Here is a 72,089-nt window from a genome sequence, read left to right on the forward strand (position 1 = left end):
ATGACTGTTACTTTCAACGGCGTGACAGTGACAGATTCGAACAGGCAGTTCATAGAAACTCCGAGAGTGATAGGGCGAAGAGGAGTGTGCTACACCGTACAAGAGTCCTCCCAGCCGAGGACGTACCTCCACAATTTACAATGAGCGATGTTGCAGATGTCAACAGATAAGCGAAATCATCCAAAGAATTGGTGCCACAAGGAATCTTAAGCAACTGGATGAAACCCCAGGTTCAGGATTTGAAAAGTGTCCTCAATCAGTTGCACAATAAAGCCTGAAAAGGAAATCCCGAGACCAATATATTCGTGCTCGGTTTGTTACATCCGCATAAATCAAAGCTTCGGCGAGATGCAATAGAAGTCGGAAGTGGGTGCAGCCATGGGTTGTTCTGGACGTGTTCATACGAGGGACTATGACAGAGACAATGTTGCTGCATACTGCGTGAATACAGCCCCCAGTGAGTAAACGTTGTCAGATTACGCGAAACCCGCTCAGTCCCCTCAACAGCAACCGCACACGCACCGGCACCAGCCGTTGTTGTTCTAATCCCGGAAAATGCATCCTTTTTGCAATTTAATTGCAATGAACAATGAAGTATGGGGGTAGCAGTCAGGTGTGGAACTGCCGGAGTAGAGTTGCTGAACGTATACATGCCGCCGATTAATATCTGTACTCCAGGTTATAGGTCCAACATTAGCCCGCTTTTGAAATGTCAGAACCGTCCGGTCTTGGGGGACTTTAATGCTCATCATGAGTGCTGCAACCGCTCGGTATATATTCCTCTAATCGTATACCCGAAGTGAAACCAACGACGGGATTATCAAATGAGCGTGATGCGCTTCGCCGTGCCAACCCCTGTGACCGCAGAGTCAGGGAGCCGACCCTGGAAAGTTGGTTGGTGAGCATAAGCGGAACAAGTGGTTAAATCATCGGAAGAGTTGCAATATTAGAGCCGGAATAAATTAAAAGTGTTCAACGGTTAAGTCACTCGCGAACCCTTCTGATGTTCGGGTAGCAAAGCGGATGTTCTGAGACATCATCAATGCTGCAACCGCTCGGCATATATCCCTCTAGTCGAATACGCCAAATGAGACCAAACTTCCCTGCAGAGGCGACGGGCTTAGCAAATGAGAGTGATGAACTTCGTAGTGCAAACCCCAGTGACCGCAAAGTGAGAGAACTGACCCTGGAAAGTTGGTCGGTGAGCATAAGCGGAACAAGGGGTTAAATCATCTGAAGAGTTGCAACATTGGACACGGAATAAATGAATTGTGTGCAACGGTTAAGTCACTCTCGCACCCTAGAAAGGTGGAAGACAGGACTTAGTCACGTTTGGCGACGTTACGCTGACTGATCCGAAGAGGTGTGCAAGTTATTTCAGTCAACAGTTTGTCGAGCACCTCGGGAGTGACAGGGCGGAGAGAAGAGTACTACGCAGAGCTCCGAATACTCGCTCTAATTCGCTCGAACTCCACTCGCGAGTGAAACTCTTCTTGAATTCGAGCAAGTTGCCCCCTTTCCCACCCAAACAAAAACTTACTCCACCCTCAAATTAATTTGCCCAACCCCACCAACAAAATTGCACCAAAAAAAAAAAAAACTTACACCCTCCCCCCAAACTTTCACTCGCGAGTAAATCGGAGCTCTGCTACTACGTCACATTAGATCTCTTCCTGCCGAGGATGAGCCACCGCATTTTACAATGGATGATGTTGCGAATGCCATCATCCAAAACATTGGACTCTGATGGAATCTCCATGGTAATGCTGAAACAGCTTGATGAGCCGGGTGTGGAGTATCTCACTTAAGTTCTCAACCTGTCGCTAGCCTGTCCCGATGTCTGGAAAATGGGTAGGGTGGTCCCGCTAATGAAGCCAGGCAAGGTGAATCGTACAGGCCGATTTCGCTTTTGTCACACGTAGCAAAGACCCTTGAGACCTTAGTCCTCGCCAGTGTTAGAAATAGCTATCCGCCGATTCCGTTAGCAGTACAGCACGACAACAGTGATGCACCCCACCTCCATACAAATTCTAGGGGTCAGATGCGACACGCATCAATTGACGACCTGAAGGGCGTCTTTATAGGCGACCTGAAGGGCGTCTTTATAGACGACCTGGAAAGCGTCTTTATAGACGACCTGAAGGGCGTCTTTATAGACGACCTGAAGGGCGTCTTTCTAGGCGACCTAAAGGGCGTCTTTCTAGGCGACCTAAAGGGCGTCTTCCTAGACCACCTGAAGGACGTCTTTATAGATGAGAAGAAGAAGGACGCCCTTCAGATCGTCCATAAATACGCTTTTAAGCTCGTCTATATAGACGATCTGAAGGGCGTCTTTATAGACGTTTTGAAGGGAGTCTTTGTAGGCGACCAGATAGATGTCTTTATAAATGAGAAGAAGGAGTTTTTATAGATGACCTGAAGAGCGTCGTTATAGACGACCTGAAGGGCGTTATTCTAGACGACCTGATGGGCGTCTTTATAGACGACCTGAAGGACGTCTTTATAGATGAAAAGAATAAGAAGAAGAAGAAGAAGGAGGACGCCCTTCAAGTCGTCCATAAATACGCTCTTAAGGTCGTCTTTATAGACGATATGAAGGGCGTCTTTATAGACGATTTGAAGGGCGTCTTTGTAGACGACCAGATAGATGTCTTTATAGATGAGAAGAAGGAGTTTTTATTGACGACCTGAAGGGCGTCTTTATAGATGACCTGAAGAGCGTCTTTATAGACGACCTGAAGGGCGTCTTTATAGACGACCTGAAGGGCGTCTTTATAGACGACCTAAAGGGCGTCTTTATAGACGACCTAAAGGGCGCCTTTGTTCTAATGGGCGTCTTTATAGACGACCTGAAGGACGTCTTTATATATGAAAAGAATAAGAAGAAGAAGAAGAAGAAGGAGGACGCCCTTCAGGTCGTCCATAAATACGCTCTTAAGGTCGTCTTTATAGACGATCAGATAGACGATAGATAGATGTCTCTATAGGTGAGAAGAAGGAGTTTTTATAGACGACCAGATAGATGTCTTTATAGATGAGAAGAAGGAGTTTTTATAGACGACCTGAAGGGCGTCTTTATAGACAACCTGAAGGGCGTCTTTATAGATGACCTGAAGGGCGTCTTCATAGATGACCAGAAGATAATCTTTATAGATGACTAAAAGCGTGCCTTTATAGACGACCTGAACGGCGTCTTTATAGATGACCTGAAGGGCATCTTTATATATGACCAGAAGGGCGTCTTCATAGATGACCAGAAGATAATCTTTATAGATGACTAAAAGCGTGCCTTTATAGACGACCTGAACGGCGTCTTTATTGACAACCTGAAGGGCGTCTTAATAGACGACCATAAGCGGGTCTTTATAGACGACCAGAAATGTGTTTTTATAGACGACCAGAAGAGCGTTTTTATAGACGACCTTAAGAGCGTCTTTATAGACGGCCTTAAGGGCGTCTTTATAGATGACCTGAAGGGCGTCTTTATAGACGACCAGAAGGATGTCTTTATAGATGAGAAGAAGGACCAACTAAATAAATAATATGATTTCGAAAATCACCATACGGGTCATCTTTGTTTTCAAAACTTCCAAGTTTTTAGATTCCTTCGTTTGGGGCGTATGATGTATCTCATAAAATTTATTCGGCATACGTCATGTGGTACTATGGTTCTAAAAGGAGTAACAATTTATTGATCATACGCATCATGTTTTTCAATATCACTGTGCAACATTTTTGAGCCAATCGCGTGCAAACAACTTCTGCCCAGAATTTTATGAAAGTAGAGGACCAATAGGCAAAAACCATATTTGGGTTTTGTTTTCTTAGATCGGGTTCGGTTTTTATGGCCTCATCTAAAAATGGCTAAAGATCAAATTTTTAGAACAAATCGGGGCTGTATCTCTGAAACCAATACGAATCTTGTTTTGACATCTGCAGCAAACTTGTAGATAAGAGCACGAAGAAAATATTTGGAGGAAGAGTGAACTGGAAAAACTGCATTTATTGCCTCAAATTTTATAATACATCTAAAAATTCTATAATTTGTGTATATTTCGCAGCGTATCTCCCAAAATGTTAAATTCTTCTTAATGTTACCTTTTGGGAAAATATTCTCTGGAATGTAATACACAACTCTTCAGAACATTATGTTGTTGTTAAATGCCTCTATCGCCTTGTTTATAGCAAATTTTCAAACAACAATTTGGTAAATATTTCAATAATTCATTGAAGTCCCAAACATGAGAATAAACAGCCTGTGTGAACATTGTTTGAAATAAGTTTTGTAAAAGGTATGTTATGAAATACCCCTTAAACAACGTGAAATAACAATTTTATAGGTTCAGAATGTTCTGAAGAATTGATGGTCACATTATTTGGAACATTTTCAGAATGGTTACTTGTTTCAACTTCCAACAGTTTAGTTGTTACTGACCAGAATTTCAGAAATTATGTAAACTTGTCTATATTTTAACGAGTTTGATGCGCTAGATGCAGCTTTTCCTAGTTCATTTGTTTGACACATAAGTTCTACTACTTAAGGGCTAAAATATTTCTGAAGACTGCAAAGCAAAATTCCTATTAGTTTCGGAGATAAAGGTCCGATCACTGGAAAAAAGGCTCATTTTAGGTCGGTTTAGATGAGGCCATAAAATCTAAACCCGATCTGAGAACACAAAACCCAATTAAGGTTTTTGTAGCCTTAATATGTACTTTCAGAAAATGCCCATTAGAAGTTGTTTGCATTTCCAGTGTTGCACAGTGTATTAAAAGTTAATTGGCTTCTATAAGTTGTAAGTTTTCCACAATAATCCAAAGTCTGACATTTAGATTTGTTTACTCCAGCTATAGTTCTCAAACATATTACACTATCCCCTACACTCTATTGGAACCGTTTCAAGCTAGAGCTAAAACGCTCACGCGTTCTTCGAGCGGATAGTAATTATTCCGGCGCTTATTCTATAGAGACATACTTGCTTTTCGACAGCAACGACAACGATGATGATGATGACTTTTTTTCGTTGAGAGCAGAGTAGGAGGATTGGTGGCAAACAAAGTCTATTTTTTCTGTGTGTGGCTCTGCTGCTGCTTTATAAAAACCCACTTGCAAATGAAGTCGCCAAAACTACAGCGGCGTCTACGCTGCTGAAAAACGCTAACAGCATACAGGTTGAAAATAGCTCCAGCTAAACAAAAATGATCAGTTCAATTTTAGTGCTGGTACGCGACGGTCGATTATTCTTCCGAATATTAAAGTAAATATAAAGAAAAGAAAAAAAAAACAAATACAATAAATAAAACTATTCTAATGTTTTTGTAAAACGAAAAAAGAAGAAGAAAAAGCAAAAGAGAATTAGAAATAAAAATCAAGTTATAATTAATGACCCCAAGTGAAGGAAACTAAAACAACAGCACTAAAAGAAAAGAGTATTAATGAAAATTTGAAAAATTAAAACAAAGAGAAAGAAAGCGAGAGAGAAAAATAAGAGTGAAAATTTGAAAGCTAACATTGTTTCGGCCTGTCTAACTACTAACTAACTTACAGCAAAGAAAATTTGAAAAAGAGTATTTTGAGAGAAGTGTTGTTTGTGTGATATTCGTGGCATTTGTGTGGTATGATTGTTGTTAGTGTTGTCGCTTTTATTCTGTTTTTTTTTGCGTTTGTGGGTTTGTTTGTGTGATTATTTTCCTCCTTTTATTTTGGCTTTGCTTTGGCTGTTTGATTGTTAAGTTAACAAACCGAAATTATTAGTGTATTTTATACCTTGATAGCGTTTTGGTTCCAACAACAGACCGACCGGGTACATTATTAGCTAAGCGCTTATTTTTTATGTCGTTCGTCGTCGGAATCGTTAGCGTCCATCGGTCGTATGTGATGATGTGTATCATTTGTGAATGCGTGTGTGTGTATCTGTGACTCTAGTGAATAATATTTAAAAATAAAGCATTCCGACATTTGGCTGCGGCTGTGTTTTTTTCGCGTGTTTTTCATTCCCTCCTCAAAAGTAATCAATAAAAAGAAATTATTTTTTAAACAAACCTTCAAACGACAAAAGGCAACATCAGGCCAACGAATAGCTAAGCATTTACGAGAATATTAATTTATATTTTTTGTATTTAATTTTTATTTTCTTCAACGAAATTCTTTAGAGAATTAAACGAAAAAAAGTTTTTTTAAAACGAACCTCAACGAAAAAAAGTGATATTTTTTAAAAAAGAATTTTAATATTAAAAATAATAAAAAGTTGTGAAATAAGAAAAAAATAAAAGAGAAGAATTTTAATAAAAATAAATAGAAGAGCAAGAAAAATAATTTAAAAATAATTAACAAATTTGGAAAGTTTTGAAGTGAAATAAATAACAAAATAACAACAAAATGGTCTCAAAAAACGCCAAAAAGAAACAACAAACTAATGGCTCCTCAACATCAGCATCCACATCCTCCTCCTCAACGGCAACAACATCAACGGTACAGGCTAGCGGCAATCCTTCCACTTCCAAGGCCCTGAAATCTACACACAAGGATCTACAAGCCTCCACGGCTGGGGATTTTTATGAAGTGTCCGGCTCAAAAACCTACAAGGCCTCATCAAGTAAAAAATCCTCAGCCATGTCAAGTGAAACCAGTGTCATCAACGAGTCTGGCCTTACCCAATCATCATCATTCTCTTCCTCACAATATCATGCAGAGGCAATGGATGCGTACTCCAGTACCAGCGGAAAAATTATTTCCTCCATTGATTTGGTTAGTGAAAGTGCCATCCAAGAACCCATTTTCTCAGTACCCATTGATGTGGTGGAGATCAGCAATACGGCAGCTGCCAATACCAAACAACAAATGTTCTCCACTTCATCGAAATCAATGATGTCCACCTCTTCGTCAAAATCTCAACAAATGTCTTCATCCTCTACAAAGGCCATACTCTCCTCGGATGCCTTGTTGGGTGATGGTGGTGGTCAAATTGTTGAAGTGGAATTCCAGCCAGAAACGGTAATCATCAAAGATGAATCAATGGCCACGAAACAAGCTTACCAATCAACTGCCAAAACAATAAATGGTGCTACTGAAATGACATCATCGTCGATGTTGTCAAGCCAGTTTAAGGCAAACGAGTCTGTGAATGGTCAAACCATAAATGAACAAAATCACTCCAACACAGACTATTCCTCTTATTCCACACCGAATTATAACAAATTGCCTGTGGATGGAACCGGTGTTGGTGTTGGTGGCAATACAATGCTCTTAAATACCCCCACAACACCGCAACCATATCAGGTAACCATGCCCATAACACCCACTACCTCGGATTCTAAGATAACTCAACAAGATTTACAAATGAAGCAACAGCAAAGCACAACCAAGTCTTCCATAAATGAATTTACCAGCAGCAGTAGCATTAGCAGCAACATACAAAAACAACAAAATTTAAGCGATCATTTGCAACAGACAACAACCACCAACATTCTCGACAATAACAACAAAACTCAAAACATTACCAACAGCAACAACACCACTGGACTGATAAGCAATAACAACAGCAGCAACATTACCAACAGCAGCAGTATCAACACCTCCAACAACAAATCGAAGAAATCCACAAAATCTTCTACCACCAAACAAATAACCGAACAAGAATCTACCACCCAAGAGAGTTTGAGCAAAAAGAGCACCTCTGTCAATAAGAAAGAGATTTACGACATTAAAACCAAAACCTGGACCGAGATAAGTGATGATCTGAGTACAGCGGGTATCAATAAGAAACAACCGACATATGAACGTTTCGTTAGCCATGGTCAGGATGGCACCTGTAAGGTAACCTACAAAAAGAAAATCTACGATCAACGTAACAAGAGATGGCGTGTCGTTGAAGAGAAAATCGTTGATAATGCCCACGATACAGGGTTTCCTGAAATAGCCGATGATGTCATAAATACAACGCGTACCACATACACGACAAAAGTTTATGACTCTAAGCTGGGCCAATGGAAGGTTGTCGACGAGAAATCGTTTGTGGATACCAAAGCTTATGTACCGCAAGATATTGCTCGTGAAATTGAAAAAGATAATACAGATGTTGCCAATATAACGACAACAACGGAGATAACAAAGGTGAGTTGAGTGTGCGATTGTGTGTGTGAGAATTTTTTTAAATAAAGAAAGAGAAAGCTGGAATTAAGAGCATGGGGGCGAATCGTAAGAGTAGTTTAATGAAGAGTAATTTTCAATTGAATGAAGAGATGTGAATTAAAGGAAATGTTGAGATCATAATATTGACACAGTGGGATAAAATGTGAGACAAACAGAAATACTGTTGTTGCGTATAAATCAGTAGGTTTTGTCGATAGTATATATCCTCAGCATAGTGGCGTCCACAGAGGGTCGGCACAGGGGAATAATGGGAATAAAATCCCATTTTGCCAGAAAATATGCATATATTTTTTGGTTTCCAGAACTTTATATAACTTTTTCTGGTAATCGCGATCACAGGAATAAAATTCGGTAATGTCAAAATTATACAAATGTAGGTATTAAAAAAAAAACATTACAATTTGTGCAATTGAATATCCCATGAACAGATTCAACACCGTTTTTGGTGATAAAAATGTTTTTCTCAAATTTATTGATAAAGAAGCTTCATACTCGTTGGTGCCCTAAAATACTTTTTTCGAACATTTTAATATTTCCATCACGGGAAGTTATGACTTTCACAAAGAGCATACTATATAGTTGAACTCAGAACCACGAAGATTACCTGTGGTTAAAATTTAAAAGCTAACCAAGACCATAAATTGTACCTAAGCCAAATATATTACAGTAAAGTCGAGAAGAAGTGAATGGATATGGCCCATCTTCGAACTTTAGAATGTGAATTACTTTTAGAGTTATCGTAAGTAGCATCCAGGTCCATTATTTCAATGAATTCCTCGGTCTTTTGGCTGAACAGGGTATATACACATTGACTAATCAAAAAAGTGTCGCTTCGAAATTATGGTGCTTATGGTTGAGAAATTTGGAATCGATTTAACCATGTCCGTCCATCTGTGGTGGAATTTTGTAACTCATTTTCCGTGTTACCGACAAAAATCGGCAAAATTAAAATGCTTTTTTAATTAATTTCTCGTTGGAATCGAGCTTAATGACCGTTTATTTTTCAAGTGAAAGGGAAAGACGAAGATTCGAACCCACACAACCACCACTATGTGCCATGCATGTTTCGCCGTTGGTAGAGCGGCTCATCAGACATATCGGCTGTGGAGTGGCTTCTCTGGCATCGAACTTTTCTTCTTTCAAAATACAATTTTTGTTTTAACAACAATGGGTATTTGCCCATTCAATTGTGTGGCTTTCATGAAAAACGCTTAGTGCTGTCTTTGAAAGTAATGAGTGTGGCTCTGAACGCGCCGCGACAACGCTTTTTCCTGTGTTTTTCAAGGATGTGGGTTCAGCTTGGCTCAGCTGATTTTTATTACAGTGTTTTATTTAACTTGCTTTGATGTACGTTTAGTTCAAATCTGGTAACTCATTTTCCACACAGTTGCAGCTGACCAATCGAATTGAGACTTTGTACACTTTTCAGATTTAGATGAAAATACATGAATATGGAATCAAAACCAATATTGGTCCACTTTTATAGTGTTTTAACGGTGTTTTATTTAAATTGCATTTCAAATCTGGTAACTCATTTTCCACATACTTGCAGTTGACCAATCGGATTAAAACTTTGCACACTTTTCAGATTTGGATGACAATACTTGAATATGAAATTAAAACAAAGATTGGTCCACTTTACAGTGTTTTTACGGTGTTTTATTTAACTTGCATTTCAAATCTGGTAACTCATTTTCCACACAGTTGCAGCTGACCAATCGAATTGAAACTTTGCATACTTTTCAGATTTGGATGACAATATGGACCCATTTTTTCCTACTGCCTCCATATAGCGGTATAACCCGATTTCAGGTATTTTGAGGATTTTATCTTCATTTTTGCCCGAATTAGCTGTCATTTGGCATTTGGGATTTCTAATGATACAGACATTTCCCCACCAAAAATTGTGAACATAGGTCCAGGTTTTGGTATAGCCTCCCTTCAGCGGTACCACTCGATTTCAAGTATTATGAGGATTTTATCCTCATTTTTAGGCCAAATTGGCTGTAACTTGGCAATAGTGCCCCCCATTGGTACAGAAACTTCCTCACTAAAAATGATGGACATTGGTATAGCCCCCATATAGCGGTACGGACCGATTTCAAGTGTTTTAAGGACTTTATCTTCATTTTTAGGCCGAATTGGCTGTCATTTGGCATTTTGGATTTCCAATGATACAGACATTTCCCCACCTAAATTTGTTGACATAGGTCCAGGTTTTGGTATAGCCCCCATATAGCGGTACGGCCCGATTTCAAGTGTTTTAAGGATTTATCTTCATTTTTAGGCCGAATTGGCTGTAACTTGGCATTTGGAGTCCACAATAATACAGAAAATTCTCCACCAAAAATTTCTGACATAAGTCCAGGTTTTGGTGTAGCCCCCATATAGCGGTACGGCTCGATTTCAAGTGTTTTAAGGACTTTATCTTCATTTTTAGCCAGACTTGGCTGTAACTTGGAATTTGGAGTCCCCAAGGGTACAGAAACTTCCCCACCAAAAATTATGAACATAAGTCCAGATTTCGGTATAGCCTTTATATAACGGTACTACACGATTTCAGGCATTTTAAAGTTTTTATCTAAATTTTCGGCCTAAATTGACTATAATTTTGTTCTTAGTGGTCAAAAAATGTATTTACTAAAAAGTTAAAAACAAAAAATGATTTAAAACAAGTAAGAAAAGTTTATAGTCGGACGGAGCGACCATGGAATACCCTATACCACAATCCCTGGACAATCGCTCTCCACGGAACTTCTTTTCAATGATTGTGAAATTTTTATTATCAAATATCAGAGATGTAATGTATAATACTTATGACCAACACCAAAAAGTTATCTAGCATGACAAAGACATTTTTGTAGCAGGAAAGGAAAATTTAGTTCACACAAACTAAAATGTAATGAAACCCACTTATGTAGTACTACTACTTCCGTTGTTTAACCGCTACGTTATTAAAATTTTTACCAATTTCACACAAAAGTTTCAGTCCATTTAACCCGCTAAGTATTATCTGATCTTCACGTTGGTTTGTACGCTTCTTCTTCATCATAAACTCAAGCTTTGTTTAAAATTTTGCGGGTTATTATTTTGACCTACAGAGCCGCTAAAAAATTGGTTAACATTTTGTTTTTGGTCCATTTCATCCCCTGAACATTTCACGATCATCACCAAAAACTAATCATTTCTATTCTGGCCCGAACCCAACCTCCTTAAAAAATTCGTTACAATCGGTCCATAATTGCGGCCTTAAGCTTGTTTACAATTCTTAATGGACGGACACACATCGCTAAGTCGCTTTATCTCGTCGAGATATGAATTTTGGCATACCAAATAAGTGGTCTAGGATGAATATTTCGTGGTGTTACATAAGCTTTTAGAGAGACTACATATTGTCATGGGATAAAAATATGGTTCTCTACACAGAACCCATTATATATTAGGCAGTAGGCCCGTTATCTAGCAAACACTTTATTGTAATTTACATCAGAGGAAAGGTCAGTAGTTTTTTCCCATATGTAGGCTACTTTGCGAAATATATATGTTCTCAAGGATGAAAATATCGACCAAAAATAAAATTTTTTTATTTTTCATACAAAAGTAATGGTCCATTTCACCCGCTAAAGAATATCAGATCATCATTCAAAATTGCGACTTCTAGAGAGTTTATTATTACACTACAAACAAATAACGGAATATATTAGGCTGTAACTGTGTTATCTGATCATGCACACCAACATAATTGGCATCAATTGAAAGGTCAAGCGTTCCACTTTCAAGTATATCTCACTTGTCCGGAATGTCACTTCCAGGAATTAAGGTATAAGCTGTATATTAAAAATTTTCACAATTTTCACACAAAAGTTTTGGTCCATTTAACCCTCTAAATTGTATCCGATCGCCATTTCAAATTGAAAGCTTCTCCTTTGTGATATACTCTTACCTTATTTAATATTACGCGTTGATCGGACTATTATTGAGACCTACAGAGCCGCTGGAAAATTGTATAAATATTATGTTTTTGGTCCATTTCACCCGTTAAATATTTCACGATCATTACCAATAAGAATAGGGATCTATTCTGATCTGAACCCGACCTCCATACAAAATTTCGTGACGATCGGTCCATAATTGCGGCCTGGAGCGTGTTTACAATTTATAATGGACAGACGGACGGACGGACACACATCTCAAAATCGTTTTATCTCGTCGAGATATGAAGATTGGTATACCACATTGGGGGTCTCCGACGAATATTTCGCGGTGTTACATGAATTTTGACCAAAACAAACTTATAATACCCTTTTCCACATTGTGGTATAGCGTTTTAATTTTACTAACATAAATCTTGTTCGAAGAGGGGCCATATAGATTCACACTCTCTACTACGTTTTAAAAATGGTGCACATTATACGTCTCGAAGGAAGTAACCGAATTGGTCCCAACTTATCACAATGTAATATTTCTTCCATACGTAAAACAGGGAAAAAGTTCATACCTCTTGATTGAGATAATTTGGGCCATTATAGCTCAAAAAAAATTTACATTATACATCCTAAGAAATTTGTCAAAATTTCCAACACCTTCGTGTATCACGGTGCGCCTGAACTAACTTTAAATGAAGGGTGCTTACACCTGGGAAGTTTTGCGGATTTTGAAACTACAATGTTCATAGATGAGAAAAATCAAAAACAAAAAAAAATGGGCAGAGGGTTTTTTAAAGGTTTTCACGATTTTGCTTGGAAACTAAGGAAAGTGTTGTAGAGAATTTTCACAGCTACAAAATTTTCTTTAGTCTCTTTTCGATAGGACTTGCCGTTTCCAAGCAAAAACCTGAAAACCTAAAAAAAACTACAAATCTGAACTTTGAGCGCCATTAGTTAAAAATTTCTTGTTTTTGGATTTTTCTCATCTATGAATATTGCTGTTTCAGAATACGCAAAAATTTTCTAGGTGTATGCGGTTTTCATTTAATGTGGAGGCGATACTGTGACTAGGTGCATTGTCCCAATTTGAACTTCTATATCTCAAAGGTGGTAAAACCTACGAAAATATCATAAATGTGAACCTTGTGAATCACTGCTACAACATTTCGGTAGGACTTGCTGTTTCCAAGCATAAACCTGAAAACCTAAAAAAATAAAAATGTGTCTATGAACATTGTAGTTTCAGAATCCTCAAAAACTTCCCAGTACACAGAGGACGAAATCATTGATCTAGCGGCGCGAAAGTCAAAAAATCAAAGTATAAAATTGCGAAATGTTTTCCATTATATCGATTACAGACACTCTGCTGACTAAGATTTTGTTTTTACTTTTTTGTTGTTGTAAATATTCACTCAGTTATTCAGTGTCAAGTGCGAGAAATTTTGACGGATCATATTTTAATAAAACTGTTGCAAAAACCTGATCTCAAATTTGTTTAATTGTTAAATAAATTCGTAATAAAACTAAACAAAGTTTATTTTTTATTGATAGGGGAGGGTTTAAGTTAAATTAAAATAAAATGTTTGGGGCCTGAAGTTACATAGTATATAAAGCAATAAATTTTCAAAAATTGTTATTTTTTGTATGTTTTTAGTGCAATATACTTTTGTTGGATGGAGCGTAACTACAAAGGTCCACCGAGGTTCGGTCCAGTTATTTTTTTAATAATTATATTGGACTCCCTAGATTCCGAATAACCAAAATTTAGCTGCAAATCTTGCTGATAAATGGTCTTGAAAACTAGCTTAAATCCTCAAAATACCCAAAATCTGTCGGTATGGTTATATGGGGGCTATATCAAAATGTAGACCTATATTCGCAATTTTTGGTGGAGAATTTTTGTGTCCACTGGGAACCCCAAATACCAAATTACACCTAATTTGGTCGGAAAATGTAGCTTTAAATCCCCAAACTACTGAAAGTCGGGTGGTACCTTAAAAGGGGCCTATACCCAAACGTGAACCTATGTCCACAATTTTTGTTGGAAAGGTTTAGTGATCACTAGGAACCCTAAGTACCAAATTACAACTAATTTGGAAGGAAAAGGTGGCTTAAATCCTCAAAATATCGAATATCAGGAGGTACCGTTATATGGGGGCTATACCAAAATATTTGCCTATGTTGTTCATATTTAGTCCATAATTACCCACAGACACAGATTGAGTTTGTGCAAAATTTCAGAAAGATATCTTCTGTCGTTTCCAAGTTATTAATTTCGCGCCGCTAGATCAGTGGTTTCGACCACTGTGCAGTAGTGCGATTCTCTAACTCATTTTTTGAGTTACCGACAAAAATCGGTAAAATTAAAATTATGAATGAAAAGTTCAAATAAAAGTTGACAACACTCTTGCTATCGGTAGAACTTTACGACTGCTTTTTATTCATCGCTAACTTACCGAAAAACATCGGTAACTACCGAAATTACAAGCATTTTATTTTACCGACAATTGTCGGTAACTCAAAAAATGAGTTAGAGAATCGCACTACAGGTGTAAGCACCTTCCATTTGAAGTTTTTTCAGGCGCACCGTGCAGTCTCTATGGATATTAAATTTGATAGCTTAAATTTGATAGTTTTTGTATACATTTGATTATTTCAGCCCCTAATGGTACATAGCCAATATGACGTATTTCTAGGGGTTTACACACATTTTCAAACCGCACCAGCTGTACTTTGGTATTTTGTGCTCTTTCCGCCGTTCATTCTAAAACTGATACTTCCCATTATTAGCAAAAAATACATTTTGAATTTTATTTCCATACGGAATTTTGATAAATGAAAATCCTCTGCACAAAAAAACAAAAAGAAGAAAAGGAAAATTACTGGCAAAAAGTTATATAAAAATGAAACTTTAAGTTATAATCGAAGATCTTCAGAGAGCCTAAGAATTGTTCTACAAAAATATTGTTCTCGGAGGACCAGAAAACTAGTGCTCAGGAAATAGTTCTCTGAAAAACTGAGAATTTCAGAATCCTTAAAGGATCTGACGTATTTATACCCTCAGCCTTTAGGCTAAGGAGGGTATATGGTAATATTCAAAAATGTTTTACAATCGTTGAAGTTGAGGTTCACCATTTAATAAGTCGCGAACTGTTAATATATTTTATAAAATATGAATGAATTTATATTAACTGAAGTGTTTTAGCCACGATCTCATAATATGGACCATAACAAATAATTTTCGTGGAAGCTGCGTTGGTGGTAATATAAAAAAATGGGTAAAAATGTGTTGAAGTTAGCAAGCTTTTTTGTGTTTTTTTCTTGATTTCTGGTCAAACCAGGGAAAATTCAGACCTGAGCTCAAAGAAAGAATTGAAGAATACCCCTTGGGCAACATGATTCTTCTCGATATATACAGTGCATCCCCCTTAAATCGATGCTGACATTTTGAAGTTTTGAAATCGGGGTTTTTTGAATTTTTCTTATAATTGGAGGGCGCAACCAGATAATGACCTAATCTATTTATTGGATTGTAGAACTCGTGATTCCACGTCGTTTGATGTATATCTCATGAGTGTGCTCCGCACAGCTCCCTAGTAATAGGAGTCCAAAGTCGAATTTTTGGTGCGTAATTTTTCTTTAAAAACCTATTTTTTGGCTTCAAAATTTACAACTGTGACTCAGGTACCCTTGAACCCCGCGTGATTTTAGTTTTTTTCCGCGCCGGATTCAATGAGCCCTACCGCAAACGAATCCATCCACTAAAACCGCTGATATAGATACCCTGAAAATAGGAAAATAAGCAAAATTTTATTTTGACTAATCCGCATACTTAACCGCGATTGCCCTTAAATTTTTTTACATAAATGGAATCCTTTATACACCATTATAATATTTGTCAAAAAGGTGTGTCATGAATTTCAGAGATTCGGGAGTAGTATTCGTATTTATCCAAAAATAGAATCAGGTAGCACATCCGCGGTTCTTGACGAATCTGTATAAAATTTGTCTTATTGACGTATTTTTAACAGGGGGTCACTGAAATCGGATGCGCCTTATAATCATATGAACATCGCGTTATTTTTACCCACATGAAGCATTTTGGTGTAGTAAGATGCAACTGATGGCACACTTTTGCGGTTAAATGAAACATGGAAAAATGCAAACATATTGACAGAGATGCACTCGCTCTATGCGAAAAGCACATGCGCCTCAACTGATTTTAACTATTTCGCGCGTTATACGGTTTTTAACTTTTATGTTTTTTCTTTGATTGTAATATCAATATCACTCTTTATTTCCTAATTCTATTGCTTATCACACTATGCAAATATACTTTCACGATGATAAACTATTTTCCTTGAAGAGGTTTTAGCAAAATAATTCAGGTTTTGTTAGGAAATTTAGCGAAATAGTAGAATAACTCCAAAAAATGTTTTCTTAAATTTTTCGTATTAAACCAAAAAATATATTCTTGAAATAATGTTCCAACAACAAACTTTTGTCTTCTGTTGTAGCTGCAATATGCAATTTAAAATCCTAATCAACAAAATTTTGGTCTCACATTTTTCTGGACATTGTCTAGATTCTGTACGTATTTTTAATTTATTTTTAAGAGATTTTTATGGACTCTGAGTAAGAATAAATAAAATTTACACCAAGATTCCTTCATTATTTTTTGATTTTCCGCGAAAATGAAAATAAATTTAGCTAATATTTAGGCGTCTACGAATAGATATTAAATGTTGTTACCGATTTATATATACATTTTGGTATTACAACACAAAGGGAATTTTTAAATATTTTTCTTTATAAGGGAATAAAACCCCCCATAACTTTTGGGCGCAGCATCCAATTTTGTGAACGCGAACATATTTGAAACCACGATTTTTTTCTTAACCCATGTAACAAAAATCGTGAATGTGCTTGTCAAAATTTTTTTAAATTTTTTCTCGATGGAACTGTAAAGGAAATTTGAAATTTACCATATACACTTTGATACGATGAAAATGTGCCTCATCGAAATAATGGTTTTAGACCCCAAGTATGTTTGGACGAAATGTGTTTCAGACAATTTGGAGTCGATCTAGCCATGTCCGTCCGTCTGTCTTTCTGTCTGTCCCGCTGGCTGGAGCGCACGATAACTCTCGAACGGATGAACCGATTCGGTTCAAATTTCGGCTTTCGTAATATTTTGCCCAAACTTAGTTTAAGTTCGAAGATGAGCTACATCGGTCCACTCCTTCCTGTACCTCCCCCACAAAAGTTCGAAAATGTTCGGAAAGTTTGTGCGCACGATAACTCTTGAAGGGAGTGACCAATTTGGTCCATACTTTGTATAGCGTAAACTTTCTACCAGAGTAATATGAGGTTCCAATATGGTCTCAATAGGTACACTCCTTCGGGTACCTCCCACACAAAATTTCGGAAAAGTTCAGTTTAGGGTCATCTCTCCAATCGCTTTGATTTTTGTTTTAGCAACTTGTATTCACTGCCCCCCATACGACGGTACAAGTTTCATTAGGGGCAAGTCCATACTTTCTGAGAAAATAGCATGAAAGTTGCAAAAAAACCTCTATGACACCGCGTGAGGTGGTTGGAGCGCAAGATAACACTAGAAGGGATCTGCCGATTCGGTCCAAAATTTGGCCTTAGTTATATTTTGTCCAAACATAGTTTAAGTTCGAAGATAAGCCATATCGGTCCTGTCCTTTAGGTACCTCCCCCACAAAAGTTCAAAAATGTTCGGAAAAATTGTTCGTACGGTAACTCTTGAAGGGAATAGCCGAATTGGTCCATACTTTACACATCCTAATATATCTACCAGAAATAGATCAGGTTCAAATATGGACTGTATTTGTTCACTCCATCCGGTACCTCCCACACAAAATTTCGAATAAGTTCATTTTAAGACCTGCTCCCGAATCACTTTGATTTTTGTTGAAGCAACTTGCATTCCCTGCCTCAATTACGATGGTAAAAGTTTTGTTCAGGGGTAAGTTCATACTTCTTGAGCAAACAGCCCGAAGTGTGTAAAAACCTCCAATGACACCATATGTAGAGGCTGGATATCCACTTCCATAATGGTCAATGTCGATCCATTCCTTTTAGTATCTCCTCCGCAAAACTTTGGATCTTTAATCCTAATCAACAATTTTTTCGGTTCAAACGCCTAAAATTTTTAAATCCCCCTTAAATACATACTTTTTTCGGAAAAAAATGTTTCAATATACACAGGCTGAGGGTATATCTCTGTCGGCAAAGCCGACTGATACTTTTTTACTTGTTTTGTTTTCATATTTAAACTGTTTCGAGGTACATAAAATCACATTACCTCAAAGTGGTCTATTCTAGTCTACTGGACGTTTTCGGATATTGTTTCCATACATTTTGCCATTTTGTTATTTTCTACTAGACCCACTTTAGCAGATTTCATTTCGACTCTTTCAAACTTTGTACATTATAATATTTGTTCCAAACTTAGATCAAGTGTGGGGAAGGACTATATCGGTTCAACTCATCGGTTACCTCCATCACAAAAATAAATTAAGTGCAGTTTAAGGTTCGATAACCAACTAAAATGGGTGTTAAGCACGATAACTATCGAAATGAGTGACTGAAATTGGTTCAAACCTTTGCACATCGCAACATTTTCCTCAAACTAAAATCAAGTTTGAATGTGGTCAATAGGACAATTTCTTTGAACATCTCTTCACGAAATTTCCAAATTTCGTTTATGTTCAGTTTAAAGGCTGTTGGTGAATCGTTTTGAAATTCCTACCGAAGATAGTCCTTGTGTATCCTGTTTAGATTGACATAAATCTTTTTCGTGGCAAGTTCATACTGATCCTGTAGCTCTGGACTGGTGAACACGGTAACTATCAACTTCCAAAATACAATATGTCGGCTCATTCCTTCACGTAACTCCTCGACAAAAGTTTTACACATTTACGCTTAAATATATTTTAATTGCAGGCCACTTCTCCAATCGTTTTTAATAGCACAGTGCAACAAAATTCATTTTTTTCAAAATTATAGTAAAAACTGAACAGATTATGAAAGTAGAGCTAAAAATATGAGACACGTGTATCGGCGTTTTTAACGTTTACATCGGAAAGTAACCAAAGTAGGCGGGGCAAGTTCCGCCCAATTCTTGTTTTTTTCGAAATATTCGAGTTAAGATATTTTAGAGTCGTTGCATTTTAGGTATATAGCGTATTTATCAACTTTACAGATGAGGATGTGGGGAATATTTTTGTTAAAAATTTTAACCCTCATACGTTTCATCAAAGGGGTCTTTTTCGCCCTTTTTTCAAAAATCTTTCAAAACACCTTTAAAATGTGGTCAAATCAAATCCAAATATTTTACAAAATTTTTCGCTATAAAATTTTGATATATAATGTAAATATACATTTCATTTATCTACCGAAAATGTAGGTAAAAACTTCGAAATACCTAAAATCGGGAGTACTGTTATAGGGGGTGTTATACCAAAACCTGGACTTATGTCCACAACTTTTGGTGCATATGGTTACCGACTCTTGTGAACCCCAAATACCAAATTATAGTCAATTCAGCCCGAAAATGTAGATAAAAGCTTCAAAATACCTGAAATCGGGTGGTACTGCTTATGGGGGCTATAGGAAAAGCTACGATCACTGCTCATAGAGCTGCCGAAAGCAGCCTTTTAGTCAGAAAAATATAGATTTCCCTTTTTCAGAAACATGTAACGTACGAGGGGAACTAGAAAACTTTCTGTAGTGGAGGTCTGTAACACATTTTTCGAGTTACCGACAAAAATCGGTAAAATTAAAACGCAAAATTATGCATAAAAAGTTTCAATAAAAGTTGACAACAATGTTCCAATCGGTAGGACTTTGCGACAACTTTATTTTGGTTGTTAACTTACCGAAAAAATTCGTTAATTAACGAAATTGCAACAATTTCATTTTTACCGATTTTTGTCGGTAACTCGAAAAATGTGTTAGAGAATTCCACTACTAGCCTAGGCAACACGCAGTGTCTCCAGCCGTCATTTGACATTTTTTTGGAAAAGTTTGACAGTTTTGTGTTGTTTGTTTGCAAATGGAATTAACTTGTGAACATTTTCGTCCGATACTGACAATGGCAAGAGTGCATTGATCAAATTAAATATTTTAATGTCGATAAAACCAAACCTATACCACCAACTAACATTTGATATTGCATGAACACCTGGCCGCAAAACTGATTTTTTTCGCTAGATCCAGCAAAATTGGTCAATCGCTCAAAAAAGGCTCATGTGGATTGGTGCAAAGAAATTGTGAATCAAACAAACGACATTTATAAGATCGTCACAGACGACGAATACTAGATCTATGCTTAGAAACCCGAAACAAAACAGGTTTCGACTGTTTAGGTCTTCGAAAGCGAGCCAAATCCAACGAATGTTGTTCATGTAAGAAGCATTCGAGGAAAATTCTCGCCTGTTTCTTCGGAAAAATTGACCGCGTGACGACGTGAAATGTAGGACGGTGAATTCTGAGTGTTACACTACAATTTGTTTGCCTGAAGTCTCCTGAGAAATTCGAAAAACGAACAAGAGAAGACGAATCGTTCTGCATCATGGCAATGCGAGCTCTTGCACATCGATTCAAACCAGCGCCCGTTTGACCGGACAAAACGTGGAATTGATGGGTCAACCGCCGTACAGCCCTGACTGGGGATCCAATGACTTCATTTGATTCCAGCACATCAAGCAAAAAAGGTGATTAAGGAGCTGTAAAAGCGTTCAAAAACCATGTTTTGGAGGTGTCTCAATCAAGCCACTGTAAACAACCCAACGCATGGCTGTATGTCAAACTGCCCTGAGTACGCATAGGGCAAAAACTGTCAAACTTTCCAAAAAAGTGTCAAATGACGCCTGGCGAAGAAAGGCCAGAAAGTTTTCTAGTGCTCCTCGTATTATTCAAGAAGTTTTCAATTAACATAAACAATGAATTAAAGCTAATGAAAATATTTTTTAATTTTTATTTATTCAAATCAATTTTATTTGAATGGAACTGAATATTTTTCACAATGAATAAACAGTGTTGCGAAACTTAATAAACATTTGTTCTAAATTAAATAAATATAAATCAGAATAAATCTTTGTTAATGTAAACAAATATTAATATAAACAAATTGTTAAACAATATTGGGAAATATTCAACAAAATTATAATTTTAGAATTTATAAATAAAGGAAATATAGAAATTCAATCGAATGGGGCGTTCGCATGAAAATTTATTTTAATGAAAACTTTCAGTCCCATAATAATTAATTTAGCTATTCCACTGTGATCACAAAATGTAACCAGGAAGGTTACCAGGCCATTTTGGTTTCAACTTTTTAGAATCTCGCCCATATTTTCCACTTATAATTCTAAAATATATATATGTATATCATTACTTAATATTTTAATCATTATTTTTCATAACTTTTTTCAGATTTACGATGCAAGTATTAATGACTGGCGCGTTTTGGATGAAAAGACACGCACAGATGTCATCGAGAAGATTGTCGAAGCACCGAAAAAGACCGTTTACATCGATGAGTTTGTGGAAATCGAAAAGAATTCCAAAATTCTGGAGGAAAATGAAAATATGGAATATAATTTGAATAAGACCTCCAAACGTAAGGATATTACGGAGAATATCTACGATGAAACGGATGAAAGGCTACAGATCGTCAATAAGAATAAGAAAACAATCGATTCACGAAAAGTAAGTTACAACAAAAGAAATCGACCCTAATAAGAAACATAACTAACAACAAATCATTACTTTCTTCAATTCTCCGCCAGGATGGAGTCGACAAGTGGAAAAGTAGCACGCACACGGAAATGTGTATTTGTGAGATCTGTACTTGTGGGTAAGTATTGAGGAACAACATTCCCCCTGCCCCTTTGCAGTCACTAAAATTTTAACTTTCTTTTAAAGGCGTCATCATTGTACAACCAGTGACACAACAACAACCACAAAAACTGATTCCTTAACAGAATCTTTGGGTAAGTCTAACTCTCCTTCTACCAATGGAACTCTGTTTACTGAGACACTATTCTCTCTATCACTCTCTATTTCCAGATATGGTTGACAATGTTGAGACAAGAATACGCACCAACACATGGTCAAAGGATGACTATGAGAAAAATGAATCTCTTACTACAATCAGAAAAGGTCCCAAGGACTCTCCCAAACCACTGCCACAAGGTCCCAATGACCGTTATACGGATCGTTTGACCCAGGATACGACTATTCTTGAGAATGAAGAATACGAATATATCATCAGAACACAGCCAGTGCGACCACAAGACAATCTAAAGCCTGAAGGTGACTTCTATAAACCGGAAAAAGAAGAATATCGTCCGTCCGAAAGACCAGTGCCCATTAAGCCAGGCGATAATTTACGTCCCGAAGGTGAATTCTATACCCCTGAAAAACCTGGTTACCGACCAGCGGAAAGACCAGTGCAAAAGAAGCCAGAAGATAATCTCAAGCCAGAAGGTGAATTTTATGCACCCGATAAACCAGGTTATCGTCCAGCTGAACGTGTTGAACGGGTAATTCGCACAGATAATCTTCGCACGGAAGGTGAAATGACCTTTGTGGAAAAGGAAGAATACAAATATGTTTCGCGACCGGAACCTGTTCTACGGCCGGATAACTTGAAACCTGAAGGTGAATTTTATACTCCTGAAAAACCAGGCTATAGACCCGCCGAAAGACCACAACAAAAGAAACCAGAAGATAATTTGAAGCCTGAAGGTGACTTCTACACACCCGAAAAACCAGGTTTTAGACCTGCAGAAAGACCACAACAGAAGCGGCCAGAAGATAATCTCAAACCAGAGGGCGAATTTTATAAACCCGAAAAGCAACAATATAAGCCAGGAGAACGTCCCAGTCAGGTGCGTCCAGAGGATAACCTAAGACCTGAAGGTGAATTTTATACTCCGGAAAAGCCAGGTTTTAGACCCGCCGAGAGACCACAACAAAAGAAGCCTGAAGATAATCTCAAGCCGGAAGGTGACTTCTACACACCCGAAAAACCAGGTTTCAGACCTGCAGAAAGGCCACAACAGAAGCGACCAGAAGATAATCTCAAACCGGAGGGAGAATTCTATAAACCCGAAAAGGAACAGTATAAGCCAGGAGAACGTCCCAGCCAAGTGCGTCCAGAGGATAATCTAAGGCCTGAAGGTGAATTTTATACACCCGAAAAACCGGGCTATAGACCTGCCGAAAGACCACAACAAAAGAAGCCTGAAGATAATCTCAAGCCGGAAGGTGACTTTTATACACCCGAAAAACAGGGCTACAAACCTGCCGAAAGACCACAACAAAAGCGGCCAGAAGACAATTTACGCCCGGAAGGTGATTTCTATGCTCCTGAGAAACCCCATTACAAACCTGGTGAGAGGCCAACACAAGTTCGTCACGAAGACAATTTGCGACCAGAAGGTGAATTTTATACTCCCGAAAAACCTGGTTACAGACCAGCAGAAAGGCCACAACAGAAGCGACCAGAAGATAATCTCAAACCGGAGGGAGAATTCTATAAACCAGAAAAGCAACAATATAAGCCTGGAGAACGTCCTAGTCAGGTGCGTCCTGAAGATAATCTAAGGCCTGAGGGTGAATTTTATACACCCGAAAAGCCAGGTTTCAGACCAGCGGAAAGGCCACAACAAAAGAAACCTGAAGACAATCTCAAGCCTGAAGGCGAATTTTATACACCCGAAAAACCAGGATACAAGCCTGCCGAAAGGCCACAACAAAAACGGCCAGAAGACAATCTACGGCCGGAAGGTGATTTCTATGCTCCAGAGAAACCCCATTACAAACCTGGTGAGAGGCCAACACAAGTTCGTCATGAAGATAATTTGCGTCCTGAAGGTGAATTTTACACTCCCGAAAAACCTGGTTATAGACCAGCAGAAAGGCCACAACAGAAAAGACCAGAAGACAATTTACGTTCGGAAGGTGATTTCTATACTCCCGAAAAACCTGGTTATCGTCCTGCAGAAAGACCTGAACAAAAGAGGCCAGAGGACAACTTGAGGCCGGAGGGTGATTTCTATGCTCCCGAAAAACCAAAATACAGGCCAGGCGAAAGACCATCCCAGGTACGTCCTGAGGACAATCTCCGCCCTGAAGGTGAGTTTTACACACCCGAGAAACCTGGTTATCGTCCTGCTGAAAGGCCCGAGCAAAAGAGACCAGAGGATAATCTCAAACCTGAAGGTGACTTCTATGCTCCTGAAAAACCAAAATATAAACCAGGGGAAAGGCCATCACAGGTTCGTCCCGAAGATAACTTACGTCCCGAAGGTGAATTTTACACACCCGAAAAACCAGGATATAAACCAGCCGAGAGGCCCGTACAAAAGAGGCCTCAAGATAATCTAAGACCTGAAGGTGAATTTACAACTCCAGAAAAGCCTCAGTATCGTCCAGCAGAACGGACTGAAAAAATAATTCAGAAAGATAATCTGAGAACTGAAGGTGAAATGACTTTTGTGGAGAAAGAAGAATATCAGTATGTCGTAAGACCAACACAGGTTCGCCCAGAGGATAACCTGAGACCAGAGGGTGATTTCTATACACCAGAAAAACCAGGTTATCGTCCTGCTGAAAGACCAGTGCAGAAAAAGCCTGAAGATAATTTGAAACCTGAAGGTGATTTCTACACTCCCGAGAAACCTGGTTATCGCCCAGCCGAAAGACCTGTTCAAAAGAAGCCTGAGGACAACTTGAAACCTGAAGGTGATTTCTATACCCCTGAGAAACCTGGTTATCGTCCTGCTGAGAGACCAGTTGCTAAGAGGCCAGAAGATAACTTGCGACCAGAAGGAGAATTCACCGTTCCCGATAAACCCACATATAGACCGGCAGAGAAAACCGAACGCATTATTCGTAAGGATAATCTACGAACTGAGGGTGAAATGACATTTGTAGAAAAAGAAGAATACACATATGTCAAGAGACCAGAACAAATTCGTCCTGAAGATAATCTCAAGCCGGAAGGTGATTTCTATACCCCTGAGAAACCTGGCTATCGCCCAGCTGAGCGTCCTGTTCAGAAGAAGCCTGAAGATAATCTGAAACCTGAGGGTGATTTCTATACCCCTGAGAAACCTGGATATCGTCCAGCTGAGAGACCGGTTCAGAAGAAGCCTGAAGATAATCTGAAACCTGAGGGTGATTTCTACACACCTGAGAAACCTGGATATCGCCCAGCTGAGAGACCTGTTCAGAAAAAGCCTGAGGACAATCTTAGACCAGAAGGCGAGTTTACTGTTCCCGATAAGCCAACATACAAACCGGCAGAAAGGACAGAGCGCATAATCAGAAAAGACAACTTGCGCACTGAAGGTGAGATGACGTTTGTTGAAAAGGAGGAATATCAGTATGTGAAGAGACCAGAACAAGTGCGACCAGAGGATAATCTTAAACCTGAAGGCGATTTTTACACTCCAGAGAAACCAGGCTATCGTCCAGCCGAAAGACCACAACAAAAGAAACCCGAGGACAATCTTAAACCCGAAGGTGATTTCTATGCTCCCGAAAAACCTGAATATAGGCCCGCTGAGAGACCTTTGCAAAAGAAACCTGAAGATAATCTTAAACCTGAAGGAGAGTTCTATACTCCCGAAAAACCGGGATATAAACCAGCGGAAAAGATAGAGCGTATTGTAAGAAAGGATAATCTACGTACCGAAGGTGAAATGACATTTGTTGAAAAAGAAGAATATACATATGTCAAGAGGCCCGAACAAATTCGCCCTGAAGATAATCTCAAGCCAGAAGGTGATTTCTATGCCCCAGAGAAGCCCGGATTCAGACCAGCTGAGAGACCGGTTCAAAAGAAACCAGAGGATAATCTAAAACCTGAAGGTGACTTCTATACCCCAGAGAAGCCCGGCTACAGACCTGCTGAAAGACCGGTTCAAAAGAAACCAGAGGATAATCTGAAGCCAGAAGGTGAATTTTACACTCCTGAAAAACCGAAATTCATGCCTGGCGAAAGACCATCCCAAGTTCGTCCCGAAGATAACCTGCGACCTGAGGGTGAGTTTACCGTACCAGATAAACCTGAATATAGACCTGCCGAAAGACCTGTACAGAAGAAACCCGAGGACAATCTCAAACCGGAAGGTGATTTCTATACACCAGAGAAGCCTGGCTACAGACCTGCAGAGAGACCGGTGCAAAAGAGACCAGAGGATAATCTGAAGCCAGAGGGTGAATTTTACACTCCTGAGAAGCCGAAATTCATGCCTGGCGAAAGACCATCCCAAGTTCGTCCAGAAGATAACCTGCGACCTGAGGGCGATTTTACAGTACCAGATAAACCTGCATATAGACCTGCCGAAAGACCTGTACAGAAGAAACCCGAGGACAATCTCAAACCGGAGGGCGATTTCTATACACCAGAGAAGCCTGGCTACAGACCAGCCGAGAGACCGGTGCAAAAGAAACCGGAGGATAATCTGAAACCAGAAGGTGAATTCTACACTCCAGAGAAGCCCAAATTTATGCCAGGAGAAAGGCCTTCTCAAGTCCGTCCAGAAGATAATCTCAGACCTGAGGGTGATTTTACTGTACCTGATAAGCCTGAGTATAGACCTGCTGAAAGACCTGTACAGAAGAAACCCGAGGACAATCTCAAACCGGAAGGCGATTTCTATACACCAGAGAAGCCTGGCTACAGACCTGCCGAGAGACCGGTACAAAAGAAACCGGAGGATAATCTGAAACCAGAAGGTGAATTCTACGCTCCAGAGAAGCCCAAATTTATGCCAGGAGAAAGGCCTTCTCAAGTCCGTCCAGAAGATAATCTCAGACCTGAGGGTGATTTTACTGTACCTGATAAGCCTGAGTATAGACCTGCTGAAAGACCTGTTCAAAAGAAACCTGAAGATAATCTCAGGCCCGAAGGCGATTTCTATACTCCTGAAAAGCCTGGATATAGACCAGCTGAGAGACCAGTTCAAAAGAAACCAGAGGACAATCTTAAACCTGAAGGTGACTTCTATGTGCATGAGCAGTTGAAATATTTACCTGGAGAAAGGCCCAGCCAGGTTCGCCCGGAAGATAACCTTCGACCTGAAGGTGAATTCTATACACCAGAAAAGCCCGGATATAGACCAGCTGAAAGACCAGTACAGAAGAAACCTGAAGATAACCTCAAACCTGAGGGAGATTTCTATGCACCAGAGAAACAGCCATTCAGGCCAGCTGAAAAAACTGAACGTATTATCAGGAAAGATAATCTACGTACCGAAGGTGAAATGACATTTGTGGAAAAGGAAGAATACACCTACGTCAAGAGGCCAGACCAAGTTCGTCCTGAAGACAATCTCAGGCCTGAAGGTGATTTCTACACTCCTGAGAAGCCTGGCTACAGGCCTGCTGAGAGACCAGTTCAAAAGAAACCCGAAGACAATCTTAGGCCAGAGGGTGAATTCTATACCCCCGAAAAGCCCAAGTTTATGCCTGGGGAAAGACCATCGCAAGTTCGCCCAGAAGACAATCTTCGACCAGAGGGTGAATTTACTGTTCCAGATAAACCTGAATATAGACCTGCAGAGAGACCAGTGCAAAAGAAACCTGAAGACAATCTGAAACCTGAGGGCGATTTTTACACCCCAGAAAAACCTGGATACAGACCTGCCGAAAGACCAGTTCAAAAGAAGCCCGAGGATAATTTGAAACCCGAAGGAGAATTCTACACACCTGAGAAGCCTAAATTTAAACCTGGTGAAAGACCACAACAAGTTCGTCCAGAGGACAATCTCCGTCCAGAAGGTGAATTTACTGTTCCCGATAAACCTGAATACAGACCGGCTGAAAGACCAGTTCAAAAGAAACCCGAAGATAATCTCAAGCCAGAGGGCAATTTCTATGTACCCGAACAGACTAAGTACATGCCTGGAGAACGGCCATCACAAGTTCGTCCTGAGGATAATCTGAAACCTGAGGGAGAATTCTACACACCAGAAAAACCAGGATTCAGACCAGCAGAGAGACCGGTACAGAAGAAGCCTGAAGATAATTTGAAACCAGAGGGAGAATTCTACACCCCAGAGAAACCCGGCTTCCGTCCCGCTGAAAGGCCTGTACAAAAGAAGCCTGAAGATAATCTTAAACCCGAAGGTGATTTCTATGCTCCAGAGAAACCGAAATTCATGCCAGGAGAAAGACCATCTCAAGTTCGTCCAGAGGATAACCTAAGACCTGAGGGTGAATTCACTGTGCCCGATAAGCCTGAATTCAGGCCAGCAGAAAGACCAGTACAGAAAAGACCTGAGGATAATCTTAAACCAGAAGGTGACTTTTACACTCCAGAAAAGCCAGGCTACAGGCCAGCTGAACGAATTGAAAAAATTGTTAGAAAAGATAATCTGCGAACAGAGGGTGAAATGACATTTGTCGAAAAGGAGGAATATCAGTATGTTAAACGCCCCGAACCTGTAAAACCTGGCGATAATTTGAAACCCGAGGGTGAATTTTATGCCCCAGAAAAACCGAAGTTCTTGCCTGGCGAACGCCCATCACAAGTTAGACCAGAGGATAACCTCAAACCCGAAGGTCATTTCTACACTCCCGAGAAACCGAAATATCAACCAGGTCAAAGACCAAGTCAAGTTCGTCCTGAGGATAATCTTAAACCAGAGGGCGATTTCTATACACCTGAGAAGCCAGGCTTTAGACCAGCAGAGAGACCTGTTCAAAAGAAACCGGAGGACAATTTGAAACCTGAGGGTGATTTCTATGCCCCTGAGAAACCTGGATATCGCCCAGCAGAAAGACCTGTTCAAAAGAAACCTGAGGATAATCTCAAGCCTGAAGGTGAATTCTACTCTCCTGAGAAACCCAAATTCCAGCCAGGTGAAAGGCCAAGTCAAATACGCCATGAAGATAATCTTAAACCCGAAGGTGATTTCTATACTCCAGAAAAACCAGGATATCGTCCTGCTGAAAGACCGGTGCAAAAGAAGCCTGAAGATAACCTGAAACCCGAAGGTGATTTCTATACCCCAGAGAAGCCTGGCTATAAACCCGCTGAGAGACCAGTCCAAAAGAAACCGGAAGATAATCTCAAACCCGAAGGTGATTTTTATACCCCAGAGAAGCCAGGCTATAAGCCCGCCGAAAGACCTGTGGCAAAGAGACCAGAGGATAATTTGAGACCAGAAGGCGAATTCACTGTACCAGATAAGCCATCATTTAAACCTGCCGAAAGAGTGGAAAGAATTATTCGCAAGGATAATCTTCGCACCGAAGGTGAAATGACATTCGTGGAGAAAGAAGAATATACCTATGTCAAGAGACCAGAACAAGTTCGTCCTGAAGATAACCTAAGGCCTGAAGGTGATTTCTATACACCAGAGAAACCAGGATTCAGACCAGCAGAGAGACCAGTCCAAAAGAAACCAGCGGACAATTTGAAACCAGAAGGTGATTTCTATGCTCCCGAGAAACCAGGTTATCGTCCAGCAGAGAGACCAGTACAAAAGAAACCCGAGGATAATCTCAAACCTGAAGGTGAATTCTATTCTCCTGAGAAGCCTAAATTCCAACCAGGCCAAAGACCTAGCCAAGTACGCCATGAAGATAATCTCAAGCCTGAAGGTGATTTCTATGCTCCCGAAAAGCCAGGATATCGCCCTGCTGAAAGACCGGTACAAAAGAAACCCGAAGATAATTTGAAACCTGAGGGTGATTTCTATACACCCGAGAAGCCAGGTTATAAACCTGCTGAAAGACCTGTTCAGAAGAAACCCGAAGACAATCTCAAACCTGAGGGCGAGTTTTATACTCCCGAGAAACCTGGCTTCAAACCAGCTGAAAGAACCCAAAAGGTTATTAGAAAGGACAACCTACGTACTGAGGGTGAAATGACTTTCGTCGAGAAGGAGGAATATAAATACGTGAAACGTCCCGAACCTGTTAAGCAAACCGACAATCTCAAGCCCGAAGGTGAATTCTATGCACCAGAAAAACCAAAATATCGTCCTGGTGAGAGACCTTCACAAGTGCGTCCGGAAGATAACTTGAAACCCGAAGGAGAATTTTATTCGCCCGAAAAAACAGGTTACAAACCAGCAGAAAAAGTGGTGCCGAAGAAACCTAAAGACAATCTTAAGACCGAAGGTGATTTTGTACGTCCCGAAAAGACACAATTCAAGCCGGCTGAGAAAACGGAACGTATTATCCGAAAGGATAATCTGCGTACCGAGGGTGAGATGACCTTCGTGGAAAAGGAGGAGTATAAATATGTTAAGAGGCCCCAGCAGGTAAAGCCCGAAGATAATTTGAAACCTGAGGGAGATTTCTTTGCACCAGAGAAACCTGGCTACAAACCTGCTGAAAGACCTGTGCAAAAGAAACCTGAGGATAATTTGAAACCTGAAGGTGACTTCTATACTCCCGATAAACCCGGCTTTAAGCCAGCTGAGAAACCGGTGGTGAAGAAGCCCAAGGATAATCTCAAGCCTGAAGTTGACTTCTATACTCCCGAAAAACCAGGCTACAAACCAGGTGAAAGAACCCAAAAGATTGTGCGCAAGGATAACTTACGCACTGAGGGTGAAATGACATTTGTGGAGAAAGAGGAGTACCGTCATGTTAAACGTCCCGAACCGGTTAAGTTCAAGGATAATCTTAAGCCCGAAGGAGAATTTTATGCACCCGAGAAACCAGGCTACAAACCTGCTGAAAGACCAGTGCAAAAGAAACCTCAGGATAATTTGAAACCTGAAGGAGATTTCACCGTACCAGAAAAACCAGGCTACAAACCTGCCGAAAGGACCACCAAGGTTATACGTAAGGATAATTTACGTACAGAAGGTGAAATGACATTTGTGGAAAAAACTAAATATGTGGCTGGTGAAAGGCCCAAGCAGGTGCGTCATGAAGATAATCTCAAGCCTGAAGGTGAATTCTATACTCCCGAAAAGCCTGGCTTCAAGCCTGGTGAAAGACCAGTCGTTAAGAAGCCTTCGGATAATCTTAAAACAGAAGGAGAATTCTATACTCCTGAAAAACCTGGTTTCAAGCCTGGCGAAAGACCTGTGGCCAAGAAACCGGTAGACAACCTGAAACCAGAGGGTGAATTTACCACCCCAGAAAAACCTGGCTACAAACCAGCCGAAAGGGTGCAACGTGTTGTGCGCAAGGACAACCTGCGCACTGAGGGTGAAATGACTTTCGAGCAAAAGGACACCTACCAATACGTCAAGAGGCCCACACCCATTAAGCCCAGTGATAACCTTAAACCCGAGGGTGAATTCTACAAAAAAGAAAAGGATGCTGGTCCCAGAGATGTGGTGGATCGTGTAACACCCAAGCGTCCCGTGGATAATCTCAAAATGGAAGGCACCATGGAAATTACACGCAAAAATCAAACCAAGACCGATCAAACAACGGCCACAACGGTGCGTCAAACCAAGAAGGTGGTCCATAATAGCTCATCGATTAGCTTGGGTTCGGACACATCGATCTTGAAGACCACAAATCAAATAAGCTATGCCTCGGGTAAAAATGCTGTTCCAGTGGCAGATTTGGACACCCAAAAACCAGCTGATGGTATGGTTATTGTGTCCACGAAGCGGGTCACCACAGTCATCGGCAGCAAGAACAAAAAGGAACCAGAGACACAATATGTAAGACGTCAAGGCAAGGTGAATGTCATTGAAAATGTTGAGAAATCAACAAAGATGAAGAATGTCAAAAATGTGGAAAATATCCACAATGAAGAGGTGTCGATGACTCAAAATCGGGTCAGCACGGCTAAGAAGAGTATCACGCAACAGGATATCAATGATGTTAGCAGCAGCAGTGTTGTCAATCGAAATGTTATACACAGCAACGAGGAACATCATCATCAACATCACCATGGTCATCATCATCACCACCATCACCATGATGCCAGCGGTAATCATACCCATGTCCACAAGAATATTGTACATCATGAAACTTGCCCGGTGGTTCAAAGGAATTTGTTGAACGCCACCCACAACATCACCACTCACACCAGCGATGGTAAACATGTGACCAGTGATGTCACCAAACATGCCACCACCGATAGCAGTAATCAAAATATTGTCAATGGTGGCACCATTATTAAGGGTGGTCGCTCTGTCACTTCAACTGTAACCCAACATACTGATAAGGAATCCAAAACCTTGGCCAGCAAGATAACATCTTCTTCCAGCAGCAAAGTTCACACAGAGGGTTCCACCATGACCACACGCCGCGTTACAAATGTTAATCAACGTAATGGCAGTAGCTCGGATATGAAGAGTCTCATTAGTGGTGGAGGTGGCGGCGTCGATAGCTATAATGTTACCACCAAAATTACCCGAAATGGAGGTACTGCCGAAAATGGTCATATTGTCAAGTCATCATCCAAAACCAATGTCAGTTCGAATATTATCGAGAGTAGTAATGCCACCACATCTTCCGCCACCATGTCCTCGAGCAAACAATTCCATCATCGTAAAACGGAATTCTCTTCGGAATCGAATGTGGCCAATACGATCTTGCAACGTAAAAATACACCCACAGAATCCAATCAATTCGGTAGCCTATCCTCAAATGCCAAAATACATCGCAAGAGTATCATGAATCTGAATGAGCAACCCTCCAGCTCATGGTTCCCCAGTGAAAGGCAAAGCTATAGCAGTTTACATAGACAGAAAGTAGAATCGGGTGAATCAGGTGGTTCATGTGTTGTGCACAATGCCTCCGAACGTCGTAGTCACACTGCCATGCATCGTGAAACAAAAGAACTTCAGCAGAGCAATAAAACCGCCAACTCCGCCTCCTCTTCCTCCGCAACCCATCATCACTACACCACCAGTGCTGCGGATTTCCCCGCCTATAAGACAGAACGTGTTGTAACACGTCATCGTGGTAATCAATCATCATTCTCATTGGGCGATTCAGGATCCTCGTCCACCATCTCCAGTAATTATAAGATGGAATATAAAACAGTTCCGGTCACAACCTGTGCTGTGCATAAAGTAACACAAGGTGCATTCCAACAATCTAGGGATACTCAAGAGCATAAATTTTTCAAAACTACCAAGTAATAACAAAAACAATAACAACAACAAAAACTAATCATAATCAAAATAATTTGTAATTATATAAGTATGTAACATAAACTATTATTAATAAAACAAACAAAAGGAAATGTTTTGTAAATTTAGGCTTAACAACCCTTGAACAAGACAAGGCATGCAACTCAACAACAACAGCAACCACAAATGTCATATATGTAATCTTAAAATAACGAGTTTCAAAACTCCAGATTATAAATTCCCCCATCTGTGATGACACCTATCTGTGCCCCGCTGGTCTTAATGGTTTAAGGGTTATTTGTGTATTTTATTATTATTTTTTTATTTTACTTTCTCATATTTTTCCCCAAATAAATATGAGACATTCCATAAATAACAAGCAATCAATCAACTTAAAGCCAATACAATCCGTATAATATTTTTTATAATTGTTATATTTTTTATTATTTTATTGCTCTACAACAATATTTTTAACATTATTTTTTCAACTGGATTTTAAATATGTTTTTTATAATTTCCCGTAATTTACTAATCGACCAGGCGCAAAAAAAATTACTACTACATTTTTTGATATACATATCTACCACATATATATACACACATATATTTTTATACAAGTAATAAAATTAAAAACAAAAAACAATTATTATGTATTAATTATAATGAACAAAAACACTGCTCGAAAATAAATAACAATAATTTTTTTGAAATGTGAAAATAAAAAAAAAAAAGATTTTATTTATTATACCTATGGCTTGGGAATTTTCATTTTCCCGGAACAACGGAAATGAAAAACAATCTTATTTCTACGAACCAGGGAATTGCCGGGCATATGGGTAATCGAATTGGTGGGGGCATTGACGATACACAAAACAAAAATAAAGTCCCTACTCCTTATAGGAAAAGGTCGTAAGTCCACTTTTTTTGGAAATCGCGTTTTTGTTACAGGAAGTTAGTACAAATCAAAACACATGATACAAGGAAAATGGTAGTATGTCGCTTTTTTCTATATGTTTTGCCCTTGTCGGAAAAGGTCGTAAGTCCACAAAACGTACAAATTTGAGTACGAAAAGGTCGTAAGTCCACAGGAAAATGTACACGTTAAAAGAATACTACAGCTAAGGTGGTTCAGATATAATGTTTAACGTCATCCATAGTTGGTGTACATTGCCAACAACTAGCCTACACGTTTGGATGATAATCGGATGATATTTGGCGGAGCCAATGGACGAAACATTTGAACAAAAATTTGATCATTTGCAAAGAAAATTTACTTTTGAAATTTATTTTCCCCTATAAGCGAACTGATTATGAAAGATGAACTTCTGGCCTTTTCATTGATACAAATTGGGATGCTATATGTGTTCAAATACCTCATATATTGAAAAAGTTGTAAAAAAAATCAAAATTTTTACTGTCGTATATCTTACTTAACTTTATCAACTGGTAATTTGTGGTTTCTCTAGGGACATTTATTCACATAACGAGATTAGTATTCTGAATTCAATACTGTAATACATTTTAACGGATGGGTAAGTGCAATGTTTTTATTATTAAATGATTCTAAAATAATAATTGATTGAAATGTTATTAAACAAAGAAGACATCATGGTTTTTGCTAACAAAGAGAAGTATGAATTTGGAATGGAATAAGACGATTGTGTCATGTGTCTAGTTCCCTATGGTTTTCACGGTGTTTCTGAAAGCTCTGATGATAAACATCCTAAACGCAGGAAGACAAAAGATGCAGGGAGTTGAGGCAGAAATACTTGGGAAGACAAAAAAGACCACTATTACAATGTAGCTAAGATATCACGTACATTAACAGAATTAATCATGAAATTTAATTGAAGGAAAAGGTCGTAAGGCAAAAATAGAAGATCGTAAGTACAACGTGTCATGTTTTATATTCAATATTAGCCGAACCGGTCCACGTTGCTGGCCCTTGAAACAGTTTATGTTATGTCAATTATAATTTTTTTGCATCTTTTCTTATGTCAATTATATTTTTTTGCATCGGAAATTAGTTGGGATATGCAAGTGACTATCAATAACAAGTAAGAACGTCGTTAAATTCGGCGAGGCCGAACTTGTTATACCCTCCACAATGAGTTGTATTAAATTTTACTTCAATTAGTTTCCTTTCGATTATGAAGTAGACTTAATACCAAAACAAAAACAAAAAAACAATGTGGCTAACCTTCAAAATACCGAAATTCGGGAGGCACCGTTCTATGGAGCTATATGAAGGCGTGGACCTATATAGACAAATTTAAGGGAGAATGTTTTATACCCCAAACGAAGAATAAATACCAAATTTCAGCCATTTCGGAGGACACGGTGCTTTTGAATCAAATTTAAATGGAAGGTGCTTACACCTGGGAAGTTTTTGCGGATTCTGAAACTACAATGTTCTTAGATGAAAAAAATCAAAAAACTAAAAAAATCGCCGGAGCGCTTTTTAAATAAATCGCGATTCAAGTTGACATTTTTAGGGGTTGTTTAGGTTTTCACGACTTTACTTAGAAACCGCAAGTCCTATCAAAATGAGACTGAAGAAAACGTTATAGCTATGAAAATTCTCTACAAGATTGACCTTTACGGTATTTTTGTAGGTTTCACCATTTTTGAGATATTGAAGTTCAAATTGGGACACTGCACTGACTGTATCGCCCCCTTATACAACAATGTCATGAAGGGTGTGCCTCAACTAACTTTTAATGAAAACCGCTTACACAGGGGAAGTTTTTGTGAATTCTGAAACAGCAATATTCATAGATGAAAAAATCCAAAAACAAGAAAAAATCGCTGTAGGGATTTTTAAATAAATCGCGATCAAAATTCACATTTTTAGGTGTTTTTTAGGTTTTCATGATTTTGCTTGGTAACCGCAAGTCCAATCGAAATGGAGCTAAAGAAAATGTTGTAGCTGTCTACTCTCTACAGGATTGACGTTTATGATTTGTTCTCAGGCTGTACCATTTTTCAGATAAAGAAGCTCAATTTACATTTTTAGATTTTTTTGTTAAGGTTTCGCGATTTTGCTTGAATACGGCAAGTCTTATCGGCAAGGGACCTGAGAAAATCTTATAGCTGTTAAAATTCTCTACAAGACTGGCTTATGTAATTTTTCCTAGGTTGTACCATTTTTTTAGATATATAAGTTTAAGTTGGGAAATTGCAGTTATGACATTGTTTTATAAGGAGACGATATATAATTGAATTGAATTTGAATTGTCCCAATTTTAACTTCTATATCTCAAAAGTTGTAAAACTTACGAAAATATCATTAAGGTCAATCTTGTAGAGAATTTTGATAGCTACAACATTTTCTTCATTCCCATTTTGATATGACTTGAGGTTTCCAAGCAAAATCGCAAAAATCTAAACAACCCCTAAAAATGTCAACTTGAATCGCGATTAATTTAAAAAGCGCTCCGGCGATTTTTTGTTTTTTGATTTTTCTCATCTATGAACATTGTAGTTTCAGAATCCGCAAAAACTTCCCAGGTGTAAGCACCTTCCATTTAAATTTGATTCAAGAGCACCGTGAGGAATATTGAGGTCAGACCTTCAAAATACCCGAAATCGGGAGGTACCGTTCTATGGGGGCTATATAAGGCGTCAATACCAAATATCCTAGAAGTAATAGAAACTTCTATACCAAATCACGACGATCAAGAATATATATAATTTATAGGGTCTCCGCTGAATATGCCGATATGTTACAAACTGAATGACAAATTTAATTATACCCTCCATATTATGGTGGAGGGTATAAAAATCTGCAGAAATGTTGGTGTCGATATGCAATTTTAACATACCGCCAAATAACTGATGACTTGAGGCTTGCCGACTGTGTCCACCTTCGTAAGTTTTATATATATAGCGCATTTAAAAAATAGGTCACAGGTGTAACCCGCTCTTCCGAAATTCATCAAAATATATAGCCTACTTCCACCAAGGGACGTCGCTGTGTATAACCTGAAAATTACATGTAATAAGTACTTAGGGTCGGAAATTCAACAACCGTTGCCTGGCAAAATATTTTCTGACCATTACTTTCATAACTTTTGCAAAAAAGCGTTTTTTTTTTTAAAATAAGGCCTGCCCCTGCCCCCTCCGAAATTCAAATAAATATAAAGAATAGGTTCAGCCGTTTTTGAGTCTATGCGGAACATACAAACATTCACACATTGTCTTTTATATATTAGATTTCACCCAAAAGTTTTGGTCCATTAAACCCGCTAATAATTATCTTATCACCATGTTAAACTGCAAGCTTATTCTATGTCTCAAACTCAAATCATTCTTAAAATGTCGCTCCGATCGCAATTTTACTGCGACCTACAGGACAGCTACAAGGTCGGAAAACAATTGTGGATTTGGTCCATTTCACACCTTTCGATCATAACCAACCTCTAATGGGGTCACTTCTGGTCGGAACCCGACATCTCCACAAAATTTCGTGACGATCGGTCCAAAATTGAGGCCTTACAATTGTTAATGGATGGACGAACGCATATAGCTAGATCGCTTTATCTCGTCAAGATATGAAAAAATGGCAAGAGAAGGGGGTCTACGACGAATACTTCGCGATGTTACACGAATATTGGACAAAAAAAAAACTTATAATACCCTTTCCACATTGTTTTGTAAAGTATAAATATTTTATTTTAAAAACGTCCGTAAATTGTAGGAAAAGGTCGTAAGTCCCTACAAAAATATAAAACTGTACAAGGAAAAGGTCGTAAGTCTAAAGACATCCAATTATCTCCCAAACGCGACGGAATTTTATCAAACAAAGTACAGGTATTTAAGCGGAATAAATAAACGAAGAATTCTGCCTTTACCACCATAATAAAATATTTAATACAGAACGCGCTGGAATGTTTTTTCTTCCTCCTGACAATTTTATTGAGAGGGACTTACGACCTTTTCCGACGGAGCAGACGATATCTCTTTGGGACAATATTAAGGGTAAAATAGCAACAAGTAAAAAAAGTATCAGTCGGTTTTGCCTGTGTGAATTGAAACTATTTTTAATGTATTTGGGGGTTTTCAGAATTTTGGCAGTATGAACTTGCCGAAAAAAATTGATTTAGATTAAAGCTCAAAAGTTTTGCAGGGAAGGTACCTATAGGAATGGACCGACATAGTCCATTTTGGAGGTGGGTTTTATTTTGTGAGTCATTCCTCAAGATACACTGAAAGAAAAATACTTCGTTGTATCAATGAATAGGTTTCATTGATTACACTGTGCTACACGAAAACCATTCAAGGGTTCTGATGCAAAAATTCTATTGTGTTTGGGTCCATGGATAACGAAAATACCTTTGGCTCCTTTGGGTCACTTCGTTTCTTTGTTTTATAACAGTAAATGCTGCAAAAAACAGGGTTTTTAACTTCTATTTTTTACAACGAATTTCTATTCTATGTGAGTAAAAATCGCACCAAAAAAAGGGAAAATGATTTTCCTTGTGCTCCAGGCTGCTTAGAAGATACCAAACACTATATTTATTTATTTTTACCAAACAGGTAATTAAGTTAGCTTTCGATAACCGGAAAAACTAGTGAAATCGGTTGAAAACTAGATAAGTTAAGCAATTTTTTGTGTTTTTACTTTTTGGTTTTTTATGCAAGTTCGTCCCTCCGTCCGTCTTTGGTAATTACTCTAGCATCCACAAAAATTGAGATAGGAAGCTGAAATTTTGGAAAAATGGGTATTTTGTTTTGGGGCAATCCCAGTTCGAAAATGGACTATATCGGTCCACATTTTGTAATAGCCCCCATATAACGGTACCGCCCGATTTCAGGCATTTTGACGATTTTAGATACGATTTCGGACAGAATTAGCTATAAGTTGGCATTTAGGGTTCTAAGTGGCCACGAAACTTCTCCACCAAAAATTACGAACATAGGTCCACGTTTTTAGCTATATTTTCGGACCAAATTTGCTGTAGTTTGGCATTTGGGGTTTCCAGTGATCAGGCAACTTTTCCAATAAAAACCAGTAGGAAAAGACCAAAGTCGGGCGGGGCCGACTATGTAATACCCTACACCAGTCGAAATATGTAAAAATGGAATAATTAGTATACATCCCAATACTAACACATAATACCCCTTATCACATAGTGGTGTAGGGTATAAAAAGTATATAAAAACTGAAGAGTGCCTAAAATCTAGCGGTACTTTAATATGGAAGCTATACCAAAATTCGGGGCTATATCAAAACGTGGACATATGTATGTCCATAATTCTTGGTGGAGAAGTTTTTTAATAACCCAAAACAAACATTAAAGTACATTTTTTGAACTCATTAAACTCCAAATGGCAAATTGGAGCCATATTTGGGGAAAATCGTTAAAATACCTAAAATCGGGAGGTACCGTTATATGGGGGCTACAAAAAAACATGGACCTATCTTAACAATTTTAAGTGGCGAAATTGCGTGGCCACTGGGAACCACATATGTAAAATTTCAGCTAGTTCAAGCAAAAAATGTGGCTAAGATCCCTAAAATACCTTAAATCGGGAGGTATCGTTATATGGGGACTATACCGAACCGTGGACCTATCTTGACAATTTTTAGTGGAGCAATTTCGCGGCCATTGAGAACCTCAAATGTAAAATTTCAGCTAGTTTGGGCAAAAAATGTGGCTAAGATCCATAAAATACCTTAAATCGGGAGGTATCGTTATATGGGGACTATACCGAACCGTGGACCTATCTTGACAATTTTTAGTGGAGCAATTTCGCGGCCATTGGGAACCTCAAATGTAAAATTTCAGCTGGTTTGGGCAACAAATGCGGCTAAGATCCTTAAAATACCTTAAATCGGGAGGTACCGTTATATGGGGGCTATACCAAAACTTGGACCGATATAGCCCATCTTCGAACTTGATCTTCCGACGGCTAAAAAAAATGGTATTCCCCAATTTTCAGCGAAATCGGTCAACAAATGCGACCTGTATGTTGCGAACGGACGGACGGACGGACATGCATAAATCGACTCAGAAAGTGATTCTATGTATATCCCTAGAAGGAACTATGGGTCTATCTCGCTTCCTTTTGTATGTTACATACAAATACACTAACACATAATACCCCTTACCACATAGTGGTGTAGGGTATAATTATGGACATTAGGGTTTGATTTTGACATTTTTTCTCAAAAATGATTTCCTGTTCATACTGTTTCATACTGTTCTGACAGAGTACATCTATGAACTGTATATAAGTTTGGAAGTAATATTGCTATGTGCAGAGTTTAAGGCAAATCGGGTACCCGATAGGCTTCTAGTCCCATGATGTATGTGCATTCCACTGAAAAAATGTATATAAATCTAATAAAAAACATGTAAAAAGTCGTTAAGTTCGACCGGGCCTAATTTTCTATACCCGCCAACATAAGTTATTCTTAACACAAATGGAATAATTAGTTTCCTTTCCTGCCCACAATTTTGGGTGCAAAACATGTTAGACCACCGTACCCCAAATGCCTAAATTGTCTAATCTAATCTAAACAAGTAAGAACAGCGTTAAGTTCGACCGGGCCGAATTTGTTATACCCTCCACCACGAGTTGTATTGAAGTAAAATGAAACAATTAGTTTCCTTTTATTACTGAAGAAGACTAATTACCAAATTTCGTATATTTCGTATCTATACCGACAAATTCCTGCGGAAGACTAATTACTAAATTTCCGACATTTCGGTAAGATAATGTGGCTAAAACTTAAAAAAAAAATCAAGAGGTATGCTTCTATGGGGGATAAAGGAAGACGTGAACCTATACTAAAACTCTTTTCAGGAATACTTTAACTAAGAAACAAAATTCAGTCATTTCGGTGGGATGTTAACGTCACAAACAAAAGAATTTCGAAAATCGAGAGGTACCGTTCTATGGGGCTATATTAAGACGTGGACCTATACCCACAAATTTCATATGGAAAGTTTTATAGCCGAAATGAAGACTAAACACAAAAATTAAGCCAATTCAGTGGAATATTGGGGCAACAACCTTCAAAAGACCGAAAATCGGGAGGTACCGTCCAAGGCGTGGACATATACCGACAAAATTAGAGGGGAAAGTTGAACACGAACACTAAATACCAAATTTCAGCCACTTCGATGGATTATTGTGGCCATAATATTCAAAATACCGAAATTCGGGAGGTACTGTTTTATTGGGAAAATTTTCTGGGGGAAAGTTCTATACCAACCAACAACAAAGACAAAGTACAAAATTTCAGTCATTTCGGAGGAGTATTGAGGCCACAACCTTCAAAATACCGAAATTTGGGAGGTATCCGTCTATGGGGTCTATATAAAGGCGTGGACCTATGCCGACAAATTTCATATGACCACAAATGATGACTAAACACAAAATTTCAGCCATTTCGGAGGAATATTGAGGCAACAACCTTCAAAATACCGAAAATCGGGAGGTTCCGTTCAGGGAGGCGTGAACCTATACCGACAAATTTAATATCGAAAGTTTTATATTGAGGCCAAAACCTTCAAAATACCGAAAATCGGGAGGTACCGTTCTAAGAGGGCTATATGATGCCGTGGACCTATACCGACAAAATTCAGGATGAATGTTTTATACCTCCAGCGAAGGCTAAAAATCTAACTTTAGCAACTTCGGAAGAATATTGAGGCCACAACCTTCAAAATACCGAAAATCGGGAGGTACCGTTATATGGGGGCTATATGAAGGCGTGGACCTATACCGACAAAATTCTGGTATACCCCCAACGAAGATTAAGTACCAAATTTCAGTCATTTTGGTGTGATAATGAAGCTAAAACCTTAAAAATACCGAAAATAGGGTGGTACCTTTATATGGGGGCTATATCAAAACGAGGACCGATATAGCCCATTTGCAACACCAAACATCTTAAGAGTAATTGAAACTTCTATACCAAATTACAAAGCTCTATCTGAAAAATTCCGAGCTATATCTTGATTTCAACAGACGGACGGATGGATGGACAGACGGACATGGTATATCGACTTAGAATTTTACCCTGATCAAGAATATATATACTTTATATGATCTCCGATGAATATTTCGATGTGTTACAAACGGAATGACAAATTTAATTATACCCTCCATATTATGGTGAAGGGTATAAAAAAGGGTTATGTGGACGACCATTTTCCATCAAACCACATAATATTTGTATACCCTCAGCATTTATGCTAACGAGGGTATAACATTTCCAAACGGGAAAAATGTGCCTCATCGAAATAATGGTTTTAGACCCCAAGTATGTTTGGACGAAATGTGTTTCAGACAATTTGGAGTCGATTTAGCCATGTCCGTCCGTCTGTCCGTCTGTCTAGCTGGCTGGTGCGCAAGATAACTCTCGAACGGATGAACAGATTTGGTCAAAAATTTGGCTTTCGCAATATTTTGTCCAAACTTAGTTTAAGTTCGAAGATGGGTTATATTGGTCCACTCTTTCCTGTACCTCCCCCACAAAAGTTCGGAAATGTTAGGAAAATTTGTGCGCACGATAACTCTTGAAGGAAGTAACCGATTTGGTCCATACTTTGCACATCGTGAAATTTCTTCCAGACTTAGATAACTCTTGAAGGAAGTAACCGATTTGGTCCATACTTTGCACATCGTGAAATTTGTTCCAGACTTAGATGAGGTGCTCGTATGGACTCAATCGGTCCATTCCTTCGGGTACCTCCCACACAAAATTTCGGAAAAGTTCAGTTTAGGACCTGTTCACGAATTGCTTTGATTTTAGTTGTAGCAACTTGCATTCACTGCCCCCCATATAACGGTATAAGCTTCATCAGGGGCAAGTCCATACTTCCTGAGAAAATAGCCTGAAAGGTACAAAAAAGACCTATGACGCCGTGTGTAGTGGTTGGAGCGCAAGATAACTCTCGAACGGATCGGCCGATTCGATCCAAAACTTGGCCTTCATAATATTTTGTCCAAACTTAGTTAAGTTCGAAGATATGCCATATCGGTTCACTCCTTCAGGTACCTCCCCCACAAAAGTTCAAAAATGTTCGGAAAAATTGTGTACACGATAACTCTTGAAAGGGCGGAGCGATTTGGTCCATACTTTACGCATCCTAATATATCTACCAGATATAGATCAGGTTTGAATATGGACTATATTTGCCCATTTCTTCGGGTACCTCCTAGACAAAATTTCGGATAAGTTCACTTTGAGACCTGCTCTTAACTAACTTTGATTTCTGTTGAAGCAACTTGCAATCGCTGTCTCAATGACAACGGTGAAAGTTTTTTCAGTGGCAAGTCCATACTTCTTGGGAAAACAGCCAGAAAGTTGTAAAAAATCCCTATGACACCATATGTAGTAATTGGAGAGCACAGTAACTCTCGAACTGATAGACCGATTTGGTCCAAAATTTGGCCTTCATCATGTATTGTCCAAACTTAGTTTAACTTCTAAAATGGCTCATATCGGTCCTCTTCTTAGGATACCTCCCCCACAAAAATTCAACATTTGTGTCAAAGTGCAGTTTAGGGTCTGTTCGGAGATCCTTTGGAAATGTATACCGATGATGTACAGCCATATTATGTTTTCCGTGGACAAGTCCATGCTTCCTGGCATACTGGTCCAACAGGTGTACGATAACCCACTGAAATGACTAGTGGGCGCGATATATATCGAAAAGTAATGACTCTCATAATAATATATACTTCCGTAATGTACTATGTCAGTCCAATCCATCCTCCGCAAAACTTTTGAACTTTAATCCTAATCCACATTTTTGTCGGTAAGTTCAAATGTCCAAAAAGTGCCACAACATTCTGAAAAGACCCTAAATACATTCGATCTGTCCGTAGATGAAAGTTCCAATTCACATAGGGCTGAGGGTATATCTCTGTCAGCAAAGCCGACTGATACTTATTTACTTGTTTTGTTTTATAACAGTAAATGCTGTAAAAAACGGGGTTTTTAAGATTTTAAATTTTAAACGGCCATAACGTCTATTTTCCACAACGGATTTCTATTGGTTTTCTTTTCTTTTACAGGGGCAAATAATATATTTCGAACAAGCCATTAAGTTGAAGTGCGTCAAAATCGCACCAAAAAACGGGAAAATGATTTTCCTTGTGCTCCAGGCTGCTTAGAAGATACCAAACACCATATTTATTTATTTTTACAAAACAGGTAATTAAGTTAGCTTTCGAAAACCGGAAAACTAGATAAATTATGCATTTTTTTGTGTTTTTACTTTTTGGTTTTTTATGCAAGTTCGTCCCTCCGTCCGTCTTTGGTAATTACTCTAGCATTCACAAAAATTGAGATAGGAAGCTGAAATTTTGGAAAAATTGGTGTTTTGTTTTGGGGCAAGTTCGAAGATGGACTATATCGGTCCACATTTTGGAATAGCCCCCATATAACAGTACCGCCCGATTTCAGGCATTTTGACGATTTTAGATACATTTTCGGACCGAATTAGCTATAATTTGGCATTTAGGGTTCGAAGTGGCGACGAAACTTCTCCACCAAAAATTACGAACATAGGTCCACAAACATCCCAGGCGGGACAGGGGAGACTTCTCTCATATCAGTGAGTGCACCCCGATTCATATTAGCTCAATGATATGGGACCTACTGTTTATCGCCGAGTCCGAACGGCGTGTCTTAGACACCACTTGAAGTTGTACAAGGCTGAAATACTCAGAAAATGTCGCCAACATTACTGAGGGGTATTTTGCCACCGTTGAAAAGTGTTTGATGTTGACTGGCCGGGGACTCGAACCCACGACCTTTAGCGTGCAAGGCGGTACCATTGCACCACGGTGGCACCCAAGGAACCCATATAAAGGAACCCCCAATTTCAGATATTTTTACGTTTTTAGCTATATTTTCGGACCATAGTTGCTGTAATTTGGTAATTTGGGGTTTCCAGTGATCAGGTTTTTGGGGGTTCCAGTGATCAGGCAACTTCTCCAATAAAAATTATGGGCATTAGGGTTCATACTGTTCTGACAGAGTACATCTATGAACTGTATATAAGTTTGGAAGTAATATTGCTATGTGCAGAGTTTAAGGCAAATCGTGTGCTCGATAGGCTTCTGGTCCCAAGATGTATGTGCATTCCACTGAAAAAATTTTATAATTCTAATAAGAAACATGTAAAAAGTCGTTAAATTCGCCCGGGCCGGAACTTTCTATACCCACCAACATAAGTTATTCTTAACACAAATGGAATAATTAGTTTCCTTTAGGTTAGGTTAGGTTTAGGATGCGTAGCTACCATGCTGGCAGCCACTCCACTCGGAGACCTTGGGGTCCATTGTGATCATCCAGACTATTGACTTATGTAGATTGTAGAGATGAATGTTCTTCTTGTGATGTGATGATGTGTAGATTGGGTTATTTGTTGTAGATGATGAATGTGGCTGAGTGTTGTTAAAAGGTGTTTCGGTTGTTGATCTGGCGATGGTGTGTGAAAGATGTAAGGTGTGTTGTTAGTTATGTATGGGGTGTAGTGTGTGTAGTGCAGCTATATGGTGATTTGTGCATGCAGATATGGTGATGGTGTATGACTAATGGCTATATGGTGTGCATACTGATGATGATGGTATAGAATGATTTGTGCGTGCAGATAGTGATGGTGTGTGAAGGTGATTGTGGTGTGGAGGAAACGAGTGATGTGATGCCTGTTATTGATGAAGCTATATGGTGTTGTACGATTATAGATGATGGTGTGTGACTGTTGATGACGATGTGATGTGCTATGTGGGGAGGGGAAGTAGACATTGGTAAGACAAGAGAAGAGAATAAGAATAAGTTAAGAAGTTAAGTTAAGAATAGTTAGTGACTGTAAAGGAGAAAACAGACTGTTTTGAGAAGAAACGATTTATTATCTAACTAGGATTTATTTACTAACGGTTCTAAGTCTGAACTGACCTGCCCCAGAGCCATTTGAGGCTCTTGCAGTAAACTACCAGGACTGTAGGATCAATAGAGGAGAAGTATGAAAGAGATTCAATCACGTGTACACCAAATAGTCTATGTCTTTTGACCATCAGTCTAGGACATCTACATAGAAGGTGCTCGATTGTCTCCGTTTCCTCCTCATCCTCGCATAATCTATAGTACTCAATGTTGTTGCCATCCCACTTACATGTCATAGATCTAATACTACAGTGGCCAGTTATGACCCCTGTGGCTATTCTGATTTCCGACTTGCAGAGTGAGAGAAGGGATGCAGTTCTACGCCCTGAGATTGCCGCCCAGATTGACTTCGGTACCTTGCAACCAGGTACGTCTTGCCAAATTCTTACGGTTATTAGTTTCCTTTCCTGTCCACAATTTTGGGTGCAAAACATGTTAGACCACGGTACCCAAAATGCCTAAATTGTCTAATCTAATCTAAACAAGTAAGAACAGCGTTAAGTTCGACCGGGACGAATTTGTTATACCCTCCACCACGAGTTGTATTGAAGTAAAATGAAACAATTAGTTTCCTTTTATTACTGAAGAAGACTAATTACCAAATTTCGTATATTTCGTATCTATACCGACAAATTCCTGCGGAAGACTAATTACTAAATTTCCGACATTTCGGTAAGATAATGTGGCTAAAACTTAAAAAATTCCAAAAATCAAGAGGTATGCTTCAATGGGGGATAAAGGAAGACGTGAACCTATACTAATAACTCTTTTCAAGAATACAAAAACAAAAAAACAAAATTCAGTCATTTCGGTGGGATATTGACGTCACAAACATTAGAATTTCGAAAATCGGGAAGTACCGTTCTATGGAGGCTATATTAAGGCGTGGACCTGACAAATTTCATATGCAAAGTTTTATACCCCAAATGAAGACGAAACACAAAAATTAAGCCAATTCGGTGGAATATTGAGACAACAACCTTTAAAATACCGAAAATCGGGAGGTACCTTTCAAGGCGTGGACCTATACCGACAAAATTAGAGGGGAAGTTGAATACCCCCAACAAACACTAAATACCAAATTTCAGCCACTTCGATGGAATATTGTGGCCATAACATTCAAAATACCGAAATTCTAAAGGTACCGTTTGATGGAGGAAATTTTCTGGTGGAAACAACAAAGACAAAGTACACAATTTCAGGCATTTCGGAGGGATATTGAGGCCACAACCTTCAAAATACCGAAAATCGGGAGGTATCCGTCTATGGACGCCTACAAATTTCATATGGCCACAAATGATGACTAAACACCAAATTTCAGCCATTTCGGAGGAATATTGAGGCAACAACCTTCAAAATACCGAAAATCGGGAGGTTTAGTTCAAGGGAGGCGTGAACATATACCGACAAATGTCATATGGAAAGTTTTATACCCCAAATGAAGACTAAATATCAAAATTCTGCCATTTCTGTGGAATATTGAGGCCACAACCTTCAAAATACCGAAAATCGGGAGGTACCGTTCTATGGGGGCTATATGATGCCGTGGACCTATACCGAAGGAATATTTCGGAGGAATATGGAAGCCAAAAACCTTGAAAATACCAAAAATCGCGAGGTACCGTTCTATAGGGGATATATGAAGGCGTGGACCTATACCGACAAAATTCTGAGAGAAAGTTTTATACCCCTAGCGAAGACTAAATACCAAAATTTGGCCAATTCGGGGGAATATTGAGGCTAAAACCTTCAAAAAACCGAAAATCGGGAGGTACCGTTCTATGAGGGCTGTATGATGCCGCGGACCTATACCGAAAAAAAATCTGGGGGAAAGTTTGATACCCCCAGCGAAAACTAAGTACCATATTTTGGCCGTTTCGGAGGAATATGGAGGCCACAACCTTCAAAATACCGAAAATCGGGAGGTACCGTTCTATGGGGGCTATATAAAGGCGTGGACCTATACCGAAAAAAATCTGGGCGAAAGTTTTAAACCTCCAGCGAAGGCTAAATATGAAACTTTAGCAATTTCGGAGGAATATTGAGGCCACAACCTTCAAAATACCGAAAATTGGGAGGTACCGTTCTATGGGGGCTGCATAAAGGCGTGGACCTATACCGAAAAAATTCTGGGGGAAAGTTTTATACCTCCAGCGAAGGCTAAATATTAAACTTTAGCAATTTCGGAGGAATATTGAGGCCACAACCTTCAAAATACTGAAAATTGGGAGGTACCGTCCTATGGGTGCTATATGAAGACGTGGACCTATACCAACAAAATTCTGAAAGAAAGTTTTATACCTCCAGCGAAGGCTAAATATCTAACTTTAGCAATTTCGGAAGAATATTTAGGCCACAACCTTCAAAATACCGAAAATTTGGAGGTACCGTTATATGGAGGCTATATGAAGGCGTGGACCTATACCGACAAAATTCTGGGGAAAAGTTGTATACCCCAACGAAGACTAAGTACCAAATGTCAGTCATTTCGGTGTGACAATGAAGCTAAAACCTTAAAAATAACGAAAATAGGGTGGTACTGTTATATGGGGGCTGTATCAAAACCTGGACCGATATAGCTCATTTGCAATACCAAACATACTAGGAGTAATTGAAACTTCTATACCAAATTACAAAGCTATATCGTAAAAATTGCGAGCTGCATCTTGATTTCAACAGACGGATGGACGGACAGACTTAATTATACCCTCCATATTATGGTGGAGGGTATAAAAAAGGATTATGTGGACGGCCAATTTCCATAAAACCACATAATATTTTTTACAAAAAAATTCAGACACTAATTTAAGATATGCCCTTTTAGATGAAAGACACATCTACCAAAAAAAATTTGTAGTTTTCTTGGAAAAAATCATGAAAAATTGTCTTATAAAGTAGGGTAACCATTTATGTAAATTTTGAAAAAAAAATATTGTTACTGATTTATTTTTTGGCAATATTTATAAAATAACTAGCAAAGTGCCCGCTACTTCATATGCGGAAAGGAAATAAAATAAGTAAAAAAGTATCAGTCGGCTTGGCCGACAGAGATATACCCTCAGACTGTGTATATTGAAACAATTTTTTCCCAAAAAACGTATGTATATAGGGGGTTTTAAAAATTTTCGTCGTATAAACCGACAAAAATGTTGCGGAGGAGATACTTAAAGGAATGGATCGACATTGACCATTATGGAAGTGGATCTCAAGCTACTGCATATGGTGCCATAGGAGGTTTTTACATTCTTCGGGCTGTTTGCTCATGAAGTGTGGACTTGCCCCTGAAAAAACTATTACCATCGAAATTGAGGCAGCGAATACAAGTTGCTTCAACAAAAATCAAAGCAATTCGATAGCAGGTCTTAAAGTGAACTTATCCGAAATTTTATGTGGGAGGTACTGGATGGAGTGGACAAATATAGTCCGTATTTGAACCTGATCTATATTTGCTAGATATATTAGGATGTGTAAAGTGTGGACCAATTCGGCCACTCCCTTCAAGAGTTAACGTACGAACAATTTTTCCGAACATTTTTAAACTTTTGTGGGGGAGGTACCTGAAGGAGTGGACCGATATGGTTTATCTTCACACTTAAACTTTGTTTGGACAAAATATTACTAAGGCCAAATTTTGGAACCAATCGGCAGATCCGTTCGAGAGTTATGTTGCGCTCCAACCATCTCACACGGTGTCATAGGGGTTTTGTACAACTTTCAGGCTATTTTCTCAGGAAGTATGGACTTGCGCCTGATGAAACTTGTACCGTCGTATGGGGGGCAGTGAATACAAGTTGCTAAAACAAAAATCAAAGTGATTGGAGAGCAGGTCCTAAACTGAACTTATCCGAAATTTTGTGTAAGAGGTACCCGAAGGAGTGGACCGATTGAGTCCATATTGGAACCTCATCTAAGTCCGGTAGCCATTTCACGATTTGCAAAGTATGGACCAAATCGGTTACTTCCTTCAAGAGTTACCGTACGTACAAATTTTCCGAACATTTTCGAAATTTTGTGGGGGAGGAAGGAGTGGACCGATATAACCCATCTTCGAACTTAAACTATGTTTGGACAATATATTACGAAAGACAAATTTTGGACCGAATTGGTTGATCCGTTCGAGAGTTATCGTGCGCTCCAGCCAGCCAGCCAGACAGACAGACGGACGGACATTGCTCAATTGACTCCAAATTGTCTGAAACACATTTCGTCCAAACATACTTGGGGTCTAAAACCATTATTTCGATGAGGCACATTTTGCCCGTATGAAAGTGTATATACCCTCGTTAGCATAATTGCTGAGGGTATAAAAACAAATAAACTATACTTACCCCCTGTTTTTGTAAAAAAATTTTATGTTCTCACACGAATTGTCAAATTTTGTAGATCGATTTACTCGCCTTAGCGCAAATGTGGAACGTTGATTTTTGAATGAGGAATTCTTAACTATATATAGAACGTGTCTACGAAGAATTAGATCTGTATGTTATCTAGGGGCTGAGCTATCGATGCCCAAATTATTACGAATATAGACGAACGAACAAAAAATAGTTACAAAAACAGGGGGTTAATATGGAAATGCTGAACACTGAAAAATTGGTTGTAATTGTATTTAATTTCATTTAAGTATTGTTCGTACCACTTTACTTCGATTTTCAATAAAATCGACCGTATCTCAAATATTTTTCGATTTTCTTGGAATAAAAATATCTATTTTAGTTCCAACAATTTATTTATTTTTTTTTTTTTTTGTTCAAGCATTGTAATTGCAAATCCAACAAGTAAAAAAGTATCAGTCGGCTTTGCCGACAGAGATATACCCTCAGCCTGTGTGCATTGAAACAATTTTTCCCAAAAAACGTATGTATTTAGGGGGTTTTAAAAATTTTGAGGTTTGAACCGACAAAAATTTTGAGTAGGATTAAAGATAAAAAGTTTTGCGGAGGAGATACTAAAAAGAATGGATCTCCAGCCACTACATATGGTGCCATAGGAGGATTTTACACCCTGCCCCTGAAAAAACTTTTACCATCGTAATTGAGGTGGGGAATGCAAGTTGCTTCAAAAAAAATCAAAGTGATTCCATAGCAGGTCTTAAAGTGAACTTATCCGACATTTTGTGTGGGAGGTACCGGATGGAGTGGACAAATATAGCCCATATTTGAACCTGATCTATATCTGGTAGATATATTAGGATGTGTAACGTATGGAACAATTCGGCAACTCCCTCAAAGTTGTTGATACAATAATTTTAGCTACGAATATCGGTAGAATGATGGAATGCAAAGAAGATGCACGTTATTTCAAAGTGAAAAGCACATAAGCAAGGAATAAATTATTCTAGTTTTTAAAACTTTTCTTGTTATTTTTAGGGAAAAAATGGAAAGAGTCACACTTTAAACGAAATAATACACATTCCAAGTTAACATAATTCAAATTTCTACCGAAATGATTTTAATTGCTATTGGATATAAAATGATTATGTTATGTTTCAAATTACATGTAGTTTTTGACCTATGTACATATTAAAACCAGTAAGGAAAGGATCAAAGTGGGCGGGGCCGACTATATAATACCCTACACCATTGTGAATATGTAAAATATATGTGGGAGCTAAATCCAAATCAGAACAGATTTTGATATAATTTTTCAAATTTTTTTAGACCAAATTCCGTCACATAGTCCAAATTTCACCAAGATTGGACATATATAGCGTGTTTAGTGCATCAAATACCTCAAATCGGTCGAAAATATATATGGGAGCTATATCCAAATCTGAACCAATTATTTCTAGACTAACCAACGTCACACATTCCAAATTTCATTGAAATCGGACAAATATAGCGTGTTTCGTGCATCAAATACCTCAAATCTGCCTAAAATATTGTTACGAATGTAACTGATAGGTTTAAGTTAGTTTAGTTTAATTTCCGTTAATTTAAAAATTTGAATTGTAACGTAAAGTTTTATTACGCAGTTACTTTATTTAAGCAACAACTACAATGTAGAAATCTCTTCATCGTTCTAGTTCTGTACCTTTCGTTAATGTGATTTTGTTTTGTTTTGCCACAATCATGTAATTATCGTTTAGTTTGTTACTTCTTTATTTCTTGCATTTGTTTGTTGTTGTAGTTACGTCATTACTGTGCTTGTCGTCCAATTGTATTCCCCCCATGTATGTATGTGAGTATGGTTGTTCGCTTAGTGCGAATGTGCGTCTGTGTGTTTGCTGCACAGATTCGAGGTGGCCATATGTGTTCTAGAGGACTCTAGAACAGGGAGACTTTGGGGTATAAATACAGGGGAAATGGCAATGACGAGTTAGTTGTGTTTTAAGCGTTGAACTGAACAGATCGGTTAAAGAATTGCTGCGTGCTAACTAGATACAAGATGTGTGCTTAGTAATTAAAGTCGGTTCTGAATAAGTGTAATAAAGTAAATAAAGCATTGTAGAAACGTAATCTAAAACGAACCCTGTTTTATTTGGTACAAATCGTACTGGGGAATAAAACAACGTCTACACGGATATTAGTTAAATCTAATTCCGTAACAATATATATGGGAGCTATATCCAAATCTGAACCGATTTCGATATAATTTGGCACACTTATTTCTAGGCCAAATCCCGGCAAACATTCCAAATTTTATTGAAATTGTACATATATAGCGCGTTTCGTGCATCATATACCTAAAATCGGCGGAGAATGTATGTATATAGGAGTTATAACCAAATTTGAACCGATTTCTATATAATTTGGCACACTTGTTTCTAGACTAAATACAGTTGCACATCCCAAATTTAATTGAAATCGGACATATGTATATAGCGTATTTCGTGCAACAAATTCCTTAAATCAGGCGAAAATATATATGGGGGCTATATCCAAATCTGAACCGATTTCTATATAATTTGGAACACTTATTTCTAGACTAAATTCCGTCGCACATTCCAAATTTCATTGAAATCGGAAATATATAGCGTGTTTCGTGCACCAAATGCCTTAAATCGGGCGAAGATATATATGGGGGCTATATCCAAATCTGAACCGAGTTTTACCAAAATAAATAGCGTTCGTCCTTTGGCCAAAAAAACTATCTTCCCCAATTTTCATGCGAACCGGACAATAAATGCGACCTGTACTTTGTTTACAAAAATACATGGACAGACGGTCAGACGGACATGCGTAAATCGACTCAGAAACTGATTCTATGTATATCCCTAAAAGGAACTATGGGCAGGGTTTAAAAGCCAGCATCTGAAACCATTAGCATTAGCGGTACACTTCAACTGCTACACAATATTGACACACAATTTCCAAAGGATCCTCGAACAGGTTTTTGCACCTTTAATGCTATTTTCTCAGGAAGCATGGACTTGCCCCTGATGAAATTGGTATGGAGGGCAGTGAATGCAAGTTGTTGCAACAAAAATCAAAGCGATTCGAGAGCAGGTCCTAAACTCCAACCGAAGGAGTGGACCGATTGAGTCCATATTGGAACCTCATCTAAGTCTGGTAGAAATTTTACGATGTGCAAAGTATGGACCAAATCGGTTACTCCCTTCAAGAGTTACGTGCGCACAAATTTTTCGAACATTTTCGAACTTTTGTGGGGGAGGTACCGGAAGGAGTGTACCGATATAGCCCATCTTCGAACTTAAACTAAGTTTGTGCAAAATATTACGAAAGCTAACATTTGAACCGAATCGTTTCATCCGTTCGAGTGTTATCGTGTGCACCAACCAGACAGACAGACGGACGGACATTGCTCAATCGACTCCAAATTGTCTGAAACACATTTCGTCCAAACATACTTGGGGTCTAAAACCATTATTTCGATGAGGCACATTTTGCCCGTATGAAAGTGTATATACCCTCGTTAGCATAAATGCTGAGGGTATAAAAATCGGAGTTAAACTATAAATGTACGTTTACATATGACTCTGTTTAATAAAACAAGTAAAAAAGGATCAGTCTGCTTTGCCGACAGAGATATACCCTCAGCCTGTGTGAATTGAAACACTTTTTTTCCCAAAAAAAATCGTATATCGTCTGCTCCGTCGGAAAAGGTCGTAAGTCCCTCTCAATAAATTTTTCAGGAGGAAGAAAAAACATTCCAGCGCTTTCTTTATTAAAGATTTTATTATGGTGGTAAAAGCAGTATTTTTCGTTTATTTATTCCGCTTCAATACCTGTACTTTGTTTGATAAAATTCCATCGCGTTTGGGAGATAATTGGATGTCTTTGGACTTACGACCTTTTCCTTGTACAGTTTTGTATTTTTGTAGGGACTTACGACCTTTTCCTACAATTTACGGACGTTTTTAAAATAAAATATGTATAATTTACAAAACAATGTGGAAAGGGTATTATAAGTTTGTTTTGTTCAATATTCGTGTAACATCGCGAAGTATTCGTTGTAGACCCCCTCCCCTTACCATTTTTTCATATCTTGATGAGATAAAGCGATCTAGCTATGTGTATCCGTCTATCCATTAATAATTGTAATAAAACTCCAGGCCTCAATTTTGGACCGATCATCACGAAATTTCGTGGAGAGGTCGGGTTCCGACCAGAAGTGACCCCATTAGATGTTGGTTATGACCGAAAGGTGTGAAATAGACCAAACCCACCATTTTTACGCGACTTTGTAGCTGTCCTGTAGATCGCAGTAATATTCCGATCGGAGCGAAATTTTAAGAATGATTTGAGTTTAAGCTTGCAATTTAACATGGTGATGAGATAATTATTAGCGGGTTTAATGGACCAAAACTTTTGTGTGAAATCTTATGTATAAAAGACAATGTGTGTATGTTTGTATGTTCCGCATAGACTCAAAAACGGCTGAACCGATTTTTTGTTGAAAATTTCAGAGAATATACAAGGAACAACCGAGGTGAAAATAGTCTTTATAGTTTTTGAATTTCGGAGAGGGGGGGGGGGGGCAGGCCCTATTTTTTAAAAAACGCTTTTTTTTCCGACGGAGCAGACGATATATTTAAAGGGTTTTGAAATTTTGTGTGTATGAACCGACAAAAATATGGATTTGAATAGGACCGACATATTCCAGTTTGAAAGTGGGTCTTATTTTGGGTGTCATTCCCCTCGATAGATATCGCGACCACCTGTCATTTCAGTTGGTCACCATATAATTCATAGGTTTTGGACCATTATATCAGGAAGCATGTACTTGCCTACGAAAAACATGATATCGCTGTAAACAGGACCACTAGGTAAAAATTTTCAAGGGATCCTCGCACAGACCCTTAACCGGTTTGCTCTGTTTATGAGATATCGCTCGTACTATTTTAGCTAATATTTTCGAATTTTTGTGGGGGAGGTACCGGAAGGAGTGGATCTACAATCACTACCTTCGAATTTCATCTAATATTCGAAGAATTATTACGATATACAAAGTGTGGATCAACTCAGTATTTGGTTCGAGAGTTGTCGTGCTCTCCAGCCACTACATGGTGCCATAGAGGGTTTTTACACTTTTCGTGGTGTTTTCTCAAGAAGTATGGACTTGCCCCTGAAAAAACTTTTACCGTCGTAGGATGCAGCGAATAAAAGTTGCTTCAACAAAAATCAAAGTGATTTCAGAGCAGTTCTTAAAGTGAACTTATCCAAAATTTTGTGTGGGAAGTACCCGAAGGAGTGGACAAATATAGTCCATATTCGAACCTGATATATATTTGGTTGATATATTAGGATGTGTAAATATGGACCAAATCGGTCTCTACCATCAAGAGTTATCATGCGCATAATTTTTCCGAAAGTATTTGAACTCATGGGGGGGAAGTACCTGAAGCAGTGGACTGATATGGCTATCTTCGAACTTAAACTAAGTTTGGACAAAATATTACGAAGACCAAATTTTGGATCGAATCGGCAGATCCGTTCAAGAGTTATCTTACGCTCCAACCACTACACACGGCGTCATAAGGATTTTTTTTCCACCTTTCAGACTATTTTCTCAGTAAGTATGGACTTGCCCCTGATGAATCTTGTACTGTCGTATAGAGGATAGTGAATAGAAGTTGCTACAACAAAAATCAAAGGGATTCGAAAGCAGATCCTAAAGTGAACTTTTCCAAAATTTTGTGTGGAAGGTACCCGAAGGAGTGGACCGATTGAGTCTATATTGGAACCTCATCTAAGTCACGATGTGCAAAGTAGGAACCAAATCGGTTACTCCCCTTACTTTCCGAACATTTCCGAAGTTTTATGGAGGAGGTACCGGAAGGATTGGACCGATATAACCCATCTCCGACCTTAAACTAAATTTGGACAAAATATTACGCCAGCCAAATTTTGGACCGGATCGGTTGATTCGTTCGGGAGTTATCGTACGCTCCAGCCAGTCAGACCGATAGACAGACAGACGGACGGACATGGCTAAATCAACTCCAAATTGTCTGAAACACATTTCGTCCAAACCATTATTTCGATGAGGCACATTTTGTCGTTAGCATAAATGCTGAGGGTATAACCAGTAGATTTACATTATCAAATCCATTGCGTATACGTATAAATTCTCATAGAGGGTATTAACCCGACAAGCTCTAAAAAGCTCTAATGTAAACATAAGATCGGTTCCAGAACCTGCAAGAATTAAAAATTTTTATTGCGATAACACTTTTTGCTTTATGATAAAAAATAGTAAATTTTTGCAGTTTTGGAACAGACCAGAATTTTGATGATGTCATGATTGCTTCATAAACTCAAAAAAAAAAACTTTTTTGTTGAATTATGCAATGCTTGCAATGCAATGCTTGTAGTAAATCAGCTGTAACTCGTTGAGTTTTAGAGATATCGGCGTGAGAATTTGACTCAAGATGAAGTAGAAATCGTAGAAAAAATAGAAATTGCTAACTCAGAAAAGGCATTTTTTGAGTTATGCCACTCTTTGAGTATATGAGCGATATGTATGTATACTGCGTTGGCAACTGTCAAACGCGTGATATTAGGTCAAGTCGATACAGAGAACCCTCCGTAACGGGATTGCACGATACTACTTGTGCGTGTAGCTTTTGGCGCTACTGGATGTTACTTAAGCGGTGCTTGCATGACTATCCTAATAGAGACTCTATTGATCTTTATCTTTAACTTATTACGTAAGAATGTGATTGACGCGGATGATCCTAATATTGTCATCAAGTGACTGTTAAGTAACTAATGCGATAGCACGATGAAGATGTTTACCTGTGTTGTGTGTATGTATTCCACATCACATTCTGTCTTAGTTCGTTATTAGTACTTACTTTTACATCTCTTCTACAGTAAAGAAATTAAACCCACAAATTAGAGCATACCTTTAGGCGTAAACGAATAATGTCACACCAAGCCAAATAAAACAAATGATCATTTTGAAACTTTCAATAATCGTGTATTTGTTTTGATAAAAATTAGCAAATTATCAATTAGGTTTTAAGGAAGAACTAACTAACTATGATTTTGTTTAGAAATAATAAAAACATATATATTTATTTTAAAATGTTGTAAATGTCATTTGGATAAAATAAAAATGTAATTGTACTTGTTTTAATGAACAAATAATAATAGTTTAATGATGCATATTATGATAATATAATTTTGTTATACATGGTTTTTTATAAATATTTGTATAGTATAATTAGATAAATACAGTTACAATTAATATTGTTTTGGAAGACTTGATTTATCATTATAGAGCTTTATTAAATATATGTATGTATATCTATAAATAATATGTGTTATGTTCGTACTTAAAATTACTTATTTTTCTATCATTTGTTGGAAGACAATTTTCGATTTTATCTTATTATTATTGTTTGTTCGATTTAAATTAGTATCATAATTTTTTGTTATTTTGTTTTTGATTTTTTTGTTGGAAGACATTTGTTGCATTAGTTTTGTTATAATATTTTCTATAGTGTTTATAATTTTTGTATGTGTTATGTATATAATTCGCTATAAATAATATATTGTGATTTTTTTTTCTTCGAATTAAAAACTATCATTTTTTCTAATTGAATTTGTATGATTTCTTTTGCTTTCATTTCTGTTAGTTCTTTAAAATGGAAGACCTATTTCAAAGGCATTTATCAAGGCATTGCCCGAATCATAAATGCCTATAACTCCAAACAAAACACCCAACCCAATAATAATGTAATCCTTGGCCATTTCCTTTTGATCCAAAAGATGACCCTTTATTTTCAAATGGAAGTAACAGGGCCAAATGAAACTTAACATGGTACCGGTAAAACTGCCAATGAAACCCATCAGAATTGAAAAGTGAGGTATAAAGCAGGCCATCATAATGGTCGAAACAATAACACCCACCCGAAAACCTAAACCCCAAACTTTCAACTCCCCATCTAAATGCCAAATGGTGGGAAATTTCGTTTTTGGTGGACCACGAAAGAAGTTACGTTCCAATAACTCACAGGCGGCGTAATAGGGCAGAGGGTAACTTAAAAGTGCCTTAATGACCAAAAAGAAATTCACCATACCCTTAAAACCCTGTGAATGCAAATTATTGGTAATCACCTGTTGGGTATCATTTTGAAAGGTCAAAAAACAAATATAACCAAAACCAGCTTTAAATGCTGCCGCCGCAATATGTGACCAATCCAACATCCAATTGAATTTGGAGCGATCAATCATATTACCCTCCAGTGTGGGCAAAAATATCTGCGAAGTATATGAAAATACAATAACACCCAATGAGATGGGGAAATTTTCCATATCAATACTCCAACGCACCTTGGACCAACCCCAGTCACCAATCTGTAGAATACAATAACCCAAAATAACCACATTTATGACAATATGAGACATGGTGCACCAGAAGGAAAGCAGTGATACCATCTTGAGAGACTTTAAGAAACCCATTGGCAGTAAGAAGATACCAACTAACATCATCCAAGATCTAGAATCCAACGAACCCTGGGGATATGTGCCCGCCAACAAATCACCACACACTACCACATACAAAATGCAGGTCATCAGCAGCTCAATCAATTGAGCAATACTTACAGCTTTAGCCCCCAATTGGGGACCAAAACACACCTTTGCAATCGATACATAACTGTCGCGTACACGCACCAATTGTCCTGTTGCCGGATCAGGTTCATAGAGGCATTGCACTAACACTTTTCCCGTATAACAGCAAATGTAGGCAATACCCACCATGGCAATAATGGCCCAGTAACCACCATGGAGTACAGCAAATGGCAGCGATACAATAAACATGCCCTGAATGGCATTGGTAACATTCCAGGCGGCTTGCATTTCATCGATTTTCGAACCTCCGCCACCTTCACCTTCGCACACAAAAGAACTGCCTTCGGAAGCGACGCTGCCTTGTCTGAAAGAGAGAAATGTTAATTATGTAAATATGTACATATGTATGTATTTTAAGATTACTTTATTGATTATTCAAATATTATAATTTGTAAACTCCTTCTAATATATTTATACTCTACACTGTGGTGAGGTGCATTATGGGTTTGTGCGTTAGTTCGATAATGGGCATAGATTCGCTTTCTGATCCGACTGTCCATGTATTTTGGTAAACAATTTACAGATCGCATTTATTGTCCGACTCGCATAAAAATTGTGGAAGTTTTTTTTTTTTGTCAAAGGACGGGCCCTTTCTATTTTGGTAAGTATCAGTTCAGATATGGATATAGCTCCCATATATATTTTCAAACGATTTTAGGTATTTTGCTCATCAACCTAGCTATGTATGTATGTATGTCCTATATTGATGAAATTTGAAATGTGTGACGAAATTTGGTCTAGAAAACAAAATTACCAAATTATGTTGAAATCAGTATAGATTTGGAGATAGCTCCCTTTATGTACACGCCTCTCTGACATATCTTCCAAACATATTTTGCAGCAAAAATATATTTGTTTGCAATCAGTCCCAAACAAATATATGTTTGGGTGCAAACAAATTATATGTTTGGGTGAAAACAAATACAAACCCAAAAGCCACAAAAAACAAACACATGCACCAGTGGGCGCTTTCTGAGAGCAAGGGAGCGCACAATGTCGCGAGTTCATATTAACTGTGGCCAAAAATAGAAGGAGTTGTCGTAGGTGCATGAATTTTGGTACACGTACCTATTATTGACTTACAATCTTCAGGACAAAAAATTGGGTTGGTCGGTCCACGTTTTGATATAGCCCCCATAGAACCGTACCTCCCGATTTTCGGTATTTTGAATGTTTTAGACACAATGACCAACCTAAAGTATTCAAATTTTGTGGTTAGTCTTCGGCAGAGGTATCAAACATTCCAACAGAGAATTGTGGGCTTAGGTCCACGTTTTGATATAGCCCCCATACAACGGTACCTCCCGATTATCGGTATTTTGAAGATTTTAGCCTCATTATTACACCGAAATTGCTGAAATTTGGTATTTAGTCTTCGTAGGGTGCTTTATACATTCACCTTGAAATTTGTCTGCATAGGTCCACGCCTTCATATAGCCCCCATAGGACGGTACCTCCCGATTTTCGGTATTTCAGTATCACACCGAATTGGCTGAAAATTCGTATTAAGTCTCCGTTGGGGACTTGTAACCTTCCACCAGAAATATGTCGATATAGGTCCTCGTCTTCCTATAGCCCCCATAGAACCGTGCCTCCTCATTTTCGATATTTTGAGTATTGTGGCCTCAATATCCACCCGATATGACTGAAATTTGGTGTTTAGTCATCATATTGTTTGTGAGCATATTGAATATATCAAACTCTTGTTTTTATATATGAGAAATTTCCTTTAAAAAATTTTTTTGACCGATTAGTGGTCAAAAAACGGTCAATTTTTCGTAAAAAATCGAATTTTGATTTTCGCTGTTCACAATTTTTTTAAAAATTGATATTTTTAAAATTCTCTCGTTTAAAAGCAAGATTATTAGGTACTTAATAAGCCCACAAAAATATATGATGATCGGTTCATTCGTTTTCGCGCTATAGCCAACACCGCAAAACGATTTGTTATAAAAGGGGGTATCCTCTCAGTGAGGTGGTCGCTGAAAAAGAGAAATGACATATTCGTCTGCAAACCTCTGCAGCTGGGACCTTTATATATTTGAAGTACTCACTTTTTACTACTCATACAGCAAAAAATATCGATATACACTTTTATACCACTTTTACCCACTCCACTCAATTTAAAATTTGCTTCAGAAAATTAATAAACTTTGTAATACATGTTTGGGTAAATGTAAACACCATATGATTAATATTTACATGCAAACAAGAGTGTAGCCAAGTTTATTACATCCCAAGAGAACTTTGGAACCATTTTTGCAGCGACCGTTACTTTTAAATTTTAAATATTAACGCATAATATAATTTATTAATTTTAGAAAAAACACAAAAATACGTATTTACTAAAATTGTCGGATTTAAATCCTCATATAGCAAAAACTACTTCACGTATCAGTACCAAACTTCAGATTCTTCTTAATTAATATGTTTTCTATCACTCCCATCAATAAATTTGTTCAACGAAGTATTTAGTTTTTACCATTTTTGGCCACGGTCGTAGCACTGTCGAGCGTAAATGTCAATGTGAAACACATTGAAATGTATGCTCACTTGCTCTCAGCAAGCGCTCACTGGCTATCTCTTACATATACACACATTTATAAATGGTGGTGGTTAATTGAAAGGCATAGAAAAAAGCAAAAACACAGCAGACCCATAGGTATATAAAAATTGCAAAGAAATACAAAACAGACTTTAATATAAGAAAAAACTGATTAAAATAACATATTAAAAATCGCACTTAAAAAAACAACAATATATAGTAACTTCGTTAAACGCTTCTCCTTAGTTGCGAAATAAAACACATTTTTTTCAAAGTTGAAATCATCAGCGGAAAATTGGCATCTGGAATCAAATGATTATATCTACATCTATATATATAAAAGAGCTCAGTGAGTGAGTGAGTGAGTGACTGACATATCATCGCCCAGACGAAACCACTGAAGCTAGAATGCTGAAATTTTGACTGTGGGTTGCTGTCGGTGTGTAGGGGTGAGATAAGGCTGGGTTTTTGGAAATTCGACCTAGAAGGGTACGAAAAGTACTAAAAGGTACTAAATATGGGTACCCTTTGTATTAGACAAACGGGAAGAGCTAGAATTCTGAAATTTGGAATGAGGGTTTTTGGAAATTCAACCTCTAAGTGTACGAAAAGTACTAAAATTTAGTACCAGTTGTATATTTTGAACGGATATAGCTAGAATCACGGAATTTGGTATGGAAATCAAGGTTCGGAAGTGGTGCTTCTAAAAGGAAATGGTTTGGAAAATTACTAATCATGTGTACGAAAAGTACTAAATGGTACTAAATTTAGTACAATTTAGATTTGGGTAAACGTAAAGAGCTGGAAACCTGAAATTTGGAATTAAGATTACTGTTGTAGTGTAGGATTGAGATATGAGAGTAGTTTTGGAAATTCGTACTTATGTGTACGAAAAGTACTAAATAGTACCAAGTTTGGTACAATAGGGATTTGGGTGAACGGATAGAGCTGGAATCCTAATATTTGGAATTGAGATTACTGTTGGAGTGTAGGATTGAAGAACTTTCGGAAATTCGTACTTATGTGTATGAAAAGTACTAAATGGTACTAAATTTGGATTTGGGTGAACGGATAATAGCTGGAATCTCGAAATTTGGAATTGAGATTACTGGTGGGGTGTAGGATTGAGGTAGTTTTGAAAATTTGTACTTATGGGTACGAAAAGTACTAAATGGTACTAAATTTAGTACAATTTGGATTTGATGGACGGATAGAGCTGGAAACTTGAAATTTGGAATTAAGATTACTGTTGAAGTGTAGGATTGAGATATGAGGGTGGTTTTGGAAATTAGTACTTATGTGTACGGAAAGTACTAAGTGGAACTAAATTTTGTACAATGGGGATTTGGGTGAACGGATAGAGCTGGAATCTTGAAATTTGGAACTGAGATTACTGGTGGAGTTTAGAATTGTGGAAGTTTTGGAAATTCGTACATAGGGTACGAAAAATACTAAATAGTACTAAATTTGGTACAGTTTCGATTTGGGTGAACGGATAGAGCTTGATTCCTCAAATTTGGACTGAGGATCACTGATGAAGAGTAAGAAAGATGCACCAAAGGGTTTTTGGAAACTTGAGTGTACGAAAAGTACTAAATGGTACTAAATTTAGTACAATTTGGATTTGGGTGAACGGATAGAGCTGGATTCCTGAAATTTGGAATTGATATTACTGTTGGAGTGTAGGATCGGGGAAGTTTTGGAAATTCTTACTTATGTGTATGAAAAGTACTAAATGGTACTAAATTTGGTACAATGGGGATTTGGGTGAACGGATATAGTTGGAATCTCGAAATTTGGAATTGAGATTACTGGTGGGGTGTAGAATTGAGGTAGTTTTGAAAATTCGTACTTATGGGTACGAAAAGTACTAAAATGTACTAAATTTAGTACAATTTGGATTTGGGTGAACGTATATATGTAGCTGAAAACCTGAAATTTGGAATTAAGATTACTGTGAAGTGTAGGACTGAGATATGAGAGTGGTTTTGGAAATTCGTACTTATGTGTTCGAAAAGTACTAAATTTGGTACAATAGGGATTTGGGAGAACGGATAGAGCTGGAATCCTAGAATTTGGTCAGACTGCTGTTGGAGTATAGGATTGAGATGGAAGTAGTGTTTGAAATTCGTACTATGGGTACGAAATGTACCAAATGGTACAACTTGGATTTGAGTGCGCGGATAGCGCTGGAATCCTGTTATTTGGAATTATGGTTACTGTTGAAGTGAAGGATTAAGGTAGTTTTGGAATATCGAATTGTACAGAATTTGGTACAATTAGCTTTTGTGTAAAGGGGTTTTTGGAAATTCGTCGTAGAAAGGTACGAAAAGTACTAAAGTGTACTAAATATGGAATCCATTGTATTAGGCAAACGCGAAGAGCTAAAATTCTGAAATTTTAAACGAGTGGTCATTGATGGAGAGTTAGGAAGATGTACGATAGGGTATTTAGAAACTCGACCTATAAGTGTACGAAAAGTACTAAAAGTTTCTAAATTTGGTACCAATTGCATATTTTTAATGGATAAAGCTAGAATCTTCAAATTTGGTATGGGAATCAAGGTTGGGAAGTGGCGTTGAAATAAGGAAATGGTTTTGGAAGTACTAAATTTGGATTTGGGTGAACGAATAGAGCTGGAATCCTAAAGTTTTGAATTAAGATTACTGTAGGGGTGTGGGATTGAGATAGTTTTGGAAATTCGTACCTTTGGGTCAAAAGTACTAAATGGTACTAAATTTGGTAGAACTTGGATTTGGATGAACGGATAGAGCTGGAATTCTGAAATTTGGAACTAAGATTACTGCCGGACAGTAGAATTGAGGTAGTTTTGGAAATTCGTACTTATGGGTACAGAAAGCACTAAATTTGGTACAATTTGAATTTTAGTAAACGGAAAGTGTTGGAATTAGGAATTAAGATTACTGTTGGAGTGTAGTATTGAGGAAATTTTTAAAAGTCGTACATATGGGTACGAGAAGTACTAAATGGTACTAAATATGGTACAATATGGATTTGGGTGAACGGGTAGAGCTGGAATCCTGAAATTTGGAATTAATAGTACTGTATAAGTGTAGGATTCAGATAGTTTGGGAATGAAATGGTACTAAATTTGATACAATTTGGATTCGGGTGAATTAATAGAGCTGGAATCCTGAAATTTGGAATTACGATTACAGTCGAAGAGTATGATTCAGGTTGTTTTGAAAAAGCAAACTTATGGTTACGAAAAGTACTAAATTTAGTATAATTTGTATGTTGGTGCACGGATAGCGGTGGAATCCTGCAATTTGAAAGTATGATTATTGTAGCCCTGTTGCGTTGAGGAAGTTTTGAAAATTCGTACGAAAATTCGAAATTGTTCTAAATTTAGTACAATTTTAATTTGGTTTAACGGATAGAGTTTGAATCCTGAAATTTGGAAGTAAGATTACTGCTAAAGTGATAGATTGAGGTAGTTTTGGAAAATCTTACTTATGGGTACGAAGAGTTCGACTTGATACTAAGTTTGGTACAATTTGGAATTGGACGAACGGATACAGCTGGAATCTTGAGATTTGAAATTACTGTAATTATTATGGAATTCACTGTAATTATTTTGTATTAATGTCCGTGTATGGCTGAGATATGTCGTCGAAATACGTACCATAAATAAACGAAAATTACTTAATGGTACTCAATTTGTTTTTGGGTGTAGGGACAGTGCTGGAATCTTTATTTTTTGGAGTTAGGGTGTGTATTGGTGTGCAACGTTGATCTCGCCGTTAATGTGTAAGGGTGAGATACGGCTGATCTATTTGAAAATCGAACTTAAGGGGTACGTACAGTACTAAAATAAAAATAAATATTGATTAAAATTGGTATTAGTGCAACCAAATTTTCAGTGTTTGCCATTTCCATATTATATATTGTTTATTTGTTTTTTTTATATCCTTTCCGCATACGAAGTAGCGGGCATTTTGCTAGTATATATATAAAACAGCTTAGTGATGAGTGAGTGACTGACTGACATATCATCGCCCAGACGAAACGGCTGAAGCTAGAAATTTGAAATTTTTACTGTAGGTTGCTGTAGGTGTGTAGGGTTGAGATAAGGCTGGGTTTTTGGAAATTCGACCTAGAAGGGTACGAAAAGTACTAAAAGGTACTAAATATGGTACCCTTTGTATTAGGCAAACGGGAAGAGCTCGAATTCTGAAATTTGGAATGAGGAAGTGGTGTTGATATAAGGAAAGAACTTTTAGAAGTTCGTACTTATGTGTACGAGTAGTACTAAATGGTACTAAATTTGGTACAATTTGGATTTGAGTGAACGGATAGAGGTGAAAACTTGAAATTTGGAATTTAGATTACCGTTGAAGTGTACTATTGAGATATGGGGGTAGTTTTGGAAATTCATACTTATGTGTACGAAAAGTACCAAATGGTACCAAATTTGGTACAATTTGGATTTAGATAGACATGCAATGAAATTTGCAATTAAGATTGCTGATGGAGTGAAGGATTGAGGTAGTTTTGGAAATTCTTACTTATGGGTACGAAAAGTAATAAACGGAACTAAATTTGGTACAAATTGGATTTGGGTGAACGGATAGAGCTGGAATCCTGAAATTTGGAATTAAGGTTACTGATGGAGTGTAGGATTGAGGTAGTTTAGGAAATTCGTACTTATGGGTACGGAAAGTACTAAATGGTACTAAATTTGGTACAATTTAAATTTAGTTGAACGGTTAGAGTTGGAATCCTGAAATTTCGAATTAAGGTTACTGATGGAGTGTAGGATTGAGGTAGTTTAGGAAATTCGTACTTATGGGTATGAAAAGTACTTACTTACTTACTTAGCTGGCCTTTTACAGAACATTTGTTCCATAAGCCGAACTAAGAAAAAATCTCCAATCCTCTCTGTTTGCTGCTGTATTTTCCCAATCTGGGATATGTAGCTTTGTGATATCTCGTTTCACTTGTTCGCTCCAACGAAGCTTTGGCCTTCCAGATCTGCGAGAACCTCCATGCGGCCCGTATTTATACGCCTTTTTAGCGGGTTCATCATCACTCATTCTTATAACATGGCCTAGCCATCGCAATCGTTGTATCTCGATTCGTTCAACTATATTGATGTCATTGTATAGTTGATACAGCTCGATGTTCATACGACGCCGATATTCGCCGTCAACACAGATTGGCCCGTAGATCTTTCGAAGAATTTTTCACACAAACACACAAAGCACTGCCTTATCTGCTTGAGCAAGTACACATGCTTCGGAACCATACATTAGCACGGGTAGTATCAGTGTTTTGTACAGTGTTATTTTTGTTTGACGAGAGGTGGCTTTATTCCTAAACTGCTTACTCAGCCCAAAGTAGCATCTGTTAGCCAACACTATTCTTCTTCGTATTTCACAACTGATGTTATTTGTTGTGTTTATGGCGGTGCCGAGGTAGACGAAGTCCTTTACTACCTCAAAATTATAGGTACCAACATTCACAGATGGTGCGGTGTTTATGGACATATTACGCGTCGATACCATCAACTTGGTTTTTACGCCGTTTACTGCCAGACCAACTTTAGCAGATTCTCTTTCGACTTTTGCAAAGGTGTCAGTTACTTCCTTTACCGATCGACCCATGATGTCAATGTCGTCGGCATAAGCCAGTAACATGTGGCTGTTCGTGTATATCGTTCCATTTCTTTTGACCTTCGCGTCTCGTATGACCTTTTCCAGCAGGATGTTGAATAGATCACACGACAGGCCGTCTCCTTGTCTGAAACCTCTTTTGGTAGTGAACTCTTCGGAGAGGTTCTTTCAAATTTTAACTGAGGATCTCGTCTCAGTTAATGTCATTCTACAAAGTCGAATGAGCTTTGCAGGAATACCAAAATCAGACATGGCTTGGAACACCTTTGAACGTATAGGGCTGTCGAATGCTGCTTTATAATCGACGAAAAGATGGAAGGTGTCGATCTGCATTTCTTGGGTCTTTTCCAGGATTTGTCTCAAGGTAAATATCTGGTCAATGGTGGATTTGCCAGGTCTAAAGCCGCACTGATAGGGTCCAATAATTTCATTGACCATAGGCTTTAGTCTCTCACACAATATGCCAGATACTATCTTATATGCAATAGGGAGCAGACTTATGCCCCTATAATTGGAGCACACAGTCTTATCACCCTTCTTGTGGACTGGACATAGGATGCTCACGTTCCAATCGTCGGGTACGCGTTCTTCCTGCCAGATGGTGCTAACTAGCTGATGCATACACCTTATCAGCGTGTCGCCTCCGGTTTTGAACAGCTCGGCTGGTAGGCCATCTGCTCCTGCCGCCTTATTATTCTTCAGCCGGTTTATTGCTGTCCTTACCTCATCTTGGCTGGGCGGTATACATTCAATACCATCATCTGGGATTGGATCTGTGGTATCTTCGCCGTCTTCACTGCTATCGGATACCAACAGTTTGGAAAAATGTTCTTTCCATATCCTGAGCACACTATCTGTATCAGTTACCAAATTACCTTGTTGATCTCTACAGGACGATATTCCTGTACCAAAGCCATCAGTTTGATGCTTCACTCTTTGGTAGAATTTTCGGACTTCGTTCTGTCTCCTGTACATCTCCATTTGTTCACACTCCCTCTTTTCCATTTCTCTCTTTTTCCTGCGGAAAAGACGTTTCTCCTCTCTCCTTTTCTCCCGATACCTCTCTCGTGCGCTACGCGTTGCTACTGATTGTAAAGTAGCCCTATATGCCGCATTTTTTTCTTCGGTAGCAGCACGGCACTCCTGGTCATACCACGGATTCTTTGGTGGAGGTCTCTGGTATCCAAGTACTGATTTTGCGGCTGTTTGCATGGAGTGGGCAATATTTTGCCATTGTGCTGATATGTTATCGGGACGAGAAGCGCTATCATTAAGCAATTGGGTCAGTTGAGTGGAATATGCTGTGGCTATCTGTTGTGTTTGCAGCTTGGCGATGTCCAACTTTCGTGTTGTGTCTGTCCGTGCTTTATTTGCAACGTTTAGACGGGTACGTACCTTTGCTGCAACGAGGTAATGGTCCGAATCTATGTTTGCTCCTCGGAACGATCGTACATCCAACACGCTCGATGAATGTCTTCCATCTATCACAACGTGATCAATTTGATTTATTGTTCTTTGGTCTGGAGACAGCCAAGTGCCCTTATGAATATCGAGATGCTTAAATCTGGTACTGCTAACTACCATGTTTTTTGCCGCTGCGAAGTCTATCAGCCTCATTCCATTGTCTGATGTTTCACTATGTAGACTGAATTTCCCAACTGTTTGACCAAAGATATTCTCCTTTCCAATTTTGGCATTAAAATCGCCTAGAACAATTTTAATGTCATGGGCAGGACAACGGTCATATGTTTCTTCTAAGCTCTCGTAGAATATATCTTTGGTCTGTTCGTCCTTGTCTTCGGTTGGGGCATGAGCGCAGATAAAGCTGATGTTGAAGAATTTTGCTTTAAATCGAATTGTAGCAAGTCTTTCATTCACTGGGGTGAAGCTGGAGACCAGATGTTTTAACCTCCGACCAACTACAAAACCGCAACCAAACTCATGCTTTGTGTCATGGCAGCTATAATACAGTGCGTCACCTTTAGGTGTTGTTGTGACATCTTTCCCAGTCCATCGTATTTCCTGTATGGCAGTAATATCGGCTTTGTACTTTCCAAGTACGTCTGCCAATGCGAAGACTGCACCTTCTCTATAAAGAGTGCGAACATTCCAGGTGCAGATTCGCAGATCATGGTCCTTAAAATGTTTGCGGGGTTCGTCAACTTTAGAGGGGTTTGTTTTTCTTTTCTTTCGTTTTTTCATAGTAGGCTGTTTTTTTCTAGGGGAGGGTTACTAACCCGACGCCCAAACCCAAGTTTTTAACGTTCTTATGGGTGAACGCGCGGCACATGTTAGCTCACTACCTTTAAGGGGTGTTAAAGGCAGTTCCCCAGGTGACACCACGGGGAGGTCAGTGTCCACCTGAGATGAAAGAGGGACCAAGATACTAACTGGTACTAAATTTGCTATAATTTGGATTTGGATGAACGGATAGAGCTGGAATCCTGAAATTTGGAATTAATATTACTGTTGGACTGTAGAATTGAGATAGTTTTGGAAAATCGTACTTATGGGTACGGAAAGCACTAAATTTGGTACAATTTATATTTGGGTGAACGGATAGAAATTCAGGTAGGATTCAGGTTGTTTTGAAAAATCGTACTTATGGGTACGGAAAGTACTAAATGCACTAAATTTGGTACAATTTATATTTGGGTGAACGGATAGAGTTGGAATCCCGAAATTTCGAATTAAGGTTACTGTTGGAGTGTAGGATTGAGGAAGTTTTGGAAATTCGTACTTATGGGTACGAAAAGTACTTAATTTGGTACAATTGGATTTGGATAACTTCCCAACTTAAAAAGGTTATTACACAAAAAATAAAATAACTATTGGGACCATCTTTTGTGAAGATCTTGCCAGATATCCGTGCTCAACTTATTATGAAAACACTTTCATGTACTTGACGCACGCATTCGACTATCTCTCGCTCTCTCCACAAACAGCGTGTGCTTTAATGCATTGGTAAAATTAAAAATCATTGAAACAAGCGACAACAGAACCTTCTTCATTGACTTCTGAACGAAGACTGAGTGGTGGTTGTTCTGTTGTTATTCTCATCAAGGGCACGTGTGCCCCTTTTTGCCGGATTCTGATCCAAACAACTACAGTGTGTTTGGTGTCGAAAAAACAAAGTGATTAGGTGTATAGTTCGCATCTACAACGTTTATATATAGCCGCATTTAACAAACCGACTGGCTTTCAAATGTCAATTCCATTGCTTATATATCAAATAAACCCTCATAAAGAAGGTTAATCCTGCAAAAGGCTAAAATATAAACATGGTCGGCAACATCTAATATCTGAACTTACAGCCTGTTTTTGTCCATTCGTTCGTCTATTTCATGGCACAATTACCCAGGTAGTGGCATCGTAAAATTTTGAATATGTTATGTCAAAACTTTCTTTGTGTTGTTGGAGAAATTACAACAAAAATAATTTTTTTATAAAGGGATTTGACTTTTCATATTCGATCAGCTGGTGTGACACCACTACGAACAGCCTGTTTTTGTAAACAGTTTTTGCCCATTCGTTCGTCGATTTAATGAACGAAGACACAATTTGGTTTTCAGAGCGATTGACGTTTGTATTCGTGAGACAAAAAAAATAAAGCTTTTCATTTTCGTAATCTTTTTGGTTTTCACAAAATAAGCATTATGGAAATCCTGAAATATAAAAGCTTCACCGAAATAGACAAAGCTTTTAGATAAAGACGAATGGTTCGTAAAATTTTACAAGAACCAAATTTTGAACGTGTACGTTTTAGTACGAACGGTTCGTGTAACAGGCAAGCATTTTTACAAAAACAGGCTGGAAGACACAATGGAAACCAGCCCTTGACGTTTGTATTCATGTGACAAATAAATGAAAGCTTTTCATTTTAGTAATTTTTCTTCATATTTTTCTTCATATTATGTGAATATTTTTTGACAAATTTGTTTACATTTTTACATATAGATGCAGATGCAAAATTCATAAAATTAGCATTATGGAAACCATGCAATAAATAAAAATACAAAATAAATAAAAGCTTTTCCGAAATAGACGGAAGTTTTTAGACAAAGACGAATGGTTCGTAAAATTTTACAAGAACCAAATTTTGAACGTATACGTTTTAGTACGAACGGTTCGTGTGACAGGCAAGCATTTTTACAAAAAACAGGCTGTTAGTGCTGATAGACTCAACATGTATGTACATATGGTTTATATTGTTCTGCTATGCTCACAAAGACGATAACAACTACGAGGGCAGTTCGGAAACTTCTTAGCCTAGCACAAAAACCGCGGTATAAACAGAAAAAAGTTAAGTGTTTTGGAAACTTCCATCTCTGTTATGAACACATGTTAAATTTTGTTTCGATCTGGCAACTCCTTCATATAGAAACAGGTGTTCAAAAAAGACGCATCCGCAATTTTTTACAATGGAAAAATTAGAAATGCGTGCTGTCATTAAATATTTACATAAAAAAGGTTTATCGGGACAAGAAATTCATAATGATATGGTGAATGTGTTAGGTGAAAGTGCCCCTTTATATGCAACAGTAAAAAAGTGGGTTGCTGAATTTAAACGTGGTCGTACAAGCATTGAAGATGAACCACGTAGTGGATGTCCAAAAACAGCAACAACAACTGAAATTGTAGCCAAAGTGCATGATATGGTATTAAATGATCAACGAATAAAAGTGCGTGAAATTGCTAATATCATGGGCATCTCAAATGATCGAGTCCATTTAATTTTGCATGAAGAACTACAGATGAAAAAGC

General features: G+C 38.2%; 2 protein-coding genes across 8 annotated transcripts in view; one reads left to right on the forward strand and one right to left on the reverse strand.

Annotated features, from left to right (window-relative positions):
- Positions 1-5,112: 5,112 nt before the first annotated feature.
- Sdb (SAXO downstream of blistered) lies at positions 5,113-33,296 on the forward strand. 6 transcript variants are annotated; one of them, XM_073957658.1, is made up of 7 exons: positions 5,113-5,613; positions 6,151-8,110; positions 21,544-21,819; positions 21,900-21,967; positions 22,036-22,103; positions 22,180-29,646; positions 29,734-33,296. In XM_073957658.1, exons 2-7 carry the CDS (start codon positions 6,377-6,379, stop codon positions 33,195-33,197), a joined length of 13,077 nt encoding a protein of 4,358 aa, XP_073813759.1. In that variant the 5' UTR covers positions 5,113-5,613; positions 6,151-6,376; the 3' UTR covers positions 33,198-33,296. The 6 variants fall into 6 exon arrangements, with proteins under 6 accessions (XP_073813759.1, XP_073813754.1, XP_073813756.1 ...); XM_073957653.1 differs by having other exon boundaries at positions 22,180-33,296; XM_073957655.1 differs by having other exon boundaries at positions 5,169-5,255; positions 22,180-33,296.
- A 24,168-nt stretch (positions 33,297-57,464) lies between these two features.
- The window catches only part of VGAT (vesicular GABA transporter), a 21,298-nt gene continuing 6,673 nt past the window's right edge, over positions 57,465-72,089 (reverse strand). For both annotated transcript variants that reach the window (XM_073957660.1, XM_073957659.1), the window contains exon 4: positions 57,465-59,448. In XM_073957660.1, the coding sequence (XP_073813761.1) occupies positions 58,152-59,448 (1,297 nt within the window). In that variant the 3' untranslated portion in view covers positions 57,465-58,151. The remainder of the gene's footprint in view (positions 59,449-72,089) is intronic.

The sequence above is a fragment of the Musca autumnalis genome, unplaced genomic scaffold, assembly GCF_047663935.1.
Source record: "Musca autumnalis isolate F117 unplaced genomic scaffold, ASM4766393v1 scaffold_5, whole genome shotgun sequence".
NCBI lineage: Eukaryota > Metazoa > Arthropoda > Insecta > Diptera > Muscidae > Musca > Musca autumnalis.

Excerpts from the sequence above, each read along its gene's own strand:
- Sdb (XM_073957653.1), top strand. The coding sequence starts at position 6,377 with ATGGTCTCAAAAAACGCCAAAAAGAAACAACAAACTAATGGCTCCTCA. Across the intron at positions 21,820-21,899 it reads AAACAATCGATTCACGAAAA|GATGGAGTCGACAAGTGGAA; the intron begins GTAAGTTACAAC and ends ATTCTCCGCCAG. Across the intron at positions 21,968-22,035 it reads TGTGAGATCTGTACTTGTGG|GCGTCATCATTGTACAACCA; the intron begins GTAAGTATTGAG and ends TTTCTTTTAAAG.